At 45.0% G+C, this 71216-nt stretch overlaps 3 protein-coding genes across 4 annotated transcripts; all 3 read right to left on the reverse strand.

The window, feature by feature from the left end:
* Positions 1-16430: 16430 nt before the first annotated feature.
* LOC100279855 (uncharacterized) lies at positions 16431-26651 on the reverse strand. Its single transcript, NM_001152808.1, has 24 exons — positions 26452-26651; positions 24053-24164; positions 23823-23922; positions 23658-23726; positions 23344-23580; positions 23087-23264; positions 22870-23002; positions 21912-22071; positions 21673-21829; positions 21498-21601; positions 21238-21396; positions 20829-20897; positions 20681-20749; positions 20397-20534; positions 20092-20220; positions 19546-19696; positions 19366-19376; positions 19142-19282; positions 18914-19039; positions 18708-18764; positions 18191-18289; positions 17786-18023; positions 17152-17408; positions 16431-16814 (listed from the first exon to the last, which is right to left on the reverse strand). The coding sequence occupies exons 2-24, from the start codon at positions 24103-24105 to the stop codon at positions 16701-16703; spliced, it is 2949 nt and encodes a 982-aa protein (NP_001146280.1). The 5' UTR covers positions 24106-24164; positions 26452-26651; the 3' UTR covers positions 16431-16700.
* A 13948-nt stretch (positions 26652-40599) lies between these two features.
* On the reverse strand, positions 40600-45475 carry LOC100274407 (uncharacterized). Its single transcript, NM_001148766.1, has 6 exons — positions 44612-45475; positions 43834-43917; positions 41981-42063; positions 41803-41890; positions 41419-41673; positions 40600-41038 (listed from the first exon to the last, which is right to left on the reverse strand). The coding sequence occupies exons 1-6, from the start codon at positions 45401-45403 to the stop codon at positions 40910-40912; spliced, it is 1431 nt and encodes a 476-aa protein (NP_001142238.1). The 5' UTR covers positions 45404-45475; the 3' UTR covers positions 40600-40909.
* A 356-nt stretch (positions 45476-45831) lies between these two features.
* LOC100381421 (uncharacterized) lies at positions 45832-50855 on the reverse strand. Of its 2 annotated transcripts, none has more exons than NM_001174262.2 (9): positions 50355-50791; positions 49644-50215; positions 48881-48974; positions 48473-48548; positions 47285-47448; positions 47018-47195; positions 46803-46925; positions 46621-46716; positions 45832-46482 (listed from the first exon to the last, which is right to left on the reverse strand). In NM_001174262.2, exons 1-9 carry the CDS (start codon positions 50411-50413, stop codon positions 46201-46203), a joined length of 1644 nt encoding a protein of 547 aa, NP_001167733.1. In that variant the 5' UTR covers positions 50414-50791; the 3' UTR covers positions 45832-46200. The 2 variants fall into 2 exon arrangements, with proteins under 2 accessions (NP_001167733.1, XP_008655157.1); XM_008656935.3 differs by having other exon boundaries at positions 45833-46482; positions 49656-50215; positions 50355-50855.
* Positions 50856-71216: the final 20361 nt, after the last annotated feature.

Consider the following 71216-nt stretch of genomic DNA (forward strand, 5'->3'; position numbering starts at 1 on the left):
TTCCCACTTCAGCTGTAATTTGCCTACTGTTTCAGGGTTAGCTACTCTTCGAAGTACCAAGTGTCCTGGTTCAATGTTCTTCAACTTGACCTTTCTATCTCGCCATTTTATTGTTTCAGCCTGATACTTATAGATGTTTTCCACAGCTTGGAGTCTGATCCCTTCAATAGCATCTTTTTCTATGGAGCAATCAGCTTCGTGTTCGCCCTCTGCCGAAGCTACTGTCCTTATTGATCCTGTTTTAGCCTCTTCTGGGGTTATTGCTTCGTCACCAAACAATAGTTTAAAGGGTGTAAAGCCTGTTGATCTTGAGATGGTTGTGTTATGGCTCCACACCACTTTGATTAACTCGTCTGGCCACTTTCCCCTCGGCTGATTGAAGATTGACTTCATTATTCCTGTCATTATGATCCCATTGGCTCTTTCAACAAGTCCATTTGATTCTGGGTGTCGGACTGATGCAAAATGGATCTTCGTGCCGATTTGATTACAAAATTCCCTGAAGGCTTCAGAATCAAACTGTGTCCCATTGTCCACAGTGATAGCCTTCGGCACTCCGAAGCGACAAACAATGTTTTGCCAGAAAAACTTTTGAATAGTAAATGAAGTTATTGTGGCTAAGGGCTTCGCCTCGATCCATTTGGAAAAATATTCCACTGCCACCACCACATATCTTAAGTTTCCTTGTGCTGGTGGTAGTGGACCTAGCAAATCCAAACCCCACCTTTGCAATGGCCAAGTGGGTTGTATTAATTGAGTTAAAGACGAAGGTTGTTTTTGATCTCTTGCACATTTCTGACAACCTTCGCACTTTTGAACTAAATCCGCTGCATCCGAAGCTGCCTTTGGCCAATAAAATCCTTGGCGAAAAACTTTCCCAAGCAAGGGCCTAGATCCAATGTGAGATCCACACAGACCTGCATGTATGTCCTTCATTAACTCTATACCTTCGGATCTGGATAAGCACTTGAGTAATGGGGAACAGACCCCGCGCTTGTATAACTCCCCTTCTATTATGACATATGGTCAAGCTCTTGCTTCTATTCTCCTGTTATAAGCTTCGTCGTCTGAAAGAAAATTACCCTGAAGGAAAGAGATGATCTCAGTTCTCCAATCTTCACTATAAACAGGGGATATGTTAAGGATTGCTCTTTCAAGAAGCTCGACCGAAGGTGCTTTTATTGTTTCAAAAAATACTTCCGAAGGTACAGGCAGCCCCTGGGCTGCTGACTTAGCCAATAGATCAGCGTATTCATTTTCTCCACGAGGAATATTTTTTACAGAGAAACCTTCGAAGGAAGCTTCAATCCTTCGGACTGTATCTAGATACTTTTCAAGCTTCGGGTCTCTTGCTTTGTAACTTTTGTCAATATGACCAGAAATAACTTGGGAATCAGTTTTAAGGATGGCCCTTCTGATTCCCATTGCCTTTAATTTCCAAAGACCCAAAAGCAGAGCTTCATACTCGGCGATGTTATTTGTGCAACTAAAATCAAGTTTTGCCGCATAACAAGTTTTAACTTTGGAAGGTGAAACCAACACAGCAGCCGCTCCCGCTCCAAAGGTTCCCCAAGACCCATCGCAAAACACTGTCCATGCTTCGACGTCTTTATTTGTTTCTTCCTCCTGAGCCCCTGGCGTCCAGTCAGCAATGAAGTCTGCTAACGCCTGGGACTGAATCGAAGATCTATGAACATATTCAATACAAAATTCATTGAGCTCTGCAGCCCATTTTCCAATCCTTCCAGTAGCTTCTCGGTTCCTCATAATATCCTTCAGAGGTTGTGAAGAAGGAACAATTATGTTGTAAGCTTGAAAATAGAGCCGAAGCTTCCTGGAGGCCATCAAGACAGCATACAGTACCTTCTCCAACTCTATATAATTTTTCTTTGACAAACTAAGAACCTCGGATACAAAATATATTGGGGCCTGCCTCTTAACTTGGTCTTCAAGCTTCTCCTGAACAAGTGCTGCACTTACCGCTGAGTGCGAAGCTGCCACATATAATAACAAAGGAGCCCCTGGCATAGGTGGAGTTAGTGTTGTCAGATCTATCAAATACTGTTTCAGCTCTTCAAAGGCCTTCTGCTGAATTGGTCCCCATTGAAAGACTTCGGCTGACTTCAGCACTTCAAAGAATGGTAAGTTTCTTTCTGCTGATCTGGATATGAATCTATTGAGAGATGCCAGCCTTCCTGTCAATCTTTGAGCCCCCTTTTTTGTACTTGGTGGCTCCATTCGAAGTATAGCTTCGATTTTACTTGGGTTGGCCTTAATTCCCTTTGTTGAAACTAAGCAACCAAGAAATTTCCCCTTCTTTACTCCGAAGACACATTTTTCTGGATTCAGCTTTAGACCAGCCTGTCTAAAATTAGCAAAGGTCTCTTGTAAATCAGCAATGTGGTTATCCTGCTTCATGCTCTTTACAATGATATCATCAACATAAGTTAGTACATTCCTGCCTATCTGAGAATGGAGAACCTTTGCTGTCATTCTGCTGAAGCTTCCTCCAGCATTCTTAAGCCCTTCAGGCATCCGAAGGTAACAGTATGTCCCACTAGGGGTTATGAAGCTGGTTTTTGGTTCATCCTCCTTCTTCATCCAGATTTGATGATAGCCTGAATAGCAATCCAACAAACTCATAAGTTCTGATGAAGCTGCTGCATCGACTAGAGAATCTATCCTTGGCAATGGGAACTCATCCTTCGGACAGGCCTTATTGAGATTAGTAAAATCGATGCACATTCTCCATTTATCATTGGCCTTCTTCACCATAACAGTGTTAGCTAACCATTCTGGGTATTTTACCTCTCTAATAACTCCGGCACTGAGGAGTCGTTTCACTTCATTCCGAGCACCTTCGGCCTTATCATCAGACATCTTCTGAAGCCTCTGCTTCCTGGGTCTGAAGGATGGATCAACATTGAGCGAGTGCTCAATAACATCCCTGTTAACTCCGCAAAGATCATTAGCTGACCAAGCAAAAACATCTTTGTTGTTGAACAAAAACCTTATCAAGGTTTTCTCCTGCTCTTCGGACAATTGAGATCCCAATAGCACCTTCTGCTCTGCTATATCCTCACACAAGAGCACGGGTTTCGGCTGGTCAGCCGAAGCAGCTTTTTCCCTTCTGAACTTGTACTGCTCACAAGCTTCAGTTCCATCTATATTATGGATTGCTTTTGAGTCTATCCAATTTCCTTCGGCCCTTCTGGCAGCTTCTTGACTTCCATGAATAGCAATGGGCCCTTGGTCCGAAGGTATCTTCATGCAAAGATAAGCTGGATGCAGAATTGCTTCGAAGGCATTAAGAGTACCACGACCAATGATTGCATTGTAAGGGTATTCCATGTCAACGATATCAAACATAACTTGTTCAGTCCTTGTGTTGTTGATGAATCCGAAGGCCACTGACATTGAGATTTTACCGAGTGCTACAATCTGCCTTCCTCCGAAGCCGCAGAGGGGATGTGTGGCATCAAGAATTTTATCTTCGGGCTCTTGCATCTGTCTGAAGGCCTTAGCAAATATGATATCAGCTGCACTGCCTGTATCAACCAAAACATTGTGGACCAGAAATCCTTTGATAACACAAGAGATAACCATAGCATCATTGTGTGGGTAATCCTTGAGTTGAAGGTCCTCTTGGGAAAAGGTAATAGGAATGTGAGACCATCTTGACTTGACGAAGGGTCCTTGCACCCCGACATGTTGCACCCTTCTCTGTGCTTCCTTCTTCTGTTTCTTGTTGGCTGGTTCTGAACATGAACCGCCCGTTATCGGGAGTACCAGCTTCGGAACCGAAGCAGCTCCAGCTTGAATATTGAACGAAGCCATTAGCTCAGAAAAGTGGAAGTGAGTTCACCGGAGGTGGGCGCCAATGTTGGGGACTCGTTCTCAAATGCTATGAATTAAGAACAAGGCAACACAAAATATTAAATGTTAATGCCCTTCGTCCAATGAAGCATTATTCCTTTAAGGATTAATGAACTTCGGACGAAGGTTAGAGACGATACAATTACGAAGGTTAAATCTTCGTAATTGAACTCTAGTAGATTATATAAAATAATATGAAATACGAAGCATCAAAGACAAATAAATTATAAATGAATAACATCACTTTTATGTTATATCAACTTAATGTATTCAAAAATTAAATACATATATACCTCTGCCTTGGCAAAGATTGATTCTCGAGTGATGCGATTGCAATTACAGGAAAAATGCGTGAACAGTAAAGGAATACTGTTCACTATTTATAGGCACAAGACACAGCCTATGAGAAATTACAATCATGCCCCTCATAAAAGCTTACAACAACGACTCAAACACTTATGGACTAAAAGGTCATTCTACTTTTAAGTCGGTTTGTAGTTCCGAAGCTTCATGAACAGCAACCTTCGGTCATCACGTGCAGACAGCTTCAGCCGAAGCTGTTTCTTCCTGCAGGACCTTTGGCGACGAAGCATGGTCCCAACAAAGGGATAAAGACCCATACAGACCCGAAAAGGAATAAGATGAGGTACCAAAGGACTTGAAGTTCACCGAATAAGCACATGTGCATTCCACGAGTTTTACTCATGGTAATTTTCACTAGATGTGGAATTACGGTATCCTCTAAAGCTACGATGGCATAAACCTATAAGGTTTAGGTGTTACTGGCAAAATATCCCCATTGTGCCAGAATGACAGACTATAACGATATATCTGATTGATGAAAAATCTCTGATGGATTACGATCTTTCATGTACTTTTGTTACACCTGATAGTCGCCTAGAGGGGGGGTGAATAGGGCGAAACTGAAATTCACAAATATAAACACAACTACAAGCCGAGGTTAGCGTTAGTAATAAGGAACGAGTCCACAAGAGAGGGCGCAAAACAAATCCCAAGCGAATAAGCAAGTGAGACACGGAGATTTGTTTTACCGAGGTTCGGTTCTTGCAAACCTACTCCCCGTTGAGGAGGCCACAAAGGCCGGGTCTCTTTCAACCCTTCCCTCTCTCAAACGATCCACGGATCGAGTGAGCTTCTCTTCTCAAATCAAAGCCGGGAACAAAACTTCCCCGCAAGGGCCACCACACAATTGGTGCCTCTTGCCTTGATTACAATGGAGTTTTGATCTCAAGAATAAGTGAGAAAGAAAAGAAGCAATCCAAGCGCAAGAGCTCAAATGAACACGGCAAATCACTCTCTCTAGTCACTAGGGCTTTGTGATGAATTGGAGAGGATTTGATCTCTTTGTCTGTGTCTAGAATTGAATGCCTAGCTCTTGTAAGTGGTTGGGAAGTGGAAAACTTGGATGCAATGAATGGTGGGGTGGTTGGGGTATTTATAGCCCCAACCACCAAACTTGACCGTTGGCTGGGCTGTCTGTTCGATGGCGCACCGGACAGTCCGGTGCCCCCTGCCACGTCATCACTGCCGTTGGATTCTGACTGTTGGAGCTTCTGACTTGTGGGCCCGCCTGGATGTCCGGTGCACACCGGACAGGTACTGTTTGATGTCCGGTGTGCCAGCATGGGCGATTCTGACTTCTGCGCGCGCAGAGGGCGCATTAAATGCGCGGCAGAGAGCCGTTGGCGCGGAGATGACCGTTGCTTCGGAGGCGCACCGGACAGTCCGGTGCACACCGGACAGTCCGGTGAATTTTAGCGGACTAGCCGTTGGCGTTTCCCGAAGCTGGCGAGTTCCTGAGGCCGACCTCCCTTGGCGCACCGGACAGTCCGGTGAATTATAGCCGAGTCGCCCTCAGAAATTCCCGAAGGTAGCAAGTTTGAATCAGAGTCCCCCTGGTGCACCGGACATGTCCGGTGGCTCACCGGACAGTCCGGTGCGCCAGACCAGGGGTGCCTTCGGTTGCCCCTTTGCTCCTTTGTTGAATCCAAAACTTGGTCTTTTTATTGGCTGAGTGTGAACCTTTTGCACCTGTATGATCTATACACTTGGGCAAACTAGTTAGTCCAATTATTTGTGTTAGGCAATTCAACCACCAAAATTATTTAGGAACTAGGTGTAAGCCTAATTCCCTTTCAATCTCCCCCTTTTTGGTGATTGATGCCAACACAAACCAAAGCAAATATAGAAGTGCATAATTGAACTAGTTTGCATAATATGAGTGCAAAGGTTGCTTGAAATTGAGCCAATATAAATACTTACAAGATATGCATGGAATGTTTCTTTCTTATATAACATTTTGGACCACGTTTGCACCACACGTTTTGTTTTTGCAAATTCTTTTTGTAAATCCATTTCAAAAGTCTTTTGCAAATAGTCAAAGGTAAATGACTGAGAGTTTGCAAAGCATTTTTAAGATTTGAAATTTTCTCCCCCTGTTTCAAATGCTTTTCCTTTGACTTAACAAAACTCCCCTTAAAGGAGATCCACCTCTTAGTGTTCAAGAGGGTTTTGATATATCATTTTTGAAATACTACTTTCTCCCTCTTTTGAACATAATGGGTTACCAATTGATAAATACTCTTGGAAAGCACTAAGTTTTTGAAATTGGTGGTGGTGCGGTCCTTTTGCTTTGGGCTCATTTCTCCCCCTTTTTGGCATGAATCGCCAAAAACGGAATCATTAGAGCCCTTTTCTTTGATGCTCATTTCTCCCCAAAGAATAGAGAGTTGCTTGGAGTGATGGCGAAGTATGAGTTACGGAGTGGAAGCCTTTGTCGTCGCCGAAGACTCCAATTTCCTTTCAATATGCCTATGACTTGGTTTGAAATAGACTTGAAAGCACATTAGTCATAGCATATAAAAGAGATATGATCAAAGGTATATAAATGAGCTATGTGTGCAATCTAGCAAAAGAAGTTGCGAGAATCAAGAATATTGAGCTCATGCCTAAGTTTGGTAAAAGTTTGTTCATCAAGAGGCTTGGTAAAGATATCGGCTAATTGATCTTTAGTGTTAATATAAGAAATCTCGATATCTCCCTTTTGTTGGTGATCCCTAAGAAAATGATACCGAATGGCTATGTGCTTAGTGCGGCTATGCTCGACTGGATTGTCGGCCATTTTGATTGCACTCTCATTATCACATAGCAAAGGGACTTTGGTTAATTTGTAACCGTAGTCCCGCAGGGTTTGCCTCATCCAAAGTAGTTGCGCGCAACAATGACCTGCGGCAATGTACTCGGCTTTGGCGGTGGAAAGAGCGACTGAATTTTGCTTCTTTGAAGCCCAAGACACCAAGGATCTTCCCAAGAACTGGCAAGTCCCCGATGTGCTCTTCCTATTAATTTTGCACCCCGCCCAATCGGCATCCGAATAACCAATCAAATCAAAAGTGGATCCCCGAGGGTACCAAAGCCCAAACTTAGGAGTATAAGCCAAATATCTCAAGATTCGTTTTACGACCGTAAGGTGGGATTCCTTAGGGTCGGATTGGAATCTTGCACACATGCAAACAGAAAGCATAATGTTCGGTCGAGATGCACACAAATAAAGCAATGAACCAATCATCGACCGGTATACCTTTTGATCCACGGTCTTACCTCCCGTGTCGAGGTCGAGATGCCCATTGGTTCCCATGGGTGTCTTGATGGGCTTGGCATCCTTCATTCCAAACTTGGTTAGAATGTCTTGAGTGTACTTTGTTTGGCAAATGAAGGTGCCCTCTTGGAGTTGCTTGACTTGGAATCCTAGAAAATACTTCAACTCCCCCATCATAGACATCTCGAATTTCTGTGTCATAATCCTACTAAACTCTTCACATGTAGATCCGTTAGTAGACCCAAATATAATATCATCAACATAAATTTGGCATACGAACAAATCATTTTCAAGAGTTTTAGTAAAGAGTGTAGGATCGGCTTTTCCGACCTTGAAGTCATTAGCAATAAGGAAATCTCTAAGGCATTCATACCATGCTCTTGGGGCTTGCTTGAGCCCATAAAGCGCCTTAGAGAGCCTATAGACATGGTTAGGGTACTCACTGTCTTCAAAGCCGGGAGGTTGCTCAACATAGACCTCTTCCTTGATCGGTCCGTTGAGGAAGGCACTTTTCACGTCCATTTGATAAAGCTTAAAGCCATGGTAAGTAGCATAGGCCAATAATATGCGAATTGACTCAAGCCTAGCTACGGGTGCATAGGTTTCACCGAAATCCAAACCTTCGACTTGGGAATATCCCTTGGCCACAAGTCGTGCTTTGTTCCTTGTCACCACACCATGCTCATCTTGCTTGTTGCGGAAGACCCATTTGGTTCCTACAACATTTTGGTTAGGACGTGGAACTAAATGCCATACCTCATTCCTAGTGAAGTTGTTGAGCTCCTCTTGCATCGCCATCACCCAATCCGAATCTTGAAGTGCTTCCTCCACCCTGTGTGGCTCAATAGAGGAAACAAAGGAGTAATGCTCACAAAAATGTGCAACACGAGATCGAGTGGTTACCCCCTTATGAATGTCGCCGAGGATGGTGTCGACGGGGTGATCTCGTTGGATTGCTTGGTGGACTCTTGGGTGTGGCGGCCTTTGCTCCTCATCCTCCTTGTCTTCCTCATTTGCATCTCCCCCTTGATCAATGCCATCATCTTGAGGTGGCTCATTTGCTTGATCTTCTTCTTCATCAACTTGAGCTTCATCCTCATTTTGAGTCGGTGGAGATGCTTGCATGGAGGAGGATGGTTGATCTTGTGCATTTGGAGGCTCTTCGGATTCCTTAGGACACACATCCCCAATGGACATGTTCCTTAGCGCTATGCATGGAGCCTCTTCATTACCTATCTCATCAAGATCAACTTGCTCTACTTGAGAGCCGTTAGTTTCATCAAACACAACGTCACATGAGACTTCAACTAGTCCAGTGGACTTGTTAAAGACCCTATATGCCCTTGTGTTTGAGTCATAACCAAGTAAAAAGCCTTCTACAGTCTTAGGAGCAAATTTAGATTTTCTACCTCTTTTAACAAGAATAAAGCATTTGCTACCAAAAACTCTAAAGTATGAAATGTTGGGCTTCTTACCGATTAGGAGTTTATATGATGTCTTCTTGAGGATTCGGTGAAGATATAACCGGTTGATGGCGTAGCAGGCGGTGTTGACCGCTTCGGCCCAAAACCGGTCCGGTGTCTTGTACTCATCAAGCATGGTTCTTGCCATGTCCAATAGAGTTCGATTCTTCCTCTCCACTACACCATTTTGTTGAGGGGTGTAGGGAGAAGAGAACTCATGCTTGATTCCCTCTTCCTCAAGAAAGCTTTCAATTTGAGAGTTCTTGAACTCCGTCCCGTTGTCGCTTCTTATTTTCTTGATCCTTAAGCCAAACTCATTTTGAGCCCGTCTTAAGAATCCCTTTAAGGTCTCTTGGGTTTGAGATTTTTCCTGTAAAAAGAATACCCAAGTGAAGCGAGAATAATCATCCACAATAACTAGACAGTACTTACTCCCGCCGATGCTTATGTATGCGATCGGGCCGAATAGATCCATGTGTAGGAGCTCCAGTGGCCTGTCGGTTGTCATTATGTTCTTATGCGGATGATGAGTGCCAACTTGCTTTCCTGCTTGGCATGCGCTACAAATCCTGTCTTTCTCAAAATGAACATTTGTTAGTCCTAAAATGTGTTCTCCCTTTAGAAGCTTATGAAGATTCTTCATCCCAACATGAGCTAGTCGGCGGTGCCAGAGCCAACCCATGTTAGTCTTAGCAATTAAGCAAGTGTCGAGTTCAGCTCTATCAAAATCTACCAAGTATAGCTGACCCTCTAACACTCCCTTAAATGCTATTGAATCATCACTTCTTCTAAAGACAGTGACACCAATATCAGTAAAAAGACAGTTGTAGCCCATTTGACATAATTGAGATACGGAAAGCAAATTGTAATCTAAGGAATCAACAAGAAAAACATTGGAAATGGAATGGTCAGGAGATATAGCAATTTTACCCAAACCTTTGACCAAACCTTGATTTCCATCCCCGAATGTGATAGCTCTTTGGGGATCTTGGTTTTTCTCATATGAGGAGAACATCCTTTTCTCCCCAGTCATGTGGTTTGTGCACCCGCTGTCGAGTATCCAACTTGAGCCCCCGGATGCATAAACCTACAAAACAAGTTTAGTTCTTGACTTTAGGTACCCAAATGGTTTTGGGTCCTTTGGCATTAGACACAAGAACTTTGGGTACCCAAACACAAGTCTTGGAGCCCTTGTGCTTGCCCCCAACATATTTGGCAACTACCTTGCCGGATTTGTTAGTCAAAACATAAGATGCATCAAAAGTCTTAAATGAAATATCATGATCATTTGATGCACTAGGAGTTTTCTTTCTAGGCAACTTAGCATGGGTTGGTTGCCTAGAGCTAGATGTCTCACCCTTATACATGAAAGCATGATTAGGGCCAGAGTGAGACTTCCTAGAATGAATTCTCCTAATTTTGCTCTCAGGATAACCGGCAGGGTATAAAATGTAACCCTCGTTATCCTGAGGCATGGGAGCCTTGCCCTTAACAAAGTTGGACAATCTCTTAGGAGGGGCACTAATTTTGACATTGTCTCCCCTTTGGAAGCCAATGCCATCCTTAATGCCCGGGCGTCTCCCATTATAAAGCATGCTACGAGCAAATTTAAATTTCTCATTTTCTAAGTTGTGCTCGGCAATTTTAGCATCTAATTTTGCTATATGATCATTTTGTTGTTTAATTAAAGCCATATGATCATGAATAGCATTAACATCAACATCTCTACATCTAGTACAAATAGATACATGCTCAACAATAGATGTAGACGGTTTGCAAGAATTAAGTTCAACAATCTTAGCATGTAGAATATTATTTTTATCTCTAAGATCGGAAATTGTAACTTTGCAAACGTCAAAATCTTTAGTCTTAGCAATCAAATTTTCATTTTCTAATCTAAGACTAGCAAGAGAAATGTTTAATTCTTCAATCCTAGCAAGCAAATCATCATTATTATCTCTAGGATTGGGAATTGAAACATTACAAACATGTGAATCAACCTTAGCATTTAACCTAGCATTTTCATGTCTAAGGTTGTCAATCATCTCACGGCAAGTGCTTAGCTCACTAGATAACTTTTCACATTTCTCAATTTCTAGAGCATAAGCCTTTTTAACCTTAACATGTTTCTTGTTTTCTTTAATTAGACAATCCTCTTGGGAATCCAAAAGATCATCCTTTTCATGAATAGCACTGACTAATTCATTTAATTTTTCTTTTTGAGCTATGTTAAGGTTGGCAAAAAGGGAACGCAAACTATCCTCCTCATCACTAGCATTATCATCACTAGAAGATTCATATTTAGTGGAGGAGTTAGATTTAACCTTTTTCTTTTTGCCGTCCTTTGCCATGAGGCACTTGTGGCCGACGTTGGGGAAGAGAAGTCCCTTGGTGACGGCGATGTTGGCGGCGTCCTCGTCGTCGGAGGAGTCGCTTGAGCTCTCGTCGGAGTCCCATTCGCGACAAACATGGGCATCGCCGCCCTTCTTCTTGTAATACCTCTTCTTCTCCTTTCTTCTCCCCTTCTTGTCGTCGCCTCGGTCACTGTCACTAGATAAAGGACATTTAGCAATAAAATGACCGGGCTTACCACATTTGTAGCAAACCTTCTTGGAGCGGGACTTGTAGTCTTTCCCCCTCCTTTGCTTGAGGATTTGGCGGAAGCTCTTGATGATGAGCGCCATTTCCTCATTGTCGAGCTTGGAGGCGTCTATTGGTTGTCGACTTGGAGTAGCCTCCTCCTTCTTCTCCTCTGTTGCCTTAAATGCAACGGGTTGAGCTTCGGATGTGGTGGGATCATCAAGCTCGTTGATTTTCCTCGAGCCTTCAATCATGCACTCAAAACTCACAAAATTCCCGATAACTTCCTCGGGGGTCATTTTAGTGTATCTAGGATTACCACGAATTAATTGAACTTGAGTAGGGTTAAGGAAAATAAGAGATCTTAGAATAACCTTAACCATCTCGTGATCATCCCATTTTACGCTCCCGAGGTTGCGCACTTGATTCACCAAGGTCTTGAGCCGGTTGTACATGTGTTGTGGCTCCTCCCCTTTGCGAAGCCGGAACCGACCGAGCTCCCCCTCGATCGTTTCCCGCTTGGTGATCTTGGTGAGCTCGTCTCCCTCGTGTGCGGTTTTGAGCACATCCCAAATCTCCTTGGCGCTCTTCAACCCTTGTACTTTGTTATACTCCTCTCTACTTAGAGAGGCGAGGAGTATTGTTGTTGCTTGAGAGTTGAAGTGCTCGATTTGGGCCACCTCATCCTCATCATAGTCCTCATCCCCTACCGACGGTACCTGTGCACCAAACTCAACAACATCCCATATACTTTTGTGGAGCGAGGTTAGATGAAATCGCATTAAATCGCTCCACCTAGCGTAATCTTCACCATCAAAAGTTGGTGGTTTGCCTAATGGGACGGAAAGTAAAGGTGTATGTTTGGAAATGCGAGGGTAGCGTAGGGGGATCTTACTATACTTCTTGCGCTCTTGGCGCTTAGAAGTGACGGAGGGCGCATCGGAGTCGGAGGTTGATGTTGATGAAGTGTCGGTCTCGTAGTAGACCACTTTCCTCATCCTCTTATGCTTGTCGCCTTTCCGATGCGGCTTGTGGGAAGAGGATTTTTCCTTCTTCTCTTTGTGGTGAGAAGAGGAAGACTTTTTCTCCTTTCGTTTGGAGGAGTCCTTCTTCTTCTCCTTCCTCTTGGTGCGGGACTCTTCCGATGAAGTGCTCCCGTGGCTTGTAGTGGGCTTTTCGCCGGTCTCCATCTCCTTCTTGGCGTGATCTCCCGACATCACTTCGAGCGGTTAGGCTCTAATGAAGCATCGGGCTCTGATACCAATTGATAGTCGCCTAGAGGGGGGTGAATAGGGCGAAACTGAAATTCACAAATATAAACACAACTACAAGCCGAGGTTAGCGTTAGTAATAAGGAACGAGTCCACAAGAGAGGGCGCAAAACAAATCCCAAGCGAATAAGCAAGTGAGACACGGAGATTTGTTTTACCGAGGTTCGGTTCTTGCAAACCTACTCCCCGTTGAGGAGGCCACAAAGGCCGGGTCTCTTTCAACCCTTCCCTCTCTCAAACGATCCACGGATCGAGTGAGCTTCTCTTCTCAAATCAAAGCCGGGAACAAAACTTCCCCGCAAGGGCCACCACACAATTGGTGCCTCTTGCCTTGATTACAATGGAGTTTTGATCTCAAGAATAAGTGAGAAAGAAAAGAAGCAATCCAAGCGCAAGAGCTCAAATGAACACGGCAAATCACTCTCTCTAGTCACTAGGGCTTTGTGATGAATTGGAGAGGATTTGATCTCTTTGTCTGTGTCTAGAATTGAATGCCTAGCTCTTGTAAGTGGTTGGGAAGTGGAAAACTTGGATGCAATGAATGGTGGGGTGGTTGGGGTATTTATAGCCCCAACCACCAAACTTGACCGTTGGCTGGGCTGTCTGTTCGATGGCGCACCGGACAGTCCGGTGCACACCGGACAGTCCGGTGCCCCCTGCCACGTCATCACTGCCGTTGGATTCTGATCGTTGGAGCTTCTGACTTGTGGGCCCGCCTGGATGTCCGGTGCACACCGGACAGGTACTGTTTGATGTCCGGTGTGCCAGCATGGGCGATTCTGACTTCTGCGCGCGCAGAGGGCGCATTAAATGCGCGGCAGAGAGCCGTTGGCGCGGAGATGACCGTTGCTTCGGAGGCGCACCGGACAGTCCGGTGCACACCGGACAGTCCGGTGAATTTTAGCGGACTAGCCGTTGGCGTTTCCCGAAGCTGGCGAGTTCCTGAGGCCGACCTCCCTTGGCGCACCGGACACTGTCCGGTGTACACCGGACAGTCCGGTGAATTATAGCCGAGTCGCCCTCAGAAATTCCCGAAGGTAGCAAGTTTGAATCAGAGTCCCCCTGGTGCACCGGACATGTCCGGTGGCTCACCGGACAGTCCGGTGCGCCAGACCAGGGGTGCCTTCGGTTGCCCCTTTGCTCCTTTGTTGAATCCAAAACTTGGTCTTTTTATTGGCTGAGTGTGAACCTTTTGCACCTGTATGATCTATACACTTGGGCAAACTAGTTAGTCCAATTATTTGTGTTAGGCAATTCAACCACCAAAATTATTTAGGAACTAGGTGTAAGCCTAATTCCCTTTCAACACCATCATAGAAGTTGTAATGAATGAACGCCTGGAACGATGAGTCATATCTAGAATATGTACAATTACAACTATAATATCTCCTAAGTCCTATGGAAGGACAAGTTATTTGCTTTGCACAACTATGTATACATTGTGGTATATGATAGAATGAAAGGTGTAGCTCCCTAGCCTCATCCACCCTCATTATTCCAGATGAACAATGAGACATATATCTTGAAGAATATGCTTGAGTTATGAGGTATAACGACTTTGACAGATGTCATCGTCAGGGGGAGCGAATGCTATTGATCACAATCATGAGACAATAAATGTCATATTCTATGCCGTGAAGGCATCAGCTTGATGATCAATATGTGAACCTTTATGAAAGTTTATATTAAATATATAGATCCAGTCAATCGAACACCATCATTCAAAGTGGATTATTTATGTTGATACGTGCACTTACCTCGTATATCCTAGAAGTGAGTAGAGGTAAAGTTCCTGAAATAGTCCTTGCAAGGATATGCAATCCGTTTGCTAAATCTTTATGTGCATATACTTCCAGAAGAAGATGTTTTGCCTTATTGATACGGTTTTGCAAGGATTAGGGGGAGCACATTTCTAAAGTTAGCCCTTGTAGAAGATTCGATAGAATCTAGATATCAGAGGATCGAAATCTGTCCCGATGACAGCTGTTGTACTCTTTTTCCCTTGATGAGTTTTCTTGAAGTTTCTCACATGAGGTTTTTAACGAGGCAACAAAGTGCAAATGCAATTTGTATCACCATGCACTCTTTCTCCACATTTTTCCCACTGGGTTTTTCGGAGTTTTAACGAGGCATGTGTTGGTCGCGGTATTCGCCCAAGGGGGAGTGTTAAGTAACTCTAGTTAGGGTTATGTGGGCAAATACCTGCTTTGCCCCTGAGGGGTCTCACATCTCTATATAAGGAACATGTACACCCTCTTATAATACGGAGATCAGAAAGAGGCAAGAGGCACAACCCTATATCATGTGTCTCGTGTGTTTCTTCTGTCGTGCTTAAGGGAAGGGAGACGGGTTCTTTTCTACAGCTTCTTGCGCCTCTACTGCTGACGGGAGGGAAGAGAGCGGATCTGGTGATCCGTGGTAACGTAGTTCTTGACAAATGTAAATGTAGTAGTAGAGTAGCATGCGTAGCAGGCCTGGACACTGTGTCTGACATTTTTTGTACTCGACCCAAAAAAATTAGGGGGGGGGGCGGGGCGGGGAGAACACAATAATTAATTAGCCACCTAATTTCGCGGACGTGCACGTCCTCCTCCACACGGCGGCCGTACGATGGTAAGCTAATTGCCAGGATCACACGCGGTATCAACAACCATGCCGTCATGTTACATCTTTCGCACAAAAAAAAGGTACCAATGTGTCACGTTCATCGCTATGCGGGCCCACCGGGGTACTGGGCCTCTCTTTTCACATTCAACTCATGGTAAGGCCCAACTACTCCGCCGGCGACGGGCTTGAGATTTACCCTTGTATAGAAAAGTAATAATGGGAGGACCTTTGTGATTTTCCAGCGGGCTCTTGAGACTTTGGTACCTGGTGAACTCAATATATACCAGACATTCCATATGCGGTGAGAGTGGCAAGTGGATTCATCTTATATCCTAGACTACATTGCTGCTGCTGCTGCTGCCAAGGTGAGGAAGGAGGTCCAAATTAAAAGCTCAGGAACGCCTGTGCTGCTATCCATATGTTTGAAAGTTCAGTGTTGCAGTTCTTTCTTTTGCAGGAGGACCATTGTGTCAAAATAGAGACCGGTAAGACCTGACCAACGACAGCCAAGGAAGAAAACTATCCTACACCCCTCCACTGACCTAGAGCTAGCAGGTCAGTGACACCTACAAAGCACCAAAGATATTGTTCACAATGTGGTTCCTGACACAAGCCCCGAGAATGATCGCCTGCTTGGGGAGAGGCATAGAAGCTCGCTTCCACCATTCAACAAAGTTGTTTTCAGACTGCTCTGGCACCCTAGAGGCCAGATAACACTCTGGACCAGAACTATAAAATCAATTTCATACGACCTTAAAGATCTTGTGCCAGACGTTATGTTCTCTTGACAGGTCACAAGCATTGCATGTTGCTTGTCTATGAAAAGGGAGGGGGGAATGCAAAGCCACACGAAAACTTGTGCGGGCAGAGAAATCCAATCAAGTGTTTCAAATCCCAAACAAAACAACTGCCAACCATCAACAACAAACAGACAGCACAAGTATTTCGTGTGCAATACATCTGAATGACAATACAATTGACAACCTACCAGGATATGCCCATACGTAACAAACTGATGAAAAAAAACGATATACACATATGGACAGTCACAACACAAAGCTATGAGCATCTTAGGACCTCGCAAGCAGCACAACCCAGGCCATGTACAAATAAAAGAATCGGCCTATAAAATTGGTTGCAAAAAAAAAACAACCGAGCAAAGCCACCAGTAGCCCGTCCTCAGAAATAACCAGCAATATATTGAGACTTACTCTCATGGGACCGACCATTCACGACGAGAGGGTCGCATTTTCTAGCAGGCGCTTGAGACAAGGCGTGTTCTCTTTAGAAGAGATCTGCTTTTCGCTTCTGTAGTTCTTGCTTCCAATTTGGCTGTCGGTAGAATGCATCCTTGGTCATGCCAAAAACACTTTGGAACTCACTATCAGATAAGTATGCCTGCAGAATCAATAGAGCAATTCAATAAAATTGGCCCAGCACAGTTCAATGTAAACCTCTCTTCAAGCAAACTCGAACGTGAATAGACTCGGTTAAAACGAGGAACAAAAGAATATATATACGAATAAATGTGATGTCTCGAAAAGGAGCTGTCCAAAGAGAACCAATGGAACCAAAATGCGGCAATATAACAGAAGCAAGCAATTTAGCTGCAGACAAAAGGTCGTAATTACTTATTGACACATGGAACAAATAAATAACTCCATACATGTTCACATCCTAAAGTCGAAATTCACCACTGCAAGGAGAGAATGGAAGGTGGGTGTGGGGGACAAACCTCTCTGCGTTTGTAATCTATCCCACGGACTGGATCGGTAGATTTAGATATCAAGCGGTCATAGCTAAATGTCGCTTCACCAACATTCTCTGTCGTTTCTTCCTCTCGGGTCTCAGCCACTGCTCCATCAGTGTCAGATGGTGCCCCATCTACTGCAGCATCTTTTTCCTGGCGAAACACATTGGACTCCCCAGCTTCAGACTGAGGAGAAGATGGACCAGATGGTCCAGCTGGAGTTATGACAGGCCTATCGACATCTGCATTGATCGAAGGTATCAAACTTTGAAGTGAAAAATAGGCCAGCAAAGTGGTAGTGGCCTTCACCTATGTGCATCACATTAGTCATGACTATAAAAAAGGCAAAGGTGTACCAACAAAATCAAATAAACATGATTCTAATCTTCCAGGGCTACATTTGCAAAGGGAAAAAAGGTGAAGACTACATAAAGAAAACATTCCGAAGAAACGAGGAATACAGATCAGAGAACTCAAAATGCATAAATAATGACAAACTGGAGAAGGATACAAATTCGAAAATTCAAAGAAAATAAGAACCCCCCCCCCCCCCAATCAAAAGTACAATTGGCAATATATTTTAACGAATGATAAAATGAAAAGGAAGGCCCATCTCTACCAGTCTTATCTCCTGTGCTGCTAGCTTTGGCTCGTAGATTTTCTGAAGATCCAGATTGCTCAGCAGTCAGCACAGAGGATAGTGCAGCTACGGCAGCTGCTCTTTGGGAACCTTGACCTGAGCGAGATGGAGGTGGTGTTTTGGGTTTTAAGGATGAATTGAATGCATTAGATAGGGCAGCCAGTGCTGAGGCGCGTTGAGTGGGTCCATCGCCTGTGCTTTTAGGCCTCTCATTAGACTGAAAAGAAGGATAAAAAAGGTAGTTACATTTATGTTTTCTTTTATACAAAATGTAGACATTTTTGTGAGGATAGTTGCAACAATGTTTTCATATAGAATGTATCATTCTTTTAGACAAAATGTAGACATTTCTGTGAGAAGTCAAATCAATGGTTTCAAACTTACGAGCCTTTGTTGAGACGATGGATTGAATGCAGATGATAGAGCTGCTAATGCAGATGCCCTTTGAGTTGGTCCACCATTACCAGAGCTCCTAGATGCACCCTACAAAAGGACTGATGTAAAGATTGTACTAGCTTAACATCTATTTGCATTTCCAAACAATGGTTCAATGTAACCTTTCTACAGTTCAAGAAATAGTTATTCATGCAAATACCGAATGCATCTCATAATAACAACTTAGCAACTGACTTGAGAACATCCAAAAAAACTCATAGAAAACCATGCATATGTTTTTTCAATATGTAACTAAAACATAAACTCAAGAAGGGTAAGCATGGTCCAGCAGTGAAAGCTGTCTCACTAAGTCACCGGATCATAGATCATAGGTTCGAAGCAGCCTCTCCGCATTTGCGGGGAGAAGGCTTGCCTCGGTTTTCCCCTTCCCCAAACTCCACTCATGTGGGAGCCCCGGCACTGGGTCTGTCCCCTTTTTAACTAAAACCTAAAATCTCAGGTTTACCTCAGAACGCAATCCAAAAAGCAGTGAGAGTTTCTTCTGGAAGGAATTTCCATGAACCTGTGCAAAGTATGAAACTTATTAGTAAACATGATGCAGATTATAACAAAAAAAAACTTGCAGAAAAAATTGGCTAATATTTTTTATGAGTAATATCAGATATAACAACAAAAGCATAATAATATAGAATAAGATAACCAAGCTCATACCAAAGATTTTGTGTTATCCCAAGAGAAATATGTCTTGAAGAAGCATGGCTCATTCCCTTCCATAACTTTATATAGTGGTGCATATGGAGAAAGATCATCAATAGAATTTGCATGCTCCACGTATTTCTGGTTGAGAAGTAGTCGTTATGCATACAGAATAACAGTAATATAACAGCAAACAGGAACTGAGATTGACCACTTGAATAAGGTCAGGGCTTCAATCAATACCTGGCCAATATCAAATGCCTTCTGTTTCTCTTTTGATTCCACGCACTGACCAATCCAAATGAAAACCTCACCATGTGTGTCAAGTATCATCATGTCTTCAGTTAACAAATCATCTTGGGAAAAGTTGAAGATCTCAGTTACCTGAATAAGCCCATAAAATCAGATACCCTGAATTTTGCAAAACAAAATATAGATCTAAGAAGAGCAAGTGTAACAGGACCGACCTCCAGTCTCCCTGGTTAACAACGATGATCGTAGCATAAACAAAACCGAGCAATAAAATGATAATTAGGTCAAAAACTTGGATAGTATAGATATCTCAAAAATGAACGAAAGAAAACAGAAACTTCATACGGATATACAAATGTCAAATGCATGAATGTACAAAATTTACAGCAACTGACCGTTCTTGAATGAGAATGCATACAAGTGAGGCTCTCTAGTAATAATATCCTGAGGAGCATTTTTATTTGTATAACTCTGTTTTCCTCCAAGAGCAAACCAGAAACCTGAACTCTCTGTCCCCTCCTTGCAGTGCTTCACTGCAACGCCAGGCTGTAAGATAGGAAATATTCAGATGTTAGAAGCAGATTTTATTTCTCGAACTACGCAGGAGAACTGCATGTCATTTCATTAAGGAGATAGAAATACAAATACAAGAGGCAAAGTGTCTTTTCCAGACCCCCAAAAAACAAAAAAAAGCACCACACAAAACAAAAGCGACCAGCCAACCACCAATAGCCCCTCAATTAAATAAGAGGTTTATGACCAAGGCAAGTGACCTCAAGAGCAACTCTTGGAGCGTTAAAGCACCAGCAGAACACCAAAGGGTCATTCATACACAGAAGCAGATATTGAACAAGAGGAAAAACTTCAATTGATTTATAGAACTTAAAAGTGCTACAAATTTTAATTGGTTGGCTTAAAGGTGTCTAAGGGTGCCCTCATACCTTCAAAAATTCAGCAACTTTTGCTGCCCACTGCTGTTGCTCATATGTGCTAGAATTGCCAAACCATGTAAACATAGCATTTCCAGATTGCAGTATGAAACACTCCATTGAGCTTAAAGATGTTGCCACCTATAAAACAATAACCGATCAGCTCAAAGGATAAGCAACTGAATTTCACTGGTAGTAAATGTTCAACCAATCTATTCTAAAATATCACATCACAAGACTAGCACATTACATTTATAAATCAAAGAGCCTTCAATAGAAAAAACCATCGACATCTAGTAGAAAGAGCTTGGTAGTACCGTATCGACTTGAAGAGTCTTGTTGTTGTGGATAGATGTCCCAGATACTCGAATTAGAGCTATGCCTTCAGTAGTATAAGTCTCACCCGTCGCACCCTTTTCTTCTATGAGCTTCTTGTATCCAGATCCAATTCCACCCTACATAATTTATGTTGCCAGCAAAATATTGTGCATATATATCATTTAGCTCGCATAGAAGGTGAGCTACAAACCCATTACTGAAAAATAAAATAAAATAAAATAATGGAAGCAAAAAATATGTTTGGTAGCCTTGACGTGTGTACCTTCAAGATAATCATGGGCTGGAAAAGTGCAACAAACTGTGGTGGCTCCTTCCCTTGGTATATACGACCCTACAAAATAACTATAAATAACTAAAAGCCATCTCCTGTGAACAAATATTGTAGGCACATCTGAAATAAAATGCAGCACCAGAACTGGCCGTCCTTTCAATGAATTCCACACTGTATTAGTTATTTGAGATGCCGACACTTGATCGTCCTGCAAAGCAAACACCAAAACAGTAAATATAGATCAGGCTCAGCTGTACAAGTGCAGGAGTTGATTCTATAAAAGGACAAGAAACAAGTGCAAAGTAACTTCAAGGGAATTTATGCCAACAGCTAAGCAGATGGGCACAAATTGTTTGGTTTAAGTACAAGAAATATGTTTTAACTTAAAGCAGTAAATTGTATCAGCAAACACTCCACAATAAAAACAATGCCACATCGCCAACACAAAGTGGAGAAATTTTAATTAAGCACAAAAGTAGAAAGGCAGACAGGATACTGAAACGATTTAATTAAGACAAAAAAAGAGCAAGTGCAGTAACATGCAATACCACCAAGCTATCCTTCCCAATCCAGTAGCTGAGATAGTATTCTTCTTTCTTGTCGCCCGAATGATACGTATAGAGAATGATATAACAGTCTCCACTGTAAAACTTTCCAATATCCTCTTTTGGCAGAGCAGTCTTAGCGTTGCCATCAACACACCATACCTGTTACAGTTTGGTTTGTAAGGAATGTATATAAATGTCTTGTCTTTTTACTTGTTTTATAAGCAACTCAGCTCATAAAAAGGAATATCAATCAATACAACCTCAAGCTTTCCACCGCCTTCAAGCAAAGGAGGAACTTCCTCATTTACTGGAGTGGTGCTTTTTGCAGCTCCTTTGAGATCAACACCTTGTTGCTTCAATAAAGCTGAAAAGATACAAAATTATTATCAGCATACAAAAGGGAGCTTTCAATATCCTCATAACTGAATGACATACCTGCAACTTTTCCCCGCCCTTCCTCTGCGCCAGGGCTCCCAGTAGCATTACCCACTGGCCATGATTCAAACTTGGACTTGAAAGCATGACTCTCATAACCTTGAATCACTTGAGTTACCCTCGTTGTCTTTGGACGCTTTTGATTAATAAGAAATTCCTGCAGAAGAGAAATTCATGAAAATGTTAACTACAAGAAATGGGGGAAAAGGTTACAAAAGAAAATTAGTTCAAGAATTTACCTCAACTGCTTTAGTGGCAGATTTTCTATCCTCCATTTGTGTTACCCGGCCAACCCATACATATATTTCAGCCCCACAGTCAAGTAAGAAACATTTGGTATTTTCAAGCACGGCTTTTGTAAGAGCTGTTTCTTCCAGCTTCAATTGGCCATCATTGATGCTGCATGAAGAACATTTCATAATGTAACTGTAAAATGCAGAAGACACTATGGGGGCATAAAGAACTTAAAACATGATAGAATCAGTAGGGGAAGGGTAAACCACAGGAATATACTCAGCCATAGCATGGATTCACTTAACATTTTCATATATGTGGTTATTGGACACAGAAATATACTCAGCCTGTCAGCCATATATATGGGTAATGCCGTACTGGACACAGAAATATATTCAGCCACAGCATGGGCTCATTAGACATTTTCTTATACGTGGGTATTGCTTCTAACATTGATTGGTGCTGCAACTATTACAATTTGATAACAGTGCAGAATAAAAATAAAGGCATTTAGCAAAGAATACCGAGTATAGCCATTTCCCAGTTTGCGGTTACTATTCAACCCTCACACTGCCAAACTTCACAATTAAAGGGAAAAATTATTCTACGAAGATTTTGTTTTTATGGCCCCACAAACTCAAAGTAGGTAATATTTCAAAAGTAGTAAGACATAAGCGCAGATTAAACCAAGCATCTACAGGTATCTTAGATACAGCAATTGGTCTCAAAGACCAAGTAGAAGCCTATTTATATGTAATAGGTACTATTGCAGGCGAAACAACGGAAACTAAGCATTCATAGAATTAACAGCAGTTGATCAAGATTTAAAGAATTTAAGTCTTTCATTGCTGTAACTTTTATACATATGGTACTAGAAGAGAATTATTAATTAAAATAATTTTGGATCAATCACCTACCACTGTACCACATGATTTTCAAAACAATTAGTGTCATAGGAAATACCTGTACAGCCTTGGTGCTGTAGTTTCAAGTACAACATCATCATCACTCACGGTTTTTTTCCCAATTGGTGCAAAACCTCCAAAAAGGACCCAGAATTCACCAGAGTCTGACTCTGCCTGTAATTTCCCATCATCTGGCATAAAAACCCCATAAGAATAGAGATAGAGAAAAAAGCCAGACGACCAAATTGCCAATCCAAATATTATATATCCCTCACCAACGATCGCAACATCGCAAACACCCCCATGGTACTTCTCCTTTAAATGTTGGATTACTTCCAACGCTTTGGCCCTTTCTTGGATATTGGAGTTAGCACCATTAAACTGGTATATCTTATTTTCAGCATCTAAGACAAACACATCATCATGGTTTAATGATGACCGGGCGAAGGGAACCTGAACAAAGAAGGCAGCATCCACAATTATTGAGCTGAAATTGTAAATGATGTGCAGCAAGGGGGTGTGTCTCCCATACCTCTTTAACCCGAATAGCTCTCTTCCCTCTGCAAATATACAACCGTGTTTCAAACTTCTCCTCTTCAGGCTTTTTGAACCCAGAGGCGAAACCACCCTCCAAAGGTATAATGCAAGGCTTGAAGTATGACAAGAATTTGTCAGATTCATAACCTTGGAGTTCCCTATGTTGGATTGCACGACCCCCAAGGATGGCATCAAGTTCAACTGTCTTGATTGCTGCAGTCCCAGCTTCATCCTGCAATACAGACAGTCACAAGGAAGGCTAGAACTAGTACACATAATAAAACAGAATTTAAGTTCACAAGTGTGTACTTGACTCGAATCTTTCCCAATCCAGAAGTGGATATCATATAGATAGGCACCACCTTTAGTACAGGTCGTCTACAAATGAAACAGAAATAGCTCACAACTTTTTTTCTTATGGATGAAAAAATCGAAGATGTTTTATGGGATACAAGAAAAAGGGCAAGCAGGCACCTGCAGAACTATGTATGAATCTCCACAGTAGAATTTACCATAATCAGATTTTGGCAGCGGAACTGGCTTAAAATCTTCAATCCGCCATATTTCTGTCCCACTAAATTATGCTAAGGGATACATATACATTCATAAACATGTTCTATATTTGCAAGCTTGAGTAAATGGAAAAAATCTATCAGTTTCTTAAAAGAGAAGCAGAATATACTGACAAACATGTGAAAGGATACACTTTTTGGCCAGCCCCTTGAAAAGCAGGATCTAACACTTTTGCAGTTGACATCTGGAAGCAACTTTTCTTGGATTACTTCGAAGAAAACAAAATGATAGCAGATGCTTCCCCTGTACAAGTGTAACGAATATTAGAGACACCACATGTTGAGAATGGAAAAACAATAAAGCAATTAGTTTACATTAAAAATATGAATGTGTGTTTGATTAAGCCAAAAATAAAAAGGGAAAACATTAAACCAAAATACCAATTACAAATAAGACAGGTAACATATTATATAGATGTCAAAGTTAGAGAAGTTTGACTTAGGGCAAAGCTAAAGTGAACTATAATTAGGAATGGGGGAGTATAAATGTATAATGCACAAGGTATGGAAAAGATCAAAAGATTCAGAAATACATATTGAACTACAATGCTAGATATAGCTCTAAAATCAACTGAGCGCAATTTCAGATTCATCGTTGCCTTATAGATGTTCACTACTGAGCTATTTGCCTATTTCCCATAAGAAAAGAAACCCAATCGTCTCCAAATTCCATCGAACAGAATCCTTGTACCTCTACCTAATTCCTCATTTCCTCCAAGTAGGGATGAAAACTGTTGGAAACGGTCAGAAGAGGCCGAATTGTTTCTGTTTTCATTTTTTTCACAGAAACAAATATGGCACCGGTATTATGGCATGTCGATAATGCATAGTAAAAAACAGCAATGCAACACCATAAATAGGAATGATAAGCCAAGTCTTCAAGCATGATTTACTGTTTTTTTAGCTAACAAGCATGCTTTACTACCCATACTGGTTGAACACACATGTAAACTGATAAGTTAAAATAGCAGAAGCATATGGGCGTGAGTATATGCAAAAAACGATATACGGGTGTGCTCCGTACTAAAATGGTAAATCACTAAGACGTAGAAACCATTATCATTTCCATGTTTGCTGTTTCTGTTTCCATTTCCATATCCCAAGATCACGGTAAAGGATATGTTCCGTTTCTGTTTTCATCCCTACCTAACTTTGTGTAAACTGTTGGCATGTCAACATTCTTGCTCGTTCTTAAAATATGGGTTCAAGTTAGTGCTAATAGACTAAAATAGTAAAAATATAACTTTGTGTAAATGGTAGGCAGCACTGAATTTTTTATTTTACTACTGCCCTCAAACAACTAGTAGGAAGTGGACAGCGAGTGCATGGGCTGATCCAAATGCATGCTATTGGAAGTACGCCATTGGGGTGTTTGGTTTGATGAATGAGGTAATCACTCCTCACTTTCTTGTTTGGTTTGTGGAATGGAATGAGTTGATACATCACCATTTCATTCCTCATAAGCTAATAATAATAATAACATGAGGAATAAGTTCATTCCACCAAATTTATGGAATGAACTCATGATGCACCACCTCATCTAGAATGGATTGATTCTTCAAACCAAACACCACCTATATGTATTATCTAAAGCTGCTCATAGTTCAAGTTATTAGTACAAAGAGTTGCCTAAGTGCGAGTTTAGCGGTGTGTCAACAGGCAGTCTGCGTGACCCAAAACCTCTGCACATACTACATGTAAGAAAGCCCCGTCTTGTTCCTCTAAGGCTATCTCCAGCAGTCTTACTCGTCTCATCTCATATTTCAAACTTCACTCTCAATGCAAAAAGAGTGTTTTGCACGGCCATATGCACAGTCTGCTTGCCATAAGCTTAAGAAGCACAATAGGCTATCTCGCTTCTCGCAGCATTGTCCCTTTTCCTTAAACTCCTCCAAAACCCGGCATTCGTCATCCTTGGCATATCCATGGTTTTTCTTGCCACCATGTTCATAACTGGTGCTATATGCCTCCCTGGCTGGATACAGACGCTGGGGCACGTGTCACTCTTGGCTTTGGCGCCTTGGCAGCCTTCCACCAGCCTTGAAAAAACAACTATCCCGCTAGAACAGCAACAAGGTCTGCAGCGCGCTTCAGTATTTCCCCTACCTATGATGCAGACAGCGATTGCGCACGGCGCGATCCACTCTGTACATGGATGGTTGCAAGGTGCTCGCGGTTGCCAGATCATGGGACTTTTCTTCAAGCAACGGGCAGCTAACGGTGGTGTTGAGCTTGAGACGGGGAATACCAAAAGCGACAGCAGCACCCCACCACGCGTCAAATAAATTGGCAAAAAATGGATGAATCCAAAACGGATTGGATTGGGAGGACTCAGAAGAAACAAGCGACTCGTGTCGCCTGGAGAAGCAATTCGTCCGCGGGAGCTATGCCATCGAACTAAACTAGCCAGCGAAAGGAGAAAACCGAGCAGACCCCGGGGCGGGCGGGCGGATCTACCACGAGGACGCCTGCGGGAACTGCGCAATTGAGGTGAGAGGGAGAGAGCGAAGGAGAGAGAACAGACCAAGTACCTGGATCTAGATCGTCCGGCGGGGCGGCCGGCGGAGGGCCTGCGGGTCGCCGGATCTGCTACACTCACGGAGAGAGAGAGGGCGGGCGCCCCGCCGATCGCGGGATCAGGGGGCGGGAGGGGGGAGCGGAACACGGGGAGGCGAGGCCACTGATCAGTGGATCAGAGGCAGCAGGCAACGCACAGGCGGAAACCCGGACGGACACGCGGGGAGAGAGATGAGCCACCTGGAAGGCTGGAACAGAGTGGCCAGTGTAAATAGAGAAGGGCAGGGCAGCGGAGGCGATGATGGACGGGGACGGCACTGCTTGCTCTGGCTCGGCGGTCTACGTGCTACTAGCAGTACGTAACAGGATCCGCGACGGACCACCGGCAGCGACCGACCAGGGCGGTAGGCGGGTTTTTGTGTGTGTGTTTTTTTTAAGTTGGTCCCTTTTGCTGGTTTTCTCATTTTTTAACTTTAATCGTTTTTTTTCTCAGTTTTGTCCTACTCTATAGCACTAGAAAAACAAAATTGAACAAAAGAAAACACGACTAAAGATAAAAATAAGTACACTAACAAATTGACCCAACTTAAATACAAGTTTAAGTGGTAGTATCTGAACTCACACACTACATACACCATCACAGTGCTTAGGACTGTGTTGGCGCCAAGGAGGATAGACGGCACGAGCAAGCCCAATAACCTCTTTCTTTGGCCCGGATTGGAGACAGTAGCCCATCTGCGCGACATGTAAATTGTGTTTTGTTTTATAGGTATAAGTGGTGGTTGGAAGAGGGGAAGAGAGAACTGGTGAAAGGGAATTAGGCTTACACCTAGTTCCTAAATAATTTTGGTGGTTGAATTACCCAACACAAATCTTTGGACTAACTAGTTTGCCCAAGTGTATAGATTATACAGGTGTACAAGGTTCACACTCAGCCAATAAAAAGACCAAGTTTTGGATTCAATAAAGGAGCAGAGGGGCAACCGAGGGGACCCCTGGTCTGGCGCACCGGACTGTCCGGTGTGCCACCGGACAGTGAACAGTACCTGTCCGGTGCACCAGGGGACTCAGACTCAAACTCTTCACCCTCGGGATTTCTCGGAAGCCGGCGCGCTATAATTCACCGGACTGTCCGGTGTGCACCGGACATGTCCGGTGCTCCAAGGAAGCGCGGTCTCCGGAACTCGCCAGCCTCGGGTTCGCGCGGCAGCCGCTCCGCTAAAATTCACCGGACTGTCCGGTGTACACCGGACTGTCCGGTGTGCCAGCGGAGCAACGGCTCCCTGCGGCGCCAACGGCTCCCTGCGGAGCATTTAATGCGCGCGCAGCGCGCGCAGTCGTCAGACTCGCCCATACCGGTGCACCGGACATCAAACAGTGCATGTCCGGTGTGCACCGGACACCCAGGCGGGCCCACAAGTCAGAAGCTCCAACGGTCAGAATCCAACGGCAGTGATGACGTGGCAGGGGCACCGGACTGTCCGGTGCGCCATCGCGCAGACACCTCCAGCCAACGGTCAAGTTTGGTGGTTGGGGCTATAAATACCCCAACCACCCCACCATTCATTGCATCCAAGTTTTCCACTTCTCAACTACTACAAGAGCTCTAGCATTCAATTCTAGACACACTAAAGAGATCAAATCCTCTCCAATTCCACACAAAGCCCTAGTGATTAGTGAGAGTGATTTGCCGTGTTCATTTGAGCTCTTGCGCTTGGATTGCTTCTTTTCTTTCTCACTTGTTCTTGAGATCACAACTCCATTGTAATCAAGGCAAGAGGCACCAATTGTGTGGTGGCCCTTGCGGGGAAGTTTTGTTCCCGGCTTTGATTTGAGAAGAGAAGCTCACTCGGTCCGAGGGACCGTTTGAGAGAGGGAAGGGTTGAAAGAGACCCGGCCTTTGTGGCCTCCTCAACGGGGAGTAGGTTTGCAAGAACCGAACCTCGGTAAAACAAATCTCCGTGTCTCACTTGCTTATTCGCTTGGGATTTGTTTTGCGCCCTCTCTCTTGGACTCGTTTATTATTACTAACGCTAACCCCGGCTTGTAGTTGTGTTTAATTTGTAAATTTCAGTTTCGCCCTATTCACCCCCCCCCCCCTCTAGGCGACTATCAATTGGTATCAGAGCCCGGTGCTTCATTAGAGCCTAACCGCTCGAAGTGATGTCGGGAGATCACGCCAAGAAGGAGATGGAGACCGGCGAAAAGCCCACTACAAGCCACGGGAGCACTTCATCGGAAGAGTCCCGCACCAAAAGGAGGGAGAAGAAGAAGAGCTCCTCCAACAAAGGGAAGGAGAAGAAATCTTCTTCTCACCACAAAGAGAAGAAGGAAAAATCTTCTTCCCACAAGCCGCATCGGAAAGGCGACAAGCACAAGAGGATGAGGAAGGTGGTCTACTACGAGACCGACACTTCATCAACATCGACCTCCGACTCCGATGCGCCCTCCGTCACTTCTAAGCGCCAAGAGCGCAAGAAGTATAGTAAGATTCCCCTACGCTACCCTCGCATTTCCAAACATACACCCTTACTTTCCGTCCCATTAGGCAAACCACCAACTTTTGATGGTGAAGATTACGCTAGGTGGAGCGATTTAATGCGATTTCATCTAATCTCGCTCCACAAAAGCATATGGGATGTTGTTGAGTTTGGTGCGCAGGTACCATCTATAGGGGATGAGAACTATGATGAGGATGAGGTAGCCCAAATCGAGCACTTCAACTCACAAGCCACAACAATTCTCCTCGCCTCACTAAGTAAAGAGGAATATAACAAAGTACAAGGGTTGAAGAACGCCAAGGAGGTTTGGGATGTACTCAAAACCGCGCACGAGGGAGATGAGCTCACCAAGATCACCAAGCGGGAAACGATCGAGGGGGAGCTCGGTCGGTTCCGGCTTAACAAAGGGGAGGAGCCACAACACATGTACAACCGGCTCAAGACTTTGGTAAACCAAGTGCGCAACCTCGGGAGCAAGAAGTGGGACGACCACGAAGTGGTAAATGTTATTTTAAGATCTCTCATTTTTCTAAATCCCACTCAAGTTCAATTGATTCGTGGTAATCCTAGATATACTAAAATGACCCCCGAGGAAGTTATCGGGCATTTTGTAAGTTTTGAGTGCATGATAGAAGGCTCGAGGAAAATCAACGAGCTTGGCGACCCATCCGAAGCCCAACCCGTTGCATTCAAGGCAACGGAGGAGAAGAAGGAGGAGTCTACACCAAGTAGACAACCAATAGATGCCTCCAAGCTCGACAATGAGGAAATGGCGCTCGTCATCAAGAGCTTCCGCCAAATCCTAAAGCAAAGGAGGGGGAAGGACTACAAGTCCCGCTCCAAGAAGGTTTGCTACAAGTGTGGTAAGCCCGGTCATTTTATTGCTAAATGTCCTATATCTAGTGACAGTGACCGAGGCGACGACAAGAAGGGGAGAAGAAAGGAGAAGAAAAGGTACTACAAGAAGAAGGGCGGCGATGCCCATGTTTGTCGGGAATGGGATTCCGACGAAAGCTCAAGCGACTCCTCCGACGACGAGGACGCCGCCAACATCGCCGTCACCAAGGGACTCCTCTTCCCCAACGTCGGCCACAAGTGCCTCATGGCAAAGGACGGCAAAAAGAAGAAGGTTAAAACCAACTCCTCCACTAAATATGAATCTTCTAGTGATGATAATGCTAGTGATGAGGAGGATAATTTGCGTTCCCTTTTTGCCAACCTTAACATAGCTCAAAAAGAAAAATTAAATGAATTAGTTAGTGCTATTCATGAAAAGGATGACCTTTTGGACTCCCAAGAGGATTGTCTAATTAAAGAAAACAAGAAACATGTTAAGGTTAAAAAGGCTTATGCTCTAGAAGTAGAAAAATGTGAAAAATTGTCTAGTGAGCTAAGCACTTGCCGTGAGATGATTGACAACCTTAGACATGAAAATGCTAGTTTAAATGCTAAGGTTGATTCACATGTTTGTAATGTTTCAATTCCCAATTCTAGAGATAGTAATGATGATTTGCTTGCTAGGATTGAAGAATTAAACATTTCTCTTGCTAGCCTTAGATTAGAGAATGAAAATTTGATTGCTAAGGCTAAAAATTTTGATGTTTGCAAAATTACAATTGCCGATCTTAGAGATAAGAATGATATACTTCGTGCTAAGATTGTTGAACTTAATTCTTGCAAACCATCTACATCTACCATTGAGCATGTCACCATTTGTACTAGATGTAGAAATGTTGATATTGATGCTATTCATGATCATATGGCTTTAATTAAACAACAAAATGATCATATAGCAAAATTAGATGCTAAAATTGCCGAGCATAACTTAGAAAATGAAAATTTTAAATTTGCTAGAAGTATGCTCTATAATGGGAGACGCCCTGGCATCAAGGATGGCATTGGCTTCCAAAGGGGAGACAATATCAAACTTAATGCCCCTCCAAAGAACTTATCTAACTTTGTTAAGGGCAAGGCTCCCATGCCTCAGGATAACGAGGGTTACATTTTGTACCCTGCCGGCTATCCTGAGAGCAAAATTAGAAAGATTCATTCTAGGAAGTCTCACTCTGGCCCTAATCATGCTTATATGTATAAGGGTGAGACATCTAGTTCTAGGCAACCAACCCATGCTAAGTTGCCTAAGAAGAAAATTCCTAATGCATCAAATGATCATGCCATTTCATTTAAAACTTTTGATGCATCTTATGTGCTTACTAGCAAATCCGGCAAAGTAGTTGCCAAATATGTTGGGGGCAAGCACAAGGGGTCAAGGACTTGTGTTTGGGTACCCAAAGTTCTTGTGTCTAATGCCAAAGGACCCAAAACCATTTGGGTACCTAAAGTCAAGAACTAAAATTGTTTTGTAGGTTTATGCATCCGGAGGCTCAAGTTGGATACTCGACAGCGGGTGCACAAACCACATGACCGGGGAGAAAAGGATGTTCTCCTCATATGAGAAAAATCAAGATCCCCAACGAGCTATCACATTCGGGGATGGAAATCAAGGTTTGGTCAAAGGATTGGGTAAAATTGCTATATCTCCTGACCATTCTATTTCCAATGTTTTTCTTGTAGATTCTTTAGATTACAACTTGCTTTCTGTTTCTCAATTATGTCAAATGGGCTACAACTGTCTTTTTACTGATGTAGGTGTCACTGTCTTTAGAAGAAGTGATGATTCGATAGCATTTAAGGGTGTGTTAGAGGGTCAGCTATACTTAGTAGATTTTGATAGAGCTGAGCTCGACACATGCTTAATTGCTAAGACTAACATGGGTTGGCTCTGGCACCGCCGACTAGCCCATGTTGGGATGAAGAATCTTCATAAGCTTCTAAAGGGAGAGCACATTTTAGGATTAACAAATGTTCATTTTGAGAAAGACAGGATTTGTAGCGCATGCCAGGCGGGGAAGCAAGTTGGAGTCCATCATCCACACAAGAACATCATGACGACCGACAGGCCGCTTGAACTACTCCACATGGATCTATTCGGCCCGATCGCTTACATAAGCATCGGCGGGAGTAAGTATTGTCTTGTAATAGTGGATGATTATTCTCGCTTCACTTGGGTATTCTTTTTACAGGAAAAATCTCAAACCCAAGAGACCCTAAAGGGATTCTTGAGACGGGCTCAAAATGAGTTCGGCTTAAGGATCAAGAAAATAAGAAGCGACAACGGAACGGAGTTCAAGAACTCTCAAATTGAAGGCTTCCTTGAGGAGGAGGGCATCAAGCATGAGTTCTCCTCCCCCTACACGCCACAACAAAATGGTGTAGTGGAGAGGAAGAATCGAACTTTATTGGACATGGCAAGAACCATGCTTGATGAGTACAAGACCCCGGACCGGTTTTGGGCCGAAGCGGTCAACACCGCCTGCTACGCCATCAACCGGTTATATCTTCACCGAATCCTCAAGAAGACATCATATGAACTCCTAACCGGTAAAAAGCCCAACATTTCATACTTTAGAGTTTTTGGTAGCAAATGCTTTATTCTTGTTAAAAGAGGTAGAAAATCTAAATTTGCTCCTAAAACTGTAGAAGGCTTTTTACTTGGTTATGACTCAAACACAAGGGCATATAGGGTCTTTAACAAGTCCACTGGACTAGTTGAAGTCTCATGTGACGTTGTGTTTGATGAAACTAACGGCTCTCAAGTAGAGCAAGTTGATCTTGATGAGATAGGTAATGAAGAGGCTCCATGCATCGCGCTAAGAAACATGTCCATTGGGGATGTGTGTCCTAAGGGATCCGAAGAGCCTCCAAATGCACAAGATCAACCATCCTCCTCCATGCAAGCATCCCCACCAACTCAAATTGAGGATGAAGCTCAAGTTGATGAAGGGCAAAATCAAGAAGATGAGCCACCTCAAGATGATGGCAATGATCAAGGGGGAGATGCAATTGATCAAGAAAAGGAGGATGAGGAAGAACCAAGGCCGCCACACCCAAGAGTCCACCAAGCAATACAACGAGATCACCCCGTCGACACCATCCTCGGCGATATTCATAAGGGGGTAACTACTAGATCTCGGGTTGCTCATTTTTGTGAACATTACTCTTTTGTTTCCTCTATTGAGCCACACAGGGTAGAGGAAGCTCTCCAAGATTCGGATTGGGTGGTGGCGATGCAAGAAGAGCTCAACAATTTCACAAGGAACGAGGTATGGCATTTAGTTCCACGTCCTAACCAAAATGTTGTAGGAACCAAATGGGTCTTCCGCAACAAGCAAGATGAGCATGGTGTGGTGACAAGGAACAAAGCTCGACTCGTGGCCAAAGGATATTCACAAGTCGAATGTTTGGATTTCGGTGAAACCTATGCACCCGTAGCTAGGCTTGAGTCAATTCGCATATTATTAGCCTATGCTACTTACCATGGCTTTAAGCTCTATCAAATGGACGTGAAAAGTGCCTTCCTCAACGGACCGATCAAGGAAGAGGTCTATGTTGAGCAACCTCCCGGCTTTGAAGACAGTGAGTATCCTAACCATGTTTATAAGCTCTCTAAGGCGCTTTATGGGCTCAAGCAAGCCCCAAGAGCATGGTATGAATGCCTAAGAGATTTCCTTATTGCTAATGGCTTCAAAGTCGGCAAGGCCGATCCTACACTCTTTACTAAAACTCTTGAAAATGACTTGTTTGTATGCCAAATTTATGTTGATGATATTATATTTGGGTCTACTAACGAGTCTACATGTGAAGAGTTTAGTAGGATCATGACACAGAAATTCGAGATGTCTATGATGGGGGAGTTGAAGTATTTTCTAGGATTCCAAGTCAAGCAACTCCAAGAAGGCACCTTCATTAGCCAAACGAAGTACACTCAAGACATTCTTGCTAAGTTTGGGATGAAGGATGCCAAACCCATCAAGACACCCATGGGAACTAATGGGCATCTCGACCTCGACACGGGAGGTAAGTCCGTGGATCAAAAGGTATACCGGTCGATGATTGGTTCATTACTTTATTTATGTGCATCTCGACCGGACATTATGCTTTTCCGTTTGCATGTGTGCAAGATTCCAATCCGACCCTAAGGAATCACACCTTACGGCCGTAAAACGAATCTTGAGATATTTGGCTTATACACCTAAGTTTGGGCTTTGGTACCCTCGGGGATCCACATTTGATTTGATTGGTTATTCGGATGCCGATTGGGCGGGGTGCAAAATTAATAGGAAGAGCACATCGGGGACTTGTCAGTTCTTGGGAAGATCCTTGGTGTCTTGGGCTTCAAAGAAGCAAAATTCGGTCGCTCTTTCCACCGCCGAAGCCGAGTACATTGCCGCAGGTCATTGTTGCGCGCAATTGCTTTGGATGAGACAAACCCTGCGGGACTACGGTTACAAATTAACCAAAGTCCCTTTGCTATGTGATAATGAGAGTGCAATCAAAATGGCCGACAATCCCGTCGAGCATAGCCGCACTAAGCACATAGCCATTCGGTATCATTTTCTTAGAGATCACCAACAAAAGGGGGATATCGAGATTTCTTACATTAATACTAAAGATCAATTAGCCGATATCTTTACCAAGCCTCTTGATGAACAATCTTTTACCAGACTTAGGCATGAGCTCAATATTCTTGATTCTAGAAATTTCTTTTGCTAACTTGCACACATAGCTCATTTGAATACCTTTGATCATATCTCTTTTATATGCTATGACTAATGTGTTTTCAAGTCTATTTCAAACCAAGTCATAGGTATATTGAAAGGGAATTGGAGTCTTCGGCGAAGACAAAGGCTTCCACTCCGTAACTCATGCTTCGCCATCACTCCGAGCAACTCTCTATTCCTTGGGGAGAAATGAGCATCAAAGAAAAGGGGGAGAGGGCAAAAGCTCAAAAGCAAAAGGACCGAATTTCGTCTTTGGTATAATCTTAACTCATTTACTTATGACCAAAGGGGAAGAAATTACTGGCTCTAATAATTCCGTTTTTGGCGATTCATGCCAAAAAGGGGGAGAAATGAGCCCAAAGCAAAAGGACCGCACAACCACCAATTTCAAAACTTAGTGTTTTCCAAGAAGTATTTATCAATTGGGATCCTGTTGTGTTCAAAAGGGGGAGAAAAGTAGTATTTCCAAATGGTATATCAAAACCCTCTTGAACACTAAGAGGAGGATTTAATTTAGGGGGAGTTTTGTTTAGTCAAAGGAAAAGCATTTGATTCAGGGAGAAAATTTCAAATCTTGAAAATGCCTTGCAAACTCTTATTCATTTACCTTTGACTATTTGCAAAAGATCTTTGAAATGGATTTACAAAAGGATTTGCAAAAACAAAACATGTGGTGCAAACGTGGTCCAAAACGCTAAATAAAGAAAGAAACATTCCTTGCATATCTTGTAAGTAGTTATATTGGCTTGATTCCAAGCAACCTTTACACTTACATTATGCAAACTAGTTCAATTATGCACTTCTATATTTGCTTTGGTTTGTGTTGGCATCAATCACCAAAAAGGGGGAGATTGAAAGGGAATTAGGCTTACACCTAGTTCCTAAATAATTTTGGTGGTTGAATTACCCAACACAAATCTTTGGACTAACTAGTTTGCCCAAGTGTATAGATTATACAGGTGTACAAGGTTCACACTCAGCCAATAAAAAGACCAAGTTTTGGATTCAATAAAGGAGCAGAGGGGCAACCGAGGGGACCCCTGGTCTGGCGCACCGGACTGTCCGGTGTGCCACCGGACAGTGAACAGTACCTGTCCGGTGCACCAGGGGACTCAGACTCAAACTCTTCACCCTCGGGATTTCTCGGAAGCCGGCGCGCTATAATTCACCGGACTGTCCGGTGTGCACCGGACATGTCCGGTGCTCCAAGGAAGCGCGGTCTCCGGAACTCGCCAGCCTCGGGTTCGCGCGGCAGCCGCTCCGCTAAAATTCACCGGACTGTCCGGTGTACACCGGACTGTCCGGTGTGCCAGCGGAGCAACGGCTCCCTGCGGCGCCAACGGCTCCCTGCGGAGCATTTAATGCGCGCGCAGCGCGCGCAGTCGTCAGACTCGCCCATACCGGTGCACCGGACATCAAACAGTGCATGTCCGGTGTGCACCGGACACCCAGGCGGGCCCACAAGTCAGAAGCTCCAACGGTCAGAATCCAACGGCAGTGATGACGTGGCAGGGGCACCGGACTGTCCGGTGTGCACCGGACTGTCCGGTGCGCCATCGCGCAGACACCTCCAGCCAACGGTCAAGTTTGGTGGTTGGGGCTATAAATACCCCAACCACCCCACCATTCATTGCATCCAAGTTTTCCACTTCTCAACTACTACAAGAGCTCTAGCATTCAATTCTAGACACACTAAAGAGATCAAATCCTCTCCAATTCCACACAAAGCCCTAGTGATTAGTGAGAGTGATTTGCCGTGTTCATTTGAGCTCTTGCGCTTGGATTGCTTCTTTTCTTTCTCACTTGTTCTTGAGATCACAACTCCATTGTAATCAAGGCAAGAGGCACCAATTGTGTGGTGGCCCTTGCGGGGAAGTTTTGTTCCCGGCTTTGATTTGAGAAGAGAAGCTCACTCGGTCCGAGGGACCGTTTGAGAGAGGGAAGGGTTGAAAGAGACCCGGCCTTTGTGGCCTCCTCAACGGGGAGTAGGTTTGCAAGAACCGAACCTCGGTAAAACAAATCTCCGTGTCTCACTTGCTTATTCGCTTGGGATTTGTTTTGCGCCCTCTCTCTTGGACTCGTTTATTATTACTAACGCTAACCCCGGCTTGTAGTTGTGTTTAATTTGTAAATTTCAGTTTCGCCCTATTCACCCCCCCTCTAGGCGACTATCAACTGGAACCAGAAACTCTTGGTCGGTTGCGTCCGGATAAACAGACACAATTGTGATATAATTCCTCCATTACTCTACTCTACTAGTGCTTCGTGAGAGAAGACGTGTGCCGAGAGCGGTGCACAACCCCGAATCCATAGCTGTGTACAATTGGTATCAGATTTTCGTTGTGAACTCGTTGAAACCACCTCCGTATCTCCAGCGTCCTCCGTACAAGACGAGGGGACAACAACAGAGTGCAGCTATGGAGTGATCTGAGCACCCTTCTTCGATCGATGCAAGTTCAAAACGATTCTATCAAATTGGCTTTGGAGGTGAACACCGCAGCAGTGCGAGATCTGCCCATGTGGAAGCCTCGGATCAAAAAGGATGTTATGAATCTGCGTCAAGATATAGGTGCGTTTTGGAGAAATTGGAAGAGTTGGTGGTTGTTCGGGGTCAGACTCAACACGCATCCAAGGTGTTCGATGGGGTGCCTCTTGAACAAGTTCTTCATCCCTCAAATAGTCTAGGCATGTTGCAGTCTTCTTCACCACCTCGTTTTTAGCAAAATCGCTCTGCACCACATCATCGGAGTAACGATTTTGGGGTGGTCACCACCTTGACTCTGTTCCAGTCAAAGGTACCAAGCCTTTTGCGAATCATGGTTCTTCTCATACAGTAGTTGTTCACCCTATGGATCTGTTTCTGTCACCATATACTTCATGTTTAGCTGCAACCTTGCCCCAACTAACTTTCCCACAGTTTGATGGGCATCACCCCCAAATGTGGAAGGCTAAGACTATCTCCAACAGCTTACGTATCCCCATACTTATATTCAAACTTCACTATGCGAACAATGCATTCTACAGTGCAAAAACAAGGCATATGGATAAAATTTCGGGTAATCTGCTGGAGTCGGCCTAAGTGTGAGTCCTATTTTGATATATTTATGGCTCCGGGGGGTGAATTGTGGGTGAAAATTGCCACTATGCATTTTGCGGGCTCAGCTGGTTTTTGGCTTCAACCAGCCGATCCCCTTCTTCTTCAGGTCCCTTGGAAGGATTTTTGTGCTGCTGTGTGCGTCTGATTTGAGCGTGATCAACATAACAATTTGATATGATAATTATTTCATATTAGACAATTGGAGCCATTTACTGAGTATATATAAAATTTTGACATTTGATGCACCAGTAAAGCGTCCCAATCATCTGGGATTCAAATGTGATTCAAATACTAGTTCAGGAGGCTAGTATACACATTTATACATCAGATGGTTCTAAATATGCTTAAACGAAACAAACATATACAGATGACGATCAACTTTAAGAGTTGGTCCACAACTCGGGGACATATTATCGGAGTGGGGCTGGAGCAGCCCGATATACGCAGCGAAGCAAATCAACAGTCCAACAGCCACATGCATGGTTGGGAAACATGATAACTCTTACCCGACCAGCGATCTCCTTCTCTGAAAACAACAAATAAGCAAGAGTGAGTACTTACATGACCAGCAGCCCACCTTCACCACACGGAATGGGGAAATCAAATATAATGCATGGAGTATGTGGAGCTTAGAATATTTTTGCAGAAAAACAGTTTTTGATGTAGGGCTATTTTGCAAAACATTTTATCTTTTCCAAAGCGTGTCCTCTCCCAGAGGAGCAGGAAGTTTTTCAATATAGAACAAAACCCTCTAGACTAAACCATCCAAGAATCTCGCTAGTTTCACATCAGTTTTCATTTTAAAAAACAGCTATTGGACTTCCCGTCTACCATAGCTCACGACTCAACCGCCGAACCTTTTAAAACCACTTTTCAAAAGCATTTTTTTTGAAAACAACACTAATTGCCAAACCAAGCCATAACTCATCCATATCCGTGGATGCGGACTATTCGAGTTCTAAAATTGTATATAGAATCCTAAAGATCTTCTATGTTTTTTGAGCTCTCGAAGTAGAATAGTGCCTCGGCTGACATGGGCACTATTAGCTGTTAGTGTCGTATAGTGCCGGCACGGTACGATTAAGCACTATAGTGTAGTGACCGAGCCGATGACTAGGCACTAGGACCGACACGATTATTAATAGTGCCTAACAGTGCCGTGCCGGGCAGTCCGTTTGGCCATCTATAGCCGGAAGCGGGGCACAACCATAAATTCATAGTTGTGATGTTGTGCCTGGGCTGACATGAGCACTATTAGCTGTTAGTGTCGTATAGTGTCGGAACGTCACGATTAGACACTATAGTGTAGTGCCTGAGCCGATGAATAGTCACTATGACCGACACGATTATTAATAATGGCTAACAGTGTCGTGTCAAGCAGTGGCTAATAGTGTCGTGCCGGGCGGCTAAGCGGCGCACAATCCTAAATCCATAGTTGTGATGTTACACACACGTACACCTATAGAGACTGAACTTGAGGCAATATTCGGTGGAAAAACCTGGATTGAGCAGCGCTCCAACCGAGGCCGGCTGCCCTAGGCGCCGGGGCTAGAGCCCGGTCGGGCAGGCGGGCCTTTGATCTCCGTTCATTTTTTAAAACTGGTAGGTTATACGCAGAATATAATATCTTAACTTATATATTTAGTTGGACTTTAGACTCGTTACTAACCAAGGATTAGCATCTAAAATTGTTCTCTCATGTTTTAATATATTTTTTTAAAAAAGAAAGGAAGGACGCAGGACCAAAATAATAATGAATTAATAATCAAAAGTAAAGCGACACGAGGGCAGGAAAGGCAGCGGGTAGGCTGATTCGGCCATGCCGCCACCACAGGCCGCAATAATGGCAGGGCTCGTGGCCGTGCCCCCGTGCACGCGTCAGATCCATCCCCGCCCGCCCAGCTCACGCCCAGCGGCGCAGCCACTCGACGGCGCTCCGCTGGCCGGGTGGGCGCGCCCTCGTCCCCACGCTGCGCGCCTGGGACGGAACAGGAGCTTTTGCTGGTGGCCTGGGCCTGGTGGCGCGGCGTCGAATTCGGCCCTGGCGGGCGGCTGGCCGGCATGCCATGTGCGGCCACGGCTGCGTGCGAGCCGGGGAGGTACGCCACGCCACGCCATGCATTGCACGCCCATCAGCGAGCGTGGGGCACGGCCGGGGCAGCCCGCGCGCGCCGCGACACTCTGGCTGCCTCACCGCCACCGCCCACCGGTCCTCTTTACTGGCAGAGCCAGTGACAGCACGAACCCTGCATCTGCCCCTGCCTGGCCAGAAAGGGCCTGCCGCCCCCGCGCTCGGGAGTCTGGATATAATGGACTGGGGCACCGGGCAGTCGAGTCCAAGGGCAACGCCAACGCCATACTCTCTACTCCTACTCTACTGCAGCTGCAAGACAAGGAACTCGAGGAAACAATCGTGCCTCGATGATGGAATTGCAGTGCAGAGCATCCATGCACGCACACGTGCTCTTGTTTGCTTCCGTATTCCGTCTCGCCATCGCGATCGCGATGACGTCGCTTCCCTTGCCGGTTCCCCTGGTTACTTCGCCGCGCAAAGTGCCCAATTGCCGGTGAACCGTTCCCCGATGCTGCGACGTTACGTTGCCACGGCGGACGGTGCCCGGTGGGCCGTCCCTTCCCTCCTCCGTGTAAGCCTGCTGCCGTGGTGTGGTACGCTGAGAGCCTGAGACAGTGTACGTTGCTTGGTCTGCCGCCCTGGGTTTTTTATTTATTAATCCTTTTAAAAAGAAAATTTAAAACTATTTTCAAATATAACCCGTCTAACTAGGGGCCCTAACTAGGCGCACCAATCTCTCTAGCGTGACTAAAGTACCGTGCCACGTCATGTAGGGCAGGCAACCATCGCAGTCAGCTGCACACTGAGTGGTTGACGCTGGCGGAGCTTGCCGCGCCAACACACAGTGACGGAAGTAGCACTAAGCACGTAGAGTCATACAATTCTCGGCATCGATAAAATTGCTTGCTCAAGAGTCCAAACCTCAAGTGGCATGGCAGTAAGACGATTTAACCGCGCACAGGCATCACAACGTGCCTAACTCAACCAGCAAGAACAGGGTAAACCGAGAGGAAATTATTGTAACAGAAACGATGATGGGGCATGAGTCTCCTCTGCAGTGAATCTGATGTCAATTAGGTCCTGACTCAACTGCAGGAAAACCTTTCCGCATGCGCTTATTTCGCCAAACTGACTGGATTCGCCCTTATACTTGGGGATGCTCATGGCGCCCCCCTTCCTTCATAGCAAGCTGTTCTTGTATGCCTGCCACCCTTGCAAGCGGTACTCCCACGCCTTCTTCATAGGATCGCTCGCCTTTATAATCCCACGGCCAACTATGATTATGTCACTGCCCCTGTAGTTTATCACCTAAATTGCAAAAAGGCAAGAAACACCTCCAGACTGAAGCATATATCTCAAGATTTGAACTTTTCAAAAAGGAGAATATTCTCGCTGCAGCGATATCTGCCAATGCCACAATATATATCAAATGTGTAAAGTAGAATTTTGTTTACCAAACAAAATGGCAGATTTTTAATGGTTGTGGCCATTATGATCTAAATATATTTCCAAATGGTCAAGAGGAAACCAATCTACCAACAAACTGATGCTTTAAAAATTGTAGAGTGGAGTGGCGTGACCAAACCCAAAAAACTGCAAGTATGCACACAGGTATAACAAACTAAAAGCATTAAGATTCGTGAATAAACACCAATATTCCAATGGCCACACAAACAGACTGTACTTACAGATTCGGGAGTGTTGTATTGTTGCCCAAGATCATCTCCTCCTGCGACCATCTGAACTCCAGGCGTGGCATGGATAAATGCAGGGCTTGATGGTTTTACTGACCAAGACTCAGGATTTACTGATATAAATCCCATCACAAAATCAGAATGTTGCTCAGCAATCTTTACGGCAGCAGCAGTGTAATCTCCATGGGCAAGGTTGCCGGCAGAGCTCATCTCAGCGAGCAGAAGTAGCCCTCTTCCTTTAGGCAAACCCTTCAAGGCCAGAACACAACAGTTGATGCGAGTACCATGATTCATCAGCTATTCTTATATGCAACAGTAACTTATTCTAGTCATTAATAATAGTTGCCATGCAAGTAATACACATAGAGCATACAATACCTTCAGCTTCAAGCCATCTACGATTCCAGGTCCAGGTACTATATGCGCATTAACAATATCGGCCCAATCCAATATGCGGAATATTCCTCTGAACCAAACAAGGGAAAAAGATTATAGCATACAAATATGGAGATGCAACATACAAGTGAACATGTAGATACCAAAGTTCTTTTCTCACCCTTCATATTGCATGGTTACTGTATTTCCAATGTCAGCAAACTTGCGGTCTTCGAAGATCAAAAAGTTGTGCTTCTCAGCAATCTTCAACAAAATGTTAGGAACCAATTACATAGAAAGATGAGACATGTAAAAGACAAGCCAGGCAATGATTTAAGCATCTTAGAGCATCTCCATCAAGAGCCCAAAACAGGGTCCTATTTTGAAATATAGGACTCTTAACACCAAAAACATGCTCCAACAATGGTTCTATTTTACAAAAATTCATCAAACGATTATAGTACCTCATACACTGGAGCCCTATTCTCATTTTGTAACTATTCCTAACCTTTTATTTCCTAAATAACATGATTTATTTCCTAATAATATGATATATGGATCAACTGTTGGAACTGCAAACATTTTTGTGGCCCTAAACACTTTAAATCAGGTCCTATTTTAATTTTGAGGACTCAAATAACATTCTTGTTGGAGAAGCCCTTAAATAGCAAACATCTTATTGTTATGACAGAAAATATCTTTGGTGGTTTATGAAACAAAATATGATTCTGGAAGAGTAAAATGCACCATGGGTCCTTAAACTTTTCAAGGACCGCCACTTGGGTCCTCATACTGAAGAAGTGGTCATCTGGGTCCTCAACATAGATGGCCAATAAGCACGAGGCCCATGAGCCCGGCACGAAGCCCGCTGTTTAGGCCCGATCCGAGCCCGGCACAGCCCGGTTCTATGCGGGCCCGGGCCGGCCCACCATGAATAAGCGAGCCGGGCCCGGACAGGAAACTAAGCACGATGGGTTGGCCCGGCACAACCCGTTTACCTCTAAGCCCGCTTTTTTGCACTAACCGTGCTTACCGGCCCGCTTAGCCCGTTTTTTGGCCCACTTTTCCGTGCTTACCGGCCCGTTTAGGCCCGCTGTGGGCCGGGCTCGAACAGAGAAACGAGCCCGTGGGTTTAAATGGCCCGACCCAGTTTTCTAACCGTGCCTGGCGGGCCGGACCCAAAACGAGCCGGGCTTCACCGGGCCCAGGCCGGGCCGGGTGACCCGTTTGGCCATCTCTAGTCCTCAATCTACTGTGGACTCTCACCTGGTCCTCTAACTAAAAAAGTGACCATTTAGGTCCTTCAATAATTGTCATTAGAGGTCCAAATCTCACATCACCTCTATATACCAACGTGGTTGCACCAGCATGGATGGAACCAGGTTTCAAGGACTCCACTTGGGTTAGCACCAGTTAAACGCAAAGAATCGACACTACCTCTATTAACTAACAGCTCAAAGCCATGCCATGAACAAAGGCTTATCATCCTCTCGAGCACATCACCATTTTGCGCAGCACCCTTCCTTGCTCTTTCCTGGATCTGCCCCATTCCTGCTCAAGCCAGTAGCCTATCTAAGCCATTCACTCCTAATATCACCAGCTGCCTTACCTCCTCTTAATGCATGCATAACTCACACCACCACGACATTCTCTTTAAAGACGAATAAACAGAAAATGGAGGGAAAGAAGCACTAAATATACCCCCCACAAATGTACAGTTGCATGCGCAGGATGTGTGAATCATGGCCATTAAGAATCCATTTTCAGTTGCTCACACAGCTGCTCCCGATCTAGACCAAAAGACATGGTGTCTACTCGAAGACACTTGGATGCATAGCTGCAGCCTGTCACTTCATCACAGCAATGATGGTGCTAAATATAAAAGAACCTACATCTGATTTTTTTTATACTAAAAAGAAGGAAAAAAATTAGAATGCAACTTAAGATATGGACCGGAAATATCATGTAGCATATCGTTGTAAAAGTAAAACACAACATGAACAAAAACCGGTATAGCATCATGAGAACACATACCGAGCGGAGCTTAGAGCCAAAATCTGGGGTAAAATCAGATAATATATCCACATGGGTTTTCAACATACAAATTTGAGGGCCGACCTGCAAAATAGTTGGATAATAGTGTTAGTACATGTACATATCAAATCCAGGGAGTCATTCTTCCAAAAGACGTGAGAACTGAGAACAAGAACTGTTTTACTCGTAAATACCGATTTTACTATTTTTAGAAAATTCAAAAGGCCTGTAGGCACTAGGCAGACAAAATAGCATGCTGTGATATAATGACAATTCACAATGCCAAAAGTTGAACTTGAAGACATCCGGCAGCACATCCACTTGTGAATAGTTTCCTATAACTAAACCTAAGTTAACAGATCAACAGCTTATGCTAGTGCCTATAAATTGCATCCCTAATTTTTGAAGAGGGCAGAGATTACCACCATTATCTAGAATTCCTTGATAGCACATCGAAAAGTGTGCAAATTATGTGCATCCAAGAGTATAAATCAAGGCATTAAATAAGCCATCTACCAATCAACATCAGAAGACCGAAACTACTAAGGGGATGTTTGAATGCACTAGGAGTAGTAGTTAGTTGGCTAAAAAATCACTAGTGGAATTAGCTAGCTAACAAATAGGTAGCTAACTATTTGCTAATTTGCTAAAAGTAGCTAATAGCTCAATTATTAGCTAGATTGTTTGGATGTCTTCAGCTAATTTTAGCAGCTAACTATTAGCTCTAGTGCATTCAAACACCTACTAAATAAAGTCTAAAACATTAGAAGCCCTCTACCTTGTCAGCCAGCTCAAGGAGTTCCTTTGTTGTCCCGACATCAGCGGCAACACACAGGTTGGTCTGCTTGGTCTCCATCAGCTCGAAGAGCTTCTTCCCCATAGGGTTGGTGGCAAGATTCGCCCTCTCCGAAAATGTCTTTCTGAGCACCCTGGGTGTAACAGGTGCTGCCCCAGGCACCGCCACCTTCCTGTTGGCGTCGAGGAACTGCCTCACCTCCTGCGCCTTCTCCTCGGTCACCTTCCCGTGCTTGAGCAGCACGGCCAGCACCTCCGTGAGGGTCATGAGCGAGTGCAGCGTGATCCCATTAGCGGCGAGGTTCTCCCTGCCACCCTGCTCGCGGTCGACGACGACTACGGCGTCGGCGACGACGAGCCCCTCGGCGCGGAGCGGGGCGGCGGTCTCGAGCACGGAGGCGCCACTGGTGACGAGGTCCTCGATGATGAGGACGGTGTCCCCGGGGCTGAAGGAGCCCTCGATGGACTTGGCGGTGCCGTGGGCCTTGACCTCCTTGCGGCGCATGAGCATGGGGATTGAGCGGTCGACGGAGAGGACGGCGGCGATGGGGAGCGCGGTGTAGGGGACACCGCAGACGAGGCCGTAGGGGCGCGTGGCCGGGAGCGCGTGAAGGAGCGAGGCGACGGCGGAGAGCAGGCGCGGGTGGGAGACGAGCGCGCGGAGGTCGAGGTAGATGGGCGATTTGATGCCGGACTTGAGCGTGAAGGAGCCCAGCTTCACGACCTCGATGGCGTGGAGGTCCAGGATGAGCGACTCCAGCGCCGCGGCGTCCATGGCCTAGGGTTTTTTTCTGATGCGGCGGGGGTTTGGAGTTTGGACTGAGGTTTGGTGATCGACTGGGGAGGGAGGCGGCGGCGGCGGAGCGAGAGCAGGAAGTGGCTTTGTAGTAGTTTGTTGATTTGCTGCGCAAGCGCAACGCCTGGGGGGAAGTGAATTGATGCCGGGCGTTACCAGGTCCTGCAGCTTTGGATGGACGGACAGGATGAGAGGATGCCCCACAGACGTTACACGGAGAAGAGATAAATTGCAGAAACGCAAACACATTTGAAGTTTTGAACCGCATTTCTTAAAAAAAAATCATGTACAATCTGGTGGATTATCCTAAGTAAACATTCCATTGACAAATACTGTAACGTTCAACATGTCTTCGCATAAGAAAAATGACAGCACACAACGGCGATGTTGACGCCGAAACTGCGGCAGGAATTAAACCCGATGGGGGCAGCTTGCATTACAAAACCGTCAAGACTTTTATCATAATAAAACAAGGAATAACCACCAGGCTCGCAGTCCATGGAATGGATTATTCCAGCAACTTGCAGGAAATGCTCGGTAGATACAGCAGAAAACTGTAACATGTATACTAGACTCGCATGTCAACAGGAATGGGCATGGTATATCCTTGTTTCGTTTGCCCACACATACAAGTATACAGCACAGAATCGTCATTCCCAATAAGTATTTGCATCGGTTCAGATGGCTGTCATCACAAACAGAGGGAGGCAGACTAATGAAGAAGTACACAAGTAAGTGAATCTGGACTCAGGACTCGACTCCTACTGAGCAGCAAGCTATTGAGTGAGAGGGACGCACTCGAGCTCCATCTCAAGCTGGCCGCGCTCGACGTTCTGGAGCCTGGCATTCACCACCTGCTTCACCTTGCCGTTGACGATGGAGATGGCGCTGTCCCTCGGGATCCAGATGCCATCTTTCGCCAGCCATTTGTTGAGCTGCGCGGTATCTGCGATAGCAGAGGTCTCGTGGGCTTTGGCTGCAGCAACCAGTGGCTGGATGTTGATCTCGGCCTCCCCCATCCGGTCGTCAGTGGTGAACGTGTCCTTGTCGTAGACTTGCTGTCAGGGGGGGGGGGGTTCTCAAGCACATAAGGTAGGCTAGCTAGGCTGGCTGGTAGCCAAAGTAACTAAGCGCATTTGATAAAATCTTCTTCTGTGTATCTTAACAACCTCAAAATAAATAAATAAAACGCTTACCAGTTTAAGCAGCGGCACTGGGTCGGGTATCGAAAGCATGAGCCTTTCATTCCATACAGGATTTAGACTGCTCTTTACCACTTTCGTTTTCATTGTCTGCATAGGTGAAACAAAAGAGTCATGGGCTTTGCATAGCCCTAGCTAGGATGCATGTTTGGTGAATTTTGGAGTTGCTTAACTACCTGGTGTCCTAGGTTAATGATAACGTAAGGATCACTCGACATGACATCACGGATAGCTAGATTTGTGCCTCTTATGATGTCGATCTTAATCAATCCGACAAACTCTACCATGCCCACCTCGATCTAGAAGAGATATATAAAGCAAAGAGTCAAATAGTTTCCAACATTTAAAGTATTTATACTAAAGACAGGTGTGCGAATTTCGGCAATCGTACTGTTTTCTTTGTTGATTTGGCCTCGTGCTCTTTTCTCCTCCAGCTGTTCCTGAATGAATGGCCTAAACCATGTCGACTTGAACTAGTACTATGCTGTTGGTGATTATGTTTCTCGTTGCGTCGTGGAGGACATGAAAGCTGGGGGTTAGTCAAAAATTGTTGAGCCTCGTATTTTCTCCTGCACACACACACACACATGTATATAAATTAAAGAAACCTGCTATGCATGTGTCAGTAAGACATCAAAAGATTGCAATTAACGTCTACCTAATAAAATCATTGCGCTCCTCCGCTGAACAATCTTGCCTTGGCTTCGCGTAGTTTTCGGGCACAAATGCTTCATATATCATGTTTACTGCAGCATTCCCACCTGAATCAGCTAAAATATCAACCTGTTCATCTGCCCACTCGTCTAGCTTCACCGAAACCACCTGAAATGGACAGAATTCAGGAGTCAGCCCCGAGCAGTGAATTTTCGAACCACTAAACTAACGTAGATATGGGCATTCTATTGTTGCTCTCATGAACTCAAGTGACAGCCATGCTGGAAAGACCACATACATGACTAATTCATGTGCATTGCTGTCTGCACATCTTCCTGCATAATTCATGTGCATTGCTGGCAAGAGATAAGGATTAGGAAAGATATTAGATTAGATTAGGTTATTGGTAGAGATTAGTTTCTTAGGGCCCAAGTCTCCTCTCGTCTATATGAGGATGGGATGTGTCTCCTTTCAAAGCAATGAAAAAGAATGAGTCAAATTCCTCCAAATTGCTCTAGTTTGTCGTCTCCAGGCTGATTTTGCCCAGCTCTTTTTCTAGCAATAGCTAATAGCAAAAAAAAAACCTTAAAGCTAGCTTTTAAGCCAAAAGCCTAAAAGCAACATCTCAATACAAACGGCCCCTTATACTTGAGCATCCCCAGTGCACCAGCGTGGAACCGTGGAGCGTTGCCCCAAAGTCCACATCTAACTTGGTCCTCCATGTAACCATAAACTACAGTCTCGCGGAGTGTCAGAGTCCCCTTGCAGAAGGAGCAAGATCTTCATCTGACAAAAGATGTAGGCAGCAAATGGAGAACGTGTTGTGGCCTTGTGGTTGTGGGAAGTCTGCAGAGCATCTTCGCAAGCATATGACAAAAAGTAACCAAGGAGAGACAGAAAAGTATGTGGACAATGTCCTGGTACTTTAGGTTCAAGCTAACAGGCCCTGTTAGCTTGTGTTGGGCTTGCTCTTATGATACCTATAGAAACTCATCAAGAGGCCAAACATGTGGAAAGATCATTATCTAATTAGAGTTAACAACATATCCAGTAGGCATTCAGATGAACAAATATAATAAATAATGAACGTGAAAGCTGGAAGACCTGTGCCAAAGGTCATTCTAATAAATGGCTAGTGTGAACTGGCATGTGCTCCAAAGGTCATAATAGAACGTTATAAGACATGTCTTGCCTTGGATATGTGTACTCCAAGACTTCTATGAGCTCCTGAACACTTGATGCAAATGAAAACACCAAAAGTCATTGACCTGCGAACATAAAAAAAGCATTCGATGAATATGCAGGTTGTTCATTGTGTTGATAAAGAAAACATAATTCTACTGTAAAAGACCAGTACCACAAGAAAATCGTCCCATGAACCTATGTGAATAAAAAAATGGTCAGGTGGAGATAGGTAAGGGTAACCAACAGGTGCATTGATTCCATTCTGCATTTTAGTGTTTCAGCTCAGATTTAGTAAAATTCAATGTTTCTTCCTATCAACCAACATATTTTATTTTTCATTTTTCAATGTAATGCATGGATGGAACGAAATGTCGCAACACAAAAAAAAGTATTAGTAGAATTGATGGATACTTACACCCATTTTGGATCTGGAGCACCACAATCAGCACAGTATCTGTTTGCTGGTTGGTTCAGAAGATGATCTAACCTCTCAGCTGTCTTAAAGGGACCTGTTAAAAACCATGGACACACATAGTTTCAGTAGTATTTTCGAGTACACACGGATTGACTCAATATGACAAAAAGACGGCGTATGTGCAACAACTTTTACTAGTTTTCATGTAGCGACAATAGGTCAGGCCAGCTTAGTCAAGGCGATTATTATTTTCTTGATTTACTAACCACATATACCAAAATAAAATAAATTTACACATTGTTAACGATAAAAACTAAGCCTAGCATAGCTGGTGTGTGGATTCACGCCTAGGCCTAGATCACTCATGTTTGAGTCTCGATCAAGACGGATTTTGAATCTTATTTGCTATACATAGAGAACCGCCTAGTTCATCCTTACTGGTTGATCTAGTTTTTGTTTATAATTAGTACCAATATTTTTCATGGTGTTCAAGGGGTGTTAGTTACGCTAACAAAAATAAGATTTAAAAGAAAAGGGAAGGACTACAGTTTCACTATTAAAACAGAGAACAAAGTATCCAGATAATGCTACTAAGCCTTGAAACTCTGAAGTGCTTTATTCATTAATGAGACTGCGAACTATATCCATTGGGGGGGGGGGGTATAATTGCAACGAGATACACGTTAGGATCTAGGTTTATCCAAAGCGAAGAATGCAGGCTTACAATTTACAAGGGGCAGCAAAATAGGAATATGAGCAGTACATGTAACAAAACCTTGGTTGCTGCATTGATCATTAGCATCTGTCTTGGTTGGCATTCCACTGGCTTTGGAGCCTTGGTGATCGGCATGGTCGTTAACATCCATCTTGGCTGCTATCCCACATACTTTGAAGGTTTGACAATCGCCTTGGTCACTAGTATCCGTCTTGGTTGTCACCACCCTACATACTTTGGAGCCTTTGTGGTCGCATTGGTCAGTAGCATCCATCTTGTTGGCTGTCAATCCACAAGCTTTCAAACCTTCGCATACGCCATCTTCACTAGCATCCGACTTAGGTTGCAGTAGTCCACGGGCTTTCAAACCTTGACGGACGGGGTGGTCATTATCCATCTTGCCTGGCAATTCACAGGCATTGCCTTTCGATTCGCAGGCTTTCGAAACTTGACGATCGGCATGGTTGTTGTCCATCTTGGCTGGGAATTCGCAGGCTTTCAAGCGTTGACGATCGGCACGGTCGTTATCCATCTTGCCTGGCAATTCTTCACAGGCTCTCGGACCTTGGCGGTCGCCGTGGTCACTCGAATCCATCCTTGTTTGCATACCGCGCGCTTTCCTGGAAGAGGGAAAAACGGGTGCATCAGTTTCTGAAACAATTCACCGCGATGGACGCACAAACACACGACAACCACAATCATGAGACGACCGGTGCAGTTGCGAAATCGGGGTTGCAATTGCAAAGAGCGCCAACGTACCTTCTGTTGTATGGCTTTGGGCTATCAACGAATCTCTGCACGGGATTGCGCCCCTCCATCTCGTCCCCGTCGTCCCCAACGCCGCCTCCCGTTCTTGCGCTCCTCTACATCGTCCTCGTGCCAGGGAGCGGGCGGGCGGGCTCAGCGCGGGCGGTCAGCGAGCAAAACGGAGGCAGACCGGCCGGATGAACAATGGCGTCCGATCCATCCAAGGAAACGACGGAGGTCCGGAGCGATCACGTACGACTTCTTGGGGGCGGAGGCGACGACGTCGAGGAGGACGTGTTGCGGCAGGAGGAGGGAGAGAGGCGCGCGCGGTTGCGGTCGAAGGATACCTGGACGTGCGCGGAGGGCGGCGCAGGGCCTGCGCTGCGCCGCGCCTGCGCTGCTAGGCTGGGGCGAGGAAGGAGCGGTGGTCGTTGGAATCGGAGCTGGGCTGCGGGTATTTTGGCAGGATTCAGATTTGAGGAGAAAAAAAAAGGGATCGTGTCCCGTGCTCATGGCGCTCCCGTGCACATGTGAGCACTTTTAATCTGGACCATCCCTTCCTCATCCAACGTCCAGCAGCAATTTTACATAAACCCCCTCCCGCCGTATCTCCTGCACTCTCTGGTTCATTGTGATTTGCCCCCGATGGCCCAGTGGACCGGACCGGACCGAACCAGGCGCCCTACGCTGATCGCACAACTGATGGTCTTCCTATTCGTCCTGCGTGATGGGCTGATGGCAGACGGCAGACCTCACCATGGCAGCCCGCCGCCTCTAGGTCTTCCCACTGTTTGTGTGCGTGATGGCAGACCTCACCATTGAGACCTCTCTCGGCGCTGTGGATGGAGAAGGGATCGCCGCACCAGCCACCGAGGACGGGGGTGATGAGAGACAGGTGCAAGGCATCGATGTGGTGCAAGGCATCGATGTGATGCACAGTCAGGCCGTGCGTCGCCTCTCCTTCGAATCTTGGTTGGAACAATCGCGTATTACATCGGGTGAATCGTCCTCTCAAGGTTTCTGTACACCCAAAAAAAGGCCATACGTCCCTACAGTGGTAACCTATCGTCTTAATTCTTGTTGATTCGTTGGCATGCAAAACATATGTTTTTGTCACAATAGTAATTTTTTTCCGTCTCACATTGCAGTGTGCGTCATTCATACCCATCTGTGTGGACAGAAGGAAGCCTGTTATTGGAATGTCCTTTCATTCTTGTAATGACGCAGAGGAGTTCTACAAATCATATGCACATGATGGAGGGTTTTCAGTGCGTGTTGGTTCTCAAAATAAAGCTCTTGGTGAGGTTATTAACAAGAGATATATGTGTTCAAGGGCTGGTTTTAAGAAGGTGAAAGAGGCCGATGATCCCCCTAAAAACCAAAAGAACCACGCACTAACAAGATGTGGTTGTGATGCAAACATGTATGTCAAGTTGGGCCCGGATAAGAAGTACCATATCACTTCAATGGTTGAGGAGCATAATCATCCACTTTGCTCGCCTAATAAGATTCCTTTTCTTCGATCAAACCGTGTTGTGAGCCAAAGAGCTAAGAATACATTGTTTACATGCCACAAAGCAAGCATAGGTACCTCACAGGCATTCAGAATCCTACAAGTTAGTGATGGTGGATTTAATAATATTGGTTGCACAAAGCGAGATCTTCAGAATTACTATCGGGGACTTAGAGAGAAAATAAAGAATGCAGATGCACAGTTATTTGTTGCACAACTAGAGAGAAAGAAGGAGGCTAACTCTGCATTTTTTATGATTTTGTTGTCGACGAGGAGGGAAAGTTGCTCTACATATTCTGGGCTGACGCTACAAGCAGAAAAAATTATTCACTTTTTGGTGATATTGTGTCATTTGATTCCACATATAGCACAAACCACTACAATATGAAGTTTACACCATTCACTGGTGTCAACCATCATATGCAAAGTATCTTTCTTGGAGGTGGATTCCTAATAAACGAGAGGATTGAGTCGTATGAATGGTTGTTCAAGACATTCCTAGTGGCAATGGGAGGAAGAGCCCCATGACTAATCATAACTGATGAGGATGCAAGCTTGAAATCTTCTATTGGCTCTATATTACCTGAGACCATACACAGGTTCTGTATGTGGCACATATTGGAGAAAATTCCTGAAAAGGTTGGCCACACAAAAACTGCAGAAGAGGATTTTTGGAAGCTTTTGAATGATTGTGTGTGGGGTTCAGAAACTGGAGATGAATCTGAGAGGTGAAAAGCTTAATGAACTACCTTTGGCTTACTTTTTAAAGAGATTCGAAAAAAGATGCAAGAGGTAAATTGAATGACTCTTTCTTTTGTTCATACATTGTGTACATCTTTTACCCATATGTTTTTGTTGTTACTTTAGAGAGATCGTGTACGATGAAGAAGGAAACTTGTTGGACGAGAAGCCATTAGATGCTAATGAAGTTGAAACAAGGAGAAAGATAGCAGCTGTGCGAAACAAAATTGAAGACATGATTCAACAAGCAAAGAGTTCAAAAGAAGGCATGGATTTCTTAGTCTCAAGCGTGATGAACATGGAAGGAACTCTTGGTCAGATTGTACCTAGCACGATGCAGAGTAGACAGCAAGAGTACGAAGGTTTCATTGGTTGTCAAATTCCAGAACAAGTACATATTCATCCACCAACTGATGTCCGATCCAAAGGAAGGAGTAAAAGAATTAAGAAATCTAAAGAACTACCAAAGTCACGAAAGCGAAAGAATGCCAACCATGAGCCAGCAGCTCCATAGATGTTGATTTGTAGTATTTTGTTTTCAGTTAGTATCTTCTGGACTGTACTGTTTTTTGGGCACTTTTCTGGTTAGTAGTTCAGCATGGTGACATTGTTTCCAGTCATGAAACAATCTTTATTTCACATGGTCTATATAATCAGTTTACAATCACTTTATGAGCAGTGATACATATTGTTTCCAGTATGAAACAATCTATTTACAATCAGTTACAAACTCTATGAGCAATCAATTACAAGATTCCATCACAAGTCATTTTACAAATCACTAGCCTATGTCGGCTTCAGGACATTTGCACCTCTATATCAGCTTCAGGAACCTGATAGTCCTCATCAGTTTTGGAGTCAATTGTTCCCATGTTTTTACATCAGACATGTTTTCAATCTGCATAAGGTGCTGAACCTGCGACACTTAAGAGGACAAATCTTGAATCCTCCACCTGGAATTTTAGAAATTTCAGGAAAAAATTGAAGTTAACAATTTCGTTTTCCATAGCTAAAATTTCAGAAAAAATGAACTTAACAATTCCTCTGCACATGGGATCGAGCGTGGGCGGCAGACACGGACAAACGCCTGTGACTGATGACGACCGCACCAACTCTCGCTGGCTCTTCCTGACGCTAGCTGTGACGCCGGTGGGCAGTCCCGCGTCCGCCTCCGCCTCCGCGTGGTCGTGGGACCTCCGCCTCCGCCCGTGGTCGTGGCGCCTCTGGCGGCCTGGGTGGCCATGGCGAGCTCGAACAGCCACATGGACAGCGCTGGCAGGGGACTTGAGCACGCGGCGGATAGGACCGGCGGGGAGGACGACGATCGATTTGGGAGCAGAGCGCAGGGTGCCTGGTTCAGTCCGGTCCGGTCCACGGGCAAACCAGAGACTACAGGACCTACGTGGGAGGGTGTATCTGTAAAAATGTCGCTGGACGTTGGATGAGGAAGTGATGGTCCAGATTAAAAGTGCTCACATGTGCACGGGAGCTCGATGAGCACATGATACGATCTCAAAAAAAAATGTTTCAGTCTCCAGATTAGTATATTTTCTAATGAATCCGAGGGACGAGTCGGAGCGTGCAATCGAGCTAACTCTCTGAGCGAGACACAGAATGTGGGCATCCATCATCAGGGAGTTGCCGAATGCTTCTTACATAATCGTGGGGGTCATCACCGCAATATTTTAGCCAAACAAAGGAATACAACCGGTGGATACACTTGTGTAAAGAAATGACAATGCAACCGCCATTTTTGGTGCCATTCTTTTTTCCCATATTTATTATTTGAACGGCATTTAAATAACTGTCTAAAATTTAAAGCCTGCCTGAAAAATAACATTATACGAGCACACAAAAGACTCCGTCTCATCATGGGTATTTTCTCTATAATAGAACGGGGAGCGAATCTTCCTTCCGAGATGGTCTACGTCACTTTAAATTTCATAGCCGTAGGATCGCCGAGCAACGGTTCCGCGAACTCTCTTACGCACCACGCGGCGTTTCGTCGGCAGCAGCCAGCAGAACAACCTAAGATGCTTCCAGAGCTCATTCCCCTCCCTACCTCCTTTCCCTGCCCTCCCCACCACCCCCGTAGCGCAGGCCGCCGCTCGGGACCTCTTCCTCCCCAACCATCATCTTCGCGCCCCCCTCAAACGTCGTCGTCATGTCAGCGCGGACCGTCGCCCGGCCCCTCAAACGGGAGCACCGTCGTCCTGTCGGCGCGGGACGGAGCGACATCCTATCCTTCGTGTGCCGACTTCAATTGGAGCTCCATCCCCTTCTCTCTTGGACATCGTCCCCGTGCTCGGGCCGCCATGATGCGGGAAGCCGCCCGAAACTTCTCCCTCCCCGCACCACCCTCTCCTCCTTGTGTCGACTCCAATTGGAGCTCCATCCCCTCCCCACCTCAGACACCGTACCGTAGCGGTGCTCGAGCCGCTGCCAAGAGCTCTATGCTTCCCCCCTTCCCCTCAAGTGATGTCGCCTTGCCCGTGTAGGCCGGCTAAACATGTGATAATCCATCGCTCTTTTGTCAAGTCAACAACTGGGGCAACTGACCGGTACAACAAATCCTCTGCACGACGCTACCGGCGTGGCACGAGTTGCCACGACCACTAGCCGTAGCTGCCTCATCCCCTGCCACTAGTACACAGAAGTTCTATAGTGGCGGTTCTAAACCTATTTACACTGGCGTTTTTCAGTACCGCCAGTGCTAGGGGCCAGTGGAAATCAGCATTTCCACTGGCGGTTATTTTGGAACCGCCAGTGAAAAGTGCATTTTCATTGACGGTTTTCTTAAGGAAACCGCCAGTGAAAAGTGCATTTCCACTGGCGGCTGAATAAAGAAAACCGCCAGTGAAAATGCACTTTTCACTGGCGGTTTTATAAAGCAAACCGCCAGTGGAAATGCACTTTTCACTGGCGGTTTTCTTTATTTAGCCGCCAGTGGAAGTTTTCCCGCCTTTTTTCAAAATTTCAAACAATACTGAATTATATATATATTTATTTACACACACACACAAACATATATATATATAGATCTATATTGATATTAAATTCTATCATACATTTATATACATCAAAGTATTCTGTTTACAACCATATATGCTTCATGCATTCTATACATCATAAGTTTTCACCTAAGCTCTAATAACTATCTCGGCTAAGAGATAATCTACTAATTTCTGTTAGTATTCTAAACTCTGGCAAAGCTAATGTTCCGGAAGCATCGTGATATTTTCCTTCTGCGGGAATGACCTCTTTCAATATGAATGTGCAGAGGTCCTCGACTATGCCATACAATGCAGCTTCGGTCAAGTTCTCCGGGTTTCCTCGTTGAAATTGCTGTAAAGGAATTTTATAAACATCATCTATTTATACTCAATAATAACACATTTGCATCTTTAATGACATAAATACATACTTGACTATTACTAATAATACCTTGTCAGGGTTCGTGATGTATCGTTCGTTCACTCTCATGAACTCGCACGCATAGAATCCACATAGGACCGATCCTTGTGGTTGCTTGTGGCACTACATAACGGGAGATTGGTTATTTAGTTGCAACATTGTGTATGATATGTATTCATAAAATCACATACTTACCGGCCAGTGATGATGGATGTCTAGTGGCACGCGTTGTTTCGACAGGTCGTACTTTCCACCTCTCATCTTATAGAATCTAAAAGCTCTGTGATCTCAAATAGAATCACCATGTTATTCTCAAATTTTAATCGATAAAAGTATGCATGCATAGAAAAGGCTTACAACTCTAAGATGCTGAGGAATTCTGCATATGTCGAAGGGTCGAAGTTCAAGGAGTCGAGCACCAACACCTTTCCAACCTTAGGATAAACGAGGAAGCATATCCAGTGGTCCCTGTACGAATCAAATTTGTGATGCATGTGTATTGAAATTATTAATTTTATTTATGCAAAATCACACTTACTTAAAGTTGTACGGGGCCATTATGGCTTCCCTGTCTTGAAATTGAAGCATTGCATGTCCTATGTAGGTGGCGTATCGAGCTTCAAAATCCTTCTTCATATCCTTTATACGCTTCTCAACTTCTTCGTCCGTCTTTCCCCGTATTTCATCGTTGTCTTTCCCGATTCTAAAAGTGTGGCTTTCCTCGGATATAAGTATTGGGTTGAGATACCCAACCCTTTTACTGGCACTAGCATTGGGCTTGGTACCGTAAAGAATCTCCTGCTGATCATGTTGCATTCTGCAAGTCACACGTGCATGTCAGATATTGAAATTTTATACAGCTCACTAATAATAACACACATATGTGGAAGTATGAGCGACACTTACAATGCAAACATCGTTACAAGTTGCACGTCGAGTCTCTGAAGGTTCATCATTAACCACATGTCCTCGAATGTAACAACGGCCTTTTGGTCCGAACCAATAAAAGCATGGTCTGGTATATGCACACTGATGGTGTCGATGCCAACCGATGATGCCCGCATGTACCAGTCATGCAACCTTTTAACACCAGCCGAGACCTTTCTTAGTTTCTCAAGAGGTAGCAGAGGTCTGCCCGGCACATATTTTTTAGGCACGTTTTTGTAATCTGCCTTAGTTGGCTTCTTTATCTTTGCGGCCATTGCCTTAGCCTTTTTTGCAGACTCCTCGTGCTTGGCCAAATCAACAGTTTGTGACGTGAGGCTCCGTCCAATCCCTTTCAAAAACCGAGCTGTGCCAGCAGTAGTAGCTTTACTCTTCTTTTTCTGATACGGGGACACCAATTTTGGTATAGGAAGTTTAGATTTCTTTGATGGCCTTGGATCCTTTGATGGCTGTGGAGAAGGTGGATCCCTTGATGGTGGCGTAGACAGTGGGTCACCAAGAGGATGGGGAGGAGAAGGTGGTGGAGCCCTGAATGGTGATGCTTGTGGCGGAGACGGTGGGTCAGAAAAAGGATGAGGAGCAGCATGTGAAGTTTGAGGAGGTGATGATGGATGTACAATAGGAACAACAATTTGAGAAGGCGAAGATGGTTGGGCCTGCGACGCCTGCGACGAATTCGACCAATCAAGCAATTCGACATCCCTTCGAGGCCAAAGGATAAAATTCTTGATAGCTTGTCCAAGTTTCTCGATACCTTCGGGCCCAGGGATGTCTAGCATGTCGTCCTCGGATCCTTGGACGACCATCGTCACTTCTACTTTGCAATAATCATCTGGAATATCGTTTCCATGGAACTTGCGTCCTGGGATCGCAAGGCCTGTGGCTACTTTCTTTGTACGTTTATTGTTAATACCATATCTTATAACCAGTGTGCACGCCACAGGCCTTGTGATGTCATCAACTGGATAACGGACCTTATTTCCCGTTGAAGCAACAGAGCTTGGTAATGTCGTACAATCTGTGGAAGCCGGCGGTTGAGCTGCTGGAATTATTTGTATCTGTGGAGTGGTCATCTGTTGAACAGACATCGCACTCGCCAACTGTTGCATCAATTCTGGAGGAGGATTCGATAGCATTTGAGACATCATGGCTTTGAACTCTTTCTTGGCCTCCTCCTTAAAATAATCCGCCATCTCTTCCTTGTATCGATCACGTTTCTTGTACAGACCTTCCCACTGTGGTCCGAATCCTTCCTTCCATCCTTCCTTAGACGAGATTCCTCGTACACGACCAGGATGCTCAGGGTTACCGAGACCAGCCGTTAGGATGTCTCTTTCCCTTTGTGGCTTAAAAGTTCCTTGGCTCTGCTTAGCTGCCATTGTATATATGTTTTTTGCCGCTTCTTCGACAATGGGATCATCAAAAGATACACCGGTCTCGGTTTCCCTTGGTTTTCTAGCACGGAGCCAATTTGCCGCCCTTTCACCAAGTTGCTCGGACAGCGTCGGCAACCCTGCGGCCTTCTTCTCGGCGTCTTCTTGTGTCCATTTAGGAACCTGACGCTTGTAACCACCTGTGCCTAGGTGGTGGCGGTACTTGTTCTTCTTTGATAGTTCCGAATTTGCCTCACTTAGAGATATGAAATCAGGGCTGCTCCTCTGCTCTAGAAATACTGCCCACTGACCTGCTGAGATTTTATATTTTTTGGTCGGGTCCAGACCTTTCTTTGCAAACTTTGTGTTCATCTCAGACCTCCAGTTTCAGAAATTGATTGCAAGCTGCTTCATCGTGTATTCCTTCACGAGTTCTTCTGAACCCCAAGGCAGAACGAACCTCATTAATAGCTTATTCCATATTTGATTCTTGACATCATCTGACACATCTCTCCACTATCGTATTGTTATGTCAAGATTATCTCTAACTAAAAACCCAAGTGCATTCTGGAACTTAGGTAGTGCCTCTTCTGGAGCTAGGGGCTGACCTTTCGGGCTCACGTCTGAGATTTTGTATGTTTTGTCGGGAAACTTGTTCAGCCCCCTGTCACCTCTTTTTCGATCGCTCTGCTTCCTTTTCCTTGACGTCTCGGTTGTTGTCTTGGTCTGTTCCGGAGCGTCTTGGGTCGGCTCCGGTACGTCTTTGTATCGTGCCACGGCTTCTTCGAGTATCGCACGAAATTCAGACACGACCTCCTATTCATGTAATAAAATGCACAAGAGATCATGCATGTGAAATCAGTAGGGTACACATACGAAGCTAAAGATGTGTACTTTTACCTCAGCTTCTCGTGGATCATAAGTAGGGTCACGTTGCAACTCACGGAGAGTGGCCCTATCTATGCTAGTGGTAGGAAAAGGGTCGCTAGGCGTTTCATATCCTTCACTGCTGGATTGTTCTTGAGCAACACTCTTGTCCATGTGCTCGGGCACTAATCCTTGGTCCTTGATCGGAGAACTCATTGAGCTATATATATACAAATACATAAGCAATAATTAAATAAATATTAACACATATTAACGTAAGCAATAATTAAATTCATATTAACAAATACCCTAAACCCTTAACCCTAACCCTAACCCAAAACCCGAACCCTTAACCCTAACCCTAACCCTAAACCCTAACCCTAACCCTAACTATAACCCTTAACCCTAACCCTAAACCCTTAACCCTAACCCAAAACCCGAACCCTTAACCCAAAACCCGAACCCTTAACCCTAACCCTAACCCTAAACCCTAACCCTAACCCTAACTATAACCCTTAACCCTAACCCTAACCCTAAACCCTTAACCCTAACCCTAACCCAAAACCCGAACCCTTAACCCAAAACCCGAACCCTTAACCCTAACCCTAACCCTAACCCTAAACCCTAACCCTTAACCCTAACCCTAACCCTAAACCCTAACCCTAACCCTAACTATAACCCTTAACCCTAACCCTAACCCTTAACCATAACCCTAACCCTAACCCTAACCCTAAACCCTAACCATATAGTATCGTATAGTCGTATAGTATCGTGTAGGACGGGGAGAGAGTCGCATAGGATGTATAAAGAGGGAGAGAGGGAGAATCGTATGGATATTATCGAGTTACGTATAGAGAGGGAGAGTCGTATAGGACGAGGAGAGGGAGAGAGGGAGAGTCGCATAGGACGTATAGAGAGGGAGAGAGGGAGAGTCATACGGAAATTATCGAGTTCAGATCGAATTCGGATCGGATCGGATCAGATACGTATATTATCGAGTTGTGATGGATAAAATTACAATATATTAAACACATACATTTGAACACATATGAACACACATATATATATTGAACACATACATTTGAACACACATATATATATTGAACACATACATTTGAACACATATGAACACACATATGAATAAAAATAAGTATTGTATGAATACTCTCATCTCCTCTCCTCTCTCTCCCTCTCCCTCCTCTCTCTATCTCTCTCCCTCTCCCTCTCTCTATCTCTATCTCTCTCCCTCTCCCTCTCTCTATCTCTATCTCTCTCCTCTCCCTCCTCTCTCTCTCTCTCACCCTCCTCTCCCTCCCTCTATCTCTCTCCTCTCCCTCTATCTCTCTCCCTCTCTCTATCTCTCTCCTCTCCCTCCTCTCTCTCTCTCTCACCCTCCTCTCCCTCCCTCTATCTCTCTCCCTCTCCCTCCTCTCTCTTCCCTCTCCCTCTCCTTCCTCTCTCTTCCTCCCTCTCGGCGGCGGCGGCGCGTGCCCTCCTCTCTCTTCCCTCTCCCTCTCCCTCCTCTCTCTTCCCTCTCCCTCTCCTTCCTCTCTCTTCCTCCCTCTCGGCGGCGGCGCGTGCCCTAGGGTTTACTAAACGCGGCGGCGGCGGCTGCCGGCGCGGTAGACGGTGGCGGTACGGCAGAAGAGGGGAAAGAGAAAAAACCTGACGGCGGTGCGGGGGCGCGGGGCGGGAATGGCGGCGTGGGGACGGGCGCGGGGACGATCGCCGGCTGTTGGGGACCTTCGGCGTCCGAAGGTCCTCAAAAACAGGATTTAACAGTATTTCTGTAGTACAATGTGTGAACAGGTACCCTCAGACTAAAGTCGGCATTGTAGCAGACCGGAACAATACGAAGCTTGATATAGAGCCGAAGGTGTTGAGCAGGAAAGCTTCGGCGTAACAGCAAAGAGTGGAACCGACTTTAAGATGAAATGGCTATTCAGACCTCGATAGACTACTATAAAGTTATTATCAAATGTAAAGGGCATGAATGTAATTTTGTAAGGGCTGTGTCCCGTGTCTATAAATAGGTGAACAGTATCCCTGTACTGTTCACGCTGACTTGGCATTCGCTTTTCACGCCACGCTTGTACTGTCATTTCCTTCCGATTGAAGGTACACTTATAGTTCAATAATATTTTTATTTATGCTCAACAATAAAAAAGGATGGTTCATATTTTCTTTTACATTTTTTATATTTCATCCTTCGTCATTGTTTGATAAATTTATGAAGGTATGCCTTTCATAACCTTCGTCCGTAAGTCGTTATATCCCGAGGGAAATAATGCTTCGGAGGACGAAGGGCGTTGACGATTAACATTTTCTATGTTGCCTTGTTCTTAACCCTTAGCACTTGAGAACAAGTCCCCAACATTGGCGCCCACCTCCGGTGAACTCACTTCCATTTTTTGAGCTTTTTCAACACCTTCGGCAAGCATCACCTTCGTCATGCCGCCGAAGAAGACTTCAGCACCAGGGGCTGGCACGCTGCAGCCATTGGACCACAATCAAGACGTCCTTTCTCTTAGAGAGGCACGAAGCCAGAAGAGGAAGGCTACCAGTCCAACACCTCCGGAGGATGATCTAGATCAGGAGATTCAAAATCTGGAAATCCTTCAGCAACAGGTTCAACGCAAGAAGGAGAAGATGGCCAGGCTAGTTGAACTGCAGAGGCAGATAGACGAAGCCTCTGAAGAAGTTCGCCATCTTGCTCAGGATGAGCAACACCGAAGGCCTCAGCATCAAGATCTTCATCAGGAGGGTTTTCCCAACGAAGATGACTGGTATGACAATTTCCATCATGGGAATTTTGTTTTTGATGATGCTTCTCCCCTGTCCGCTGAGCTGCAGGCTACACCTTGGCCCCCGTCCTACAAGCCACCTCAGCTCCCCGTGTTTGATGGCCACTCAGACCCGAAACAGTTTTTGATGAGCTACGAAGCAACAGTGTCTTCGTATGGTGGCAATGCTTCAGTCATGGCTAAATCTTTTGTTATGGCTGTCAGAAGTGTTGCTCAAACCTGGTACTCCTCCCTTCGACCAGGAACGATCACCTCATGGCAGAAGCTGAAGGACTTGCTGTTAACTAGTTTTCAAGGGTTTCAGACGAAGCCGGTCACTGCTCAGGCTCTCTTCCAATGCACTCAGGACCATGAAGAGTACCTTCAGGCATATGTCCGAAGGTTTCTACGTTTGAGGGCACAGGCGCCAACAGTGCCCAATGAGATTGTCATTGAGGCTATGATCAAGGGGCTTCGGCCAGGGCCGTCAGCACAGTATTTTGCCAGGAAGCCACCACAAACGCTGGAAAAGCTGCTCCAGAAGATGGACGAATACATTCGAGCTGACAATGATTTTCGTCAAAGAAGGGAGGAGGCTTTCAGGTTTTCTGAAATGACCAGGGGCTTCGGAGGAAGGTTTTACCCGAGGCATGTCAGGTCAATTCACAATTCCACTCAGAATGATGATAAAGGGAGTCAGCAACAAAGGCCACAATACTCCTCACAGGCTTCAGGGCAACAACAAAGTTCTTTCCGACCTCCAGCTCCAAGAGGCAGAGGTGCTAGGGGCTTCGGAGGAAGATTTAGCGATCAACCGAGAAGAATCTTTTGCTTATTCTGCGGTGAAAACAAAGGCCATACTACCAGGATGTGCCATGTCACTATTCAGAAGCAAAAGGAAATAGCTGAAGCAGCAGCACAACAAGCTCAGCCGAAGCAGGTCATGCATACAGCTTCGTATCATTCGCCCTACATCCCAGAATATGTGGGCAACCATCCTGCAGTCTCTGTTGCTTCGGCGAGTCAGCCTCAAGCTTCCTGGCAACAGCCTCCGCCTCCACCTCCGTTGCAGCAAGGCCAGCAGCCAGAAGGGAGCCAATATGCTCCACATCAAAGGGACTTCAGAGAACAGTCCGAAGCTCGCACGGTCAACAGCACTGTGCCAGAATCAAAGCACATCTATTGACAAATATCCTACCTTAATAGCAATCTTTTTTCATTCAGTTTTATTTTCTGTAATAAAGGACATTGATTAGGTTTCATGTAATTAGTTTCGTTAATTCCTACAAGAAAAATATGTTCTCACAGGCTTGTGATAATAAAAAGGACCTTCGGACTATCGAAAATTTTTCGAAGCGACAAAAAGTCGTTCTAAGGAACGCAGAGTAAGTTTGATGAAGTCGCAAAAAGTCGTTCCGAAGGGAGCGCAGTGTAAGTTTTCTGCTCCAAAGTCGTTCCAAAAGGAATGCAGAGCATACAGCGAAAAGTCAACGCTGATACCGCCTAAGTAAAAGGCGAAGAAGCTCCAAAGACGTTCCTAAGGGAATGCAGAGCTTACAGCGAAAAGTCAACGCTGATACCGCCTAAGTAAAAGGCGAAGAAGCTCCAAAGACGTTCCTAAGGGAATGCAGAGCTTACAGCGAAAAGTCAACGCTGATTCCGCTGAAGTAAAAGGCGAAGAAGCTCCTAAGGGAGGCTTATAGCAAAAAGTTAACGCTGATTCGCAAAAAGAGTGTGTGTTTCATCGCGCAGATATGCGTGTACCTTCGGAATATCACCTTACATAGCATAACATCATCACATCATCTTTGCATAACATAAGCATCATACATCATACTGCATGTGGCATAAGAAAGAAATATGATATCAATCTTCGGGAAAATGCTTTGAAAAAGGGGCAAATCATGCCAAGTCACAAGGAGCAACAATATTGATTTCTGAAATATAGCCTTGAAGCATGTTTCTATGAAGCTTCAATATTCTTTCAGGATACTTCGGATATTGTTGTGATAAATGGTAATTCTTCTTCACGAAGCATGAAAAGAAGGGAAGGTGTTTTTTCGCCAAAGACTCAAAAACGGTACGTATGTAAAGTTTCATGCATCGTAAAGAATTGAGTAACAAAAATAGATATATTACATTCAGGGTTACAAAATGTTACACCATATTACATTTCAGAAGTTTTTCACAAAAATGTTTACTCCTCTCTCAAAACAACTTCTGCAGCCTCATTCAGGAGCCGATTGACGACTTCGTCCATAATATCTTCGGCCATCTTTTTAATTTCGTCGTCCCCCTTCGGCTGAGGGTCCGAAGGCGCTTTAGTCGGATCTGAAGCAGGACACGGCTACATTGCTATTACAAATCGCAAACAGATTTTAAAAGCCTAAAGATTACAACACGATAAAAACTATTATTTAGTACCTAATTGACTTTCGGCTTCTGCGCTCTTAACAGCAGTCTCAGCTACTTCTCTAGCATCGTGAATGCCCTTTTCACTTCTTCGAACAATTTCTCCGGCCATTTCTCGGCCACCATTATCCCAGATATCGGTAAAAAACTTTCCACCAATTATGCTAGCTTCGGTCGAAGGATCTTTTATATCTTCAAAGGACAAAGCAGCTTCGGACTGTGCTAAAATTTTTACATGTTCACAGCCCTTCTTCTCTAAAATGGTGGCAATCCCTCTGGCGCCAGAGAAGGCACATATATCTCCTCGGCTATTTAAAATTTCTTCGAAGGCTTCAGTTTCGTGGTCAATCCATTCAATGACACCTTCGGGATTGCCTCTCGAAAAGTTTTCTTCACTTGAGAATGCGCCGACCTTGGCGAAGCTAGCCTTTAGTTTTTTAACACAATCTATAGATTTATTGTAGCATCTCTTTTTGGATGAACGAAGCTCTTCAACAGTCACTTCTAGGTGATCTGCCCATTGATCGCTGAGTTCACGCTTTGTTTCTTCAAGTATACGTTCTTCTTTGGCTCTGGCCAGTTGTTTCCGAAGGTCTTCAATTTCGCGTTTTTGAGCTTCAGCTTGACTTCTAAAAGCAGCTTCGTCCTCCTTTATTTTATCTATCAATGAGTATAATATTTTGTCTTTTTCAAGACCTTCGTTCCTCAGTTCAATTACTTCGGAACGAAGGTTGCTCAGGGCTATGGTACATCCTTCGTCCTCAGCATCTTTTTGTGCCCTGAGGGCATTGCTGAGTATCAGGCCCTGCAAACAGGAATATGTCTGTGTCAATAGTTTTAAACAAACGAAAAATTTAGAACTCAACAAAAAATACGAGAATTCCATTTTGTCGCACCTTTAAACTGTTGTAAGCTAGGCTGTCAGCCAGATCGTTCTTTGACAGCACCGAAAGTCCGTCTTCTAAGGTTGGGAATCCGAAGCTTCTGCTCATCTCCCGACAGACAGAAATTTCCTTGTTATCGGGGAGACAATACAAGAAATCTTCTTCTCCGCTGCCATTAAATATCAACGCCCCCTTTGGATATTTCAACTTTTGGGCATAGGCTGGGCCTCTTGTTCTTCTTTTTCTGATAATTTTTTCCCCGAAGCATGACGAAAAATATAATCACGAATTTTGGGGGATGCTTCGGGGGTAACAACACCAGTTTCTTCAACAAAAGTTGGCTTTGTTATTTTTTCTGCCCCACTTTCCAAGGTTTTTGCGGGCTCTGAGGGCCCAGCTTCGGCTTCAATTTCTTGCTCTGGAGCTGTAGAACCAGAAATTTTAGCTGTTGTTTCAGGAGTAACAGCAGCCTTCTTCGGAGGTGTGCTCGAAGATTTGATCGTTTCCAGTACATCTAGCACATTAACCATTCTCTTTCTCTTCGGAGTTGCGGCTGGCACTTTTTCATTTTTTGCTGTTCCAATGATTGCTGTAGGACTCAAAACTTCTGATGTTTTGGAGCCCTCAGTTGCTTCTTTTACCTCTTCAATTTTTTCTGTGGACGGCGCTTCGGCTTTCTTTTTTGATTCTGACAACAAAATGTTTGATTGTTCTGATTCTATCTTTGGTGGCACTTCGGCCGTTTTGGCAATCTCTGGCAACAAGGCTGGCTCGGTTGGTTTTTCAGCTTCGGTGGCCGGAGAAGTTTTTCCGGTAAACTCGGGCACCGAAGCTGGTTCAATATAACGCGGCCGATGCGTAAGAACCTTTATCTTTTTCCTTTTCGGTTCTGGCTCGCTAGGAGCAGTTGCAGCTTCTTCTTTTGCAGAAGTTGTGTTTTTTCTCTTCTGCCTTCGAATGGGATAGCAATAGTCAGGGTAAACAAACCCGATGGCATCAAATACCCGATTCAGTCTCTTCTTTTTTCGGCCTCCGAAGGCTGCTGACATTGCATTATCTTCGGCCTTCGAGTAGGTCCCGAGCAGCTCATCACTTAAATTGTCAATGCTTTTCAACCACTCATCATCTGGCTCAATAAATTTATCTCCAAATTTAAAAGTATACTTAAATCTGACAAGTCCACCTTCGTCGGCCTCTTTAATGGTTTCTTGTGGCATTTCCCATTTCTCCGCAAGAGGCCACACCCTGAAGGCGATATGCTCTTGTACTAAGTCCCTTGTCCCTATAAAAGAGCAGACAACGCCGAAGGCTCTCTGGCACTCTTCGGCGGCTTCATTCATTTCAACCTTCGGCCTCCGAAGGCCGAAGCTTTGCCAAATAGGACGCATGATTATACCTTTGATGTCTTCCCGTGCTTTCAGATCATTTTTACATAAAACCATTCTGTCATCCAGCCGCTAGGCCACCTCTTCCGAAAAGTTGGCACGGGGCAGCTTGACCCAGACCGAGAAACAAAACTGTAGCAGCCAAAGTTATTGTGATACTGTTCTTTACCCCAAGGTATTGTCTCGTATGATAATTCGTGCATGTTGCAAAAACTTTTTGCATCAGGCTTCAGACCTTGGCTTCGCACGGCCCACACGAAAATGTTCAGCCTTATGATTGCCTCGGGGGTAAGTTGGTGAAGATAGACTTCAAAAATCTTCAGCACCTCCACGACGAAGCTGCTCAAGGGCAATCGCAGCCCAGCCTTCAGAAAGCTTCGGAACACTACGACTTCATTCTCTTCAGGGTGTGGGCAAGTTTTCTCCCCTTCGTCGGCTCTCACAACGGACAAATCCCGGAAATACCTTCCTCTCATGTTAACAAGATGATTCTCTTTGATAGTTGATTTACCATAAACTGAATGGCTTGGTCGCCAGGGGCGATCTTCGGAGTCTTCGCCACCGCTGTCCACATCATAACTTTCACTGTCACCAGTATCTTCAGACAGCCCTTCCAAAATCTCCTTGGTGATTTTTTCCGTGTTGGTCTTCGACATCGCTATAAGAAATCCTAAGTTCTTCTCTTCATCAAGACTCAGCTTCATCTCAGCAGCAGCCTTCTTAGCAGCTTCAGACATCTTCGAAAACACTAAAAAACTGTTTTCAAAGCCGAAGCTTCAAAGCTAAAAGCTTAGCAAATCACAGTGCACAAGAGCTAAAAATTGAGTGAGCGGGAGTGGTTGGCCAGAAAGCGTGCAAAATGAGTTTGCGGTATGGCCGTATTTATACGCTCGGTATGTTGAAAGTTGAAAGACCCCACTTGTCATTGAATGTTGCTATTCTAGCAAAGGGAAGGTGTTTTTTCGGACCTTCGGCGTAAAGCCTTCGTCCATATCGCAATCTAAATTTATTATTTCAAACAAATTAATATTGCGAGGGGCTACTGTTGGGGACCTTCGGCGTCCGAAGGTCCTCAAAAACAGGATTTAACAGTATTTCTGTAGTACAATGTGTGAACAGGTACCCTCAGACTAAAGTCGGCATTGTAGCAGACCGGAACAATACGAAGCTTGATACAGAGCCGAAGGTGTTGAGCAGGAAAGCTTCGGCGTAACAGCAAAGAGTGGAACCGACTTTAAGATGAAATGGCTATTCAGACCTCGATAGACTACTATAAAGTTATTATCAAATGTAAAGGGCATGAATGTAATTTTGTAAGGGCTGTGTCCCGTGTCTATAAATAGGTGAACAGTATCCCTGTACTGTTCACGCTGACTTGGCATTCGCTTTTCACGCCACGCTTGTACTGTCATTTCCTTCCGATTGAAGGTACACTTATAGTTCAATAATATTTTTATTTATGCTCAACAATAAAAAAGGATGGTTCATATTTTCTTTTACATTTTTTATATTTCATCCTTCGTCATTGTTTGATAAATTTATGAAGGTATGCCTTTCATAACCTTCGTCCGTAAGTCGTTATATCCCGAGGGAAATAATGCTTCGGAGGACGAAGGGCGTTGACGATTAACATTTTCTATGTTGCCTTGTTCTTAACCCTTAGCACTTGAGAACAAGTCCCCAACACCGGCGAAACCCTCGGGGTCGAAATCCAGCAGCCTGACGACGTCTTGAAGTGAACTGGCGCCAGGGGACTTGTAAAATTTTTCGGCTCCCGCACGCCACCCTTTATATAGGCGCCATTTCTACTGGCGGTTGACAACGAGAACCGCCAGTAGAAATGGCTTCCACAGACTGTAGAAGCCATTTCTACTGGCGGTTGACAACGAGAACCGCCAGTAGAAACTATTTCTACTGGCGGTTGTCATAGAGAACCGCCAGTAGAAATGGATTCTACAGTCTGTGGAAGCCATTTCTATTGGCGGTTCTCTATGACAACCGCCAGTAGAAATTGTTTTTTATTATTATTTAACATAGTTTTTTATATATTATTTTACTTCACTTTTTATATATTATATTAAGTATACTTTTATATATTGTTTAGTATACTTTTACCTCTCTCCATCCCCTCTCTCTCTCCTCTCTCTCCATCCTCTCTCTCCCTCTACCTCTCCTCTCTTTCCTCTCCACTCTCTCTCCCCTCTCCCTCTCCATCCTCTCTCTCCTCTCCACTCTCTCTCCCCTCTCCCTCTCCATCCTCTCTCTCCTCTCCACTCTCTCTCCCCTCTCCCTCTCCATCCTCTCTCTCCATCCCCTCTCTCTCCATCCTCTCCTCTCTTTCCATCCTCTCTCTCCTCTCCACTCTCTCTCCCCTCTCCCTCTCCATCCTCTCTCTCCTCTCCACTCTCTCTCCCCTCTCCCTCTCCATCCTCTCTCTCCATCCCCTCTCTCTCCCCTCTCCCTCTCCATCCTCTCTCTCCATCCCCTCTCTCTCTCCTCTCTCTCCATCCTCTCCTCTCTTTCCATCCTCTCTCTCCTCTCCACTCTCTCTCCCCTCTCCCTCTCCATCCTCTATCTCCTCTCCACTCTCTCTCCCCTCTCCCTCTCCATCCTCTCTCTCCATCCCCTCTCTCTCTCCTCTCTCTCCATCCTCTCTCTCTCCTCTCTCTCCATCCTCTCTCTCCTCTCCCTCTCCTCTCTCTCCTCTCTCTCTCCCTCTCCTCTCTAAATAATAATCAATTACATAAATACATGCTTCGGTTTGTCGCTAACAATAATCAATTACATGACAAGTCCTAATAATAATCAATTACATGACAAGTATATAATCTAGGAAGCTATTGTTCTGCCTTGTCCATCATGGCGTACCCAGGGCAACGAATTGCGTGGGATGCTTCGCTCAACGTTCCTTATCTTGGTTGGATGGTCTATGAAAAGAGACATGTCGTTGAACTGGTTAAAATCCTCTAAATCAGATACACCATCAACTCCTATAGCTTGTTGTTTTCCAGGAAAAACTACATGCTTCGGTTTGTCGGTGCTTTTCTTCTCATTGTTAGAAATGATCTGTTCAGCATAGAAGACCTGTGCAACACGATTAGCAAGGATCCATGGGTCATCTTTGTAACCTACCTTACTTAGATCAAGAACTCTGACCCCATAGTTTTCTACCGTGACATGTTTGTCTTCAACCCATTGACATCGGAAAACCGAGATCTGAAATGTACCATAGTCTAGTTCCCATATGTCCTCAATAAAGCCAAAATATGTAATAATCTCACCAGTTTCATCATCTATGGCCTCGCATCGAACACCACTGTTTTGTGACATGCTCTTTTTGTCCTTGGACTTGGTACAAAATGTGAATCCACTAATGTCATAGGTTTGCCATGTTGTGACCTGGCGTGATGGTCCAGATGCCAAGCCCTTGATGGTTTGTTCTTCTATTGTTTCTCCACGTGGAATGTCCTTCACCATTAGCCATGTGTTGAACCGCTGCTTATGTTGCTTCATTACCCAATCATCCGTATGCCCAGGATTTTGCTCGCGAAGCTCATTGATGTGTTGTTGGATAAATGGCTCCATTATCGTTAGCTGATGTAGGATGCTCTGATGTGCCTCAAGTACTATATCGTAATCCGGTGGGATGAAAGATTTCCGTCCCATCCTCCCTGTCGGCGTTTCGAGACAGGGGGGTCCCTAAGCCGACGAGTGAGTGTGCTGCGTGCCCCAGCCCAGATGGGTCGAGCGCGTGGGCGAGCGCGAAGGGGGGAGAGGCGAGGTGGCCGGAGTCGAGCGTGAGAGAGGTGGAAGTCCCGCGGCCTTCGTGTTCGTCCCGCGCCCAGGTCAGGTGCGCTTGCAGTAGGGGGGTTACAAGCGTCCACGCGGGTGAGGGAAGCGAGCGGCCCCAAGAGAGCGCCTGTCTCGTCCTCGGTCCCGCGCGGCCAACCTTCTCTAAGAAGGCCCTGGTCCTCCCTTTTATAGTCGTAAGGAGAGGATCCAGGTGTACAATGGGGGGTGTAGCAGAGTGCTACGTGTCTAGCGGAGGGAGAGCTAGCGCCCTAGGTACATGCCAATGTGGCAGCCGGAGAGATCTGGGCACCCTGCTGGCGTGATGTCGTGGCTGTCGGAGGTGCGGCGGAGCCTGGCGGAGGGACAGCTGTTGGAGCGGTCGAGTCCCTGCTGACGTCGTCCTGCTTCCGTAAGAGAGCTGGGGGCCGCCGTCGTCATAGAGCTTGTGGAGCGCCATCATTGCCCCTCTGGCGGAGCTGGCCGGATGGGACGCCGGTCTTGTTCTCCGTGACCCGAGTCGATTCGGGGTAGGATGATGATGGCGCTTCCTGTTGACGTGGCGGTCTGTGCCCTAGGCAGGGCGACGTGGGGGTTCCTCCGAAGCCGAGGTTGAGTCTGTCTTCCGTTGCCGTGGCCGAGCCCGAGCCATGGGGTCGGGCGAGGCGGAAGTCGTTCGGCCGAGGCCAGGGCGGAGTCCGAGCCCTGGGGTCGGGCGAAGCGGAGTTTCGTCGTCTTCCGGGTGTTAGCCCGAGTCCGAGCCCTGGG

The sequence above is a fragment of the Zea mays genome, chromosome 8 (genome assembly GCF_902167145.1).
Source record: "Zea mays cultivar B73 chromosome 8, Zm-B73-REFERENCE-NAM-5.0, whole genome shotgun sequence".
NCBI lineage: Eukaryota > Viridiplantae > Streptophyta > Magnoliopsida > Poales > Poaceae > Zea > Zea mays.

Excerpts from the sequence above, each read along its gene's own strand:
- LOC100279855 (NM_001152808.1), bottom strand. The coding sequence starts at position 24,105 with ATGTCAACTGCAAAAGTGTTAGATCCTGCTTTTCAAGGGGCTGGCCAA. Across the intron at positions 20,898-21,237 it reads TTGGGAAGGATAGCTTGGTG|GACGATCAAGTGTCGGCATC; the intron begins GTATTGCATGTT and ends TTTGCTTTGCAG. Across the intron at positions 19,040-19,141 it reads AGGCATTTGATATTGGCCAG|AAATACGTGGAGCATGCAAA; the intron begins GTATTGATTGAA and ends CTTCTCAACCAG.
- LOC100274407 (NM_001148766.1), bottom strand. The coding sequence starts at position 45,403 with ATGGACGCCGCGGCGCTGGAGTCGCTCATCCTGGACCTCCACGCCATC. Across the intron at positions 41,891-41,980 it reads GTAACCATGCAATATGAAGG|AGGAATATTCCGCATATTGG; the intron begins GTGAGAAAAGAA and ends TGTTTGGTTCAG. Across the intron at positions 41,039-41,418 it reads AATACAACACTCCCGAATCT|GTGATAAACTACAGGGGCAG; the intron begins GTAAGTACAGTC and ends TTTGCAATTTAG.
- LOC100381421 (NM_001174262.2), bottom strand. The coding sequence starts at position 50,413 with ATGGAGGGGCGCAATCCCGTGCAGAGATTCGTTGATAGCCCAAAGCCA. Across the intron at positions 48,975-49,643 it reads CAACCAAGGTTTTGTTACAT|GTCCCTTTAAGACAGCTGAG; the intron begins GTACTGCTCATA and ends GGTTTTTAACAG. Across the intron at positions 47,449-48,472 it reads TTGGAGTACACATATCCAAG|GTGGTTTCGGTGAAGCTAGA; the intron begins GCAAGACATGTC and ends TGTCCATTTCAG.